A 53575-nucleotide genomic window follows, 5' to 3' on the forward strand; every position below is an offset into this window, starting at 1 on the left:
GCATTGCCACAGAAAAGTACTTGGTCATCAACGAAATCACATTTAATAAATGTGTAATAAATCACATTTAATAATGAATTATCACATTCGATGGAACAAATAGCATTTACTGTGTCAGGCACATTACTTTTTGTAGCTACTCCACGAAGCTGGTACTATCGGGGCAGGCTTTATAGGTGCATGACTGGTGCAATCACATGGAACTCCCATGTTCAGAAGCAGCCCACACATTTGAGGTTTCATGCTCTGTAGTTGCCGTCTTGAGATTCCGAATAATTTTATCTTCGAACCTGTGTTTTGTAAGTGAAGATGGTTGGAGCAGTGGAGCAAGGGACATGGAACCTTGACTCGCACACGGTCCTGCTTCTTGCCACCGCCCACCACCTGGGGGTGGTCAGGGCTGCCCATTCATTCCTCCATCCCACCCAGAAACTACTGTCACCCTCCATCCCAAGGGGGTCCTGGACACAGGTGCAGAGTGGATGGGGGTCAGGTATGCATGTCAAGTCATGGGAGAGGGCCCCAGGCACCTGTAAGTGTCTGCACTCACCCAATCAGCATCACCGAGCTCAAGGAGAGCAATATAAATAGAAAATAAAAAAATGCCATGACAGCCATGACAGGTCAAGAGAGAAACTGTTCTTGAAAGGGAAAAGCTTTCTCCCTGCTTTTTTTTTTTTTTTTTTTTTTTGGAGGGGGGGAAGCAGATTTTATTGCCAGGAGTGGAAGTTGTAGCCCCTCCTCCCCGAGAACAACACTGAGCTCGAGGGCCTGGCCCAGGACCCTGGGTAGAGGGCTCAGAGCAGGAAGGGATGATGGGTGAGTGCAGGGGAGGGGTGGGTAGTGAGGAATTCCATCAGGTAGCTGCGTTGCTTGCCTTTGGCCCAGATGGTCATTTGGGTGAAGCCCACCAGGGAGAAGAGGGCCACTGGGAGGCACTGCGTCCTGATGGCAAAGCCGATCCAGGAGCCTACCTCATAGGTGTAGCTGGGGCAGGACACCAGCAGAAAGAGCCAGGTGAAGGGGTTCTTGGTGGGGTATGGGATCTTCCTGGCCTTGGACCCCGCTGGCTGCAGGTTCCAGAGAGCCATGTGGATGCAGAAGTTGCCGAGCTGGCAGATCACAAAGATGGCCAGCGCCAGCTTAACCTGCTGAGCTCCATAAGTGGGAGGTATGTAGAGCGGGTGCTTGATGTCTAGGCCATCCAAGCAGCGAAGCCCCAGTAGTAAGTACAGTTCTTGAAGATGTTCTGCAGCGGCATGGTGCCGTGGGAGAAGCGGTGCACAAAGACCGTCTCCAGCAGGCGCTTGATGTAGTGGAATGAGTGGCAGGTGCAGGCGAGGTGCCCATTGGACGTGAAGTCGTGTTTGCAGCCATAGATGAAGGGCATGTGGAAGTGGAAGAGCAGGTAGATGAAAAGGAGCCCCGCGAACTCGGTCAGGAAGATCATCACCCAGCTGATCTGGGCCCCCAGGTCCCGGAAGTAGAGCGTGGTGGTGGTCCTCATGGGCAGCTTCTGCAGGACATCCTCATCCTTGGGGTCCAGGCGGGGGGACTGGAGGGCGGGGTACCACTGAAGGCGGGATTTGGTGAAAAGCTTCTTTTTTTTTAATTTTTTTATTAAGATTTATTCACATACCATACAATCATCCAAAGTATATAATCCACTGATCACATTACCATCATATAGTAGTTCATCACCCAGATCTATTTTTTTTAACATTTTCCTTGTACCAGGAAAAGTGAAAGCAAGAATAAAAAAAAACAAGTGTAAAAACAGAACACCCAAATTGCCACCCTCCCATTCTTCCTTTAGTTTAGGTTTTTTTTTTTTTTCCTCCCATTTTTCTACTCATCCATCCATATACTGGACAAAGGGGAGTGTGATCCACATAGCTTTCCCAAGGTGAAAAGTTCTTGATCTTGGCAATGGTGGCATGGGGCTCCACCTGGAGGAAAAACAGGCCTGGGGACATGGGGGTGTGGTGGTCTCCCTGCGTTTTGAACAAGAAGTCCTGCATTTTCATTTTGCACCCAGCCTCGCAAATTATGTGACTGCCCCTGGGTACTATTATTACCACCATTTTATAAAAGTGGAAACTGAGGCCCAGAGAGGCTCAGTAATTTGCCCAAGATCACACAGCTGTCAGGTGGCAGTGTTTAAACACAAATATAGCTCCCAGATGAGAGAGAACTCTGTGATCTTAAAGAAAGAGCTTCAGCCCAGGATTTAGGAGAATTAGATCCAATTTTTTACCATGACCCTGGGCAAGTTTGCCCCCAATCTGTGCCTCAGTTTTCCCAAGTGAAAATTCTCCATGGACTTTTCCAAGGTAGCAAAGGGACTCAAAATTTGGCTTTGCCACTAACACAGTATGTGAGTTTGAGCATTGGGAAGTCATCTTTGCCCACCTTGCCCGCAGAGCTTCTGGGAGGACTCAGCAGACAACCATTACCCAACCTGCCTGACACTTTACAATGTACAAAGCACATTCATGTCTGCCTCCACTCCCAACAACCCTGAGCAGAAAGCTGGACAGAGTTGATAATTTATCCCCATTTTACAGGCAGGAAAGTGGAAGCACCAGATCTGTGAAATGACTTGCCCAAGTTAACATAGGCTCTTTCCTTACACCCCACTGCATTTCGGGCAAGTTTTGAAAAGGTTGACAGGACTTCATAGGCACAAGGTCATATTATGGCATCCCCGAATGAGAAGATGGGTCACACCCTTGGGGAATCCTGATGTGGGGGGCAACGTGGATCACTCCATGCAGTAGCCACACCTCCGAGGAGCGGGCTCAATCCCTGGCTTTGAGGTCCCAGATCTTAGGGAAGAGGCCAGAGAGAATCCAAGAGCAACGAAAGAATAGAAACACCTGGCCAGCAGGTTTGTGACTCAGCATCCTGTGGGATGTTTACCCAAGACAGGATAGACAAATGGATAGACAGAGAGACCAAGAGATAGATCTGGCAGAAGACTTCCCTTAGCTCTTCCTTCCACTCTTCCAGTCTCCTTACGCATGACTAGTCCACGGGCCATTCCTGTGGAAGCTCTCCAGCTATGGAGAGGGAAGGGTAGAGCTAACTGGAATTCACTGCTGCTGGTGACGCATCCTTGGCCCTGCCCCACCCCCAGGGTTCCGTGGAGGTCCCTGCTCCTTTGTTGAGGGTGTGGCATCAACACACAGGAGAACTGCATACACAACCCACTGTGGAGGCCTTCCCAACAGTGGGAATTGGGGCCCAAGACCAGCCACCTCTCTTGCTTGAGACTGCTGGTGACCATAGGATGTGTTTGTGAAATAGTTCCTGACAGAGCAGAACTATCTGTCCCCCAGGCTCTAAGTCCTCAGCCCCATAGCGTTTGTGCACTTTACTTTCTCACTTCTTTCAGATCTCTGATCATATATAACCTTAACACAGAGGCACTTCACCCCTTCTCTGTGAGGCACCCAACTCCATCACCTCTCATCACCCCAAACCCTCTCCTGTCCCTCCCCAGTCCTTCAGGGAAGCTCTAGTGCAGGGCTGTCCAATAAAACTCTTTGTCATGATAAAAATGTTCCATTCTATGTTGTCCAATATTGTAGCCACCAGTCACACATGGCTATTGATCACTTAAAACATGGCCAGTGTGGCATTGTAGGATTGAGAAAGCCTTCTTGAACCAAAAGAAGGAAGAGAAATGAAACAAAATAGAGTTTCACGACCTGAGAGATTTCAAATAGAGTCAAGAAGTCATTCTGGAGGTTATTCTTATGCATTATAAAGATACCCCTTCTTAGTTTTTAGTGTATTGGAATAGCTAGAAGGAAATACCTGAGTCTGTTGAACTATAATCCAGCAGCCTTGACTCTTTTTTTAAAATTCAATTTTATTGAGATACAGTCACATACCATACAATCATCCACAGTGTACAATTAGTTGTTTATAGTACCATCATATAGTTTTGCATTCATCACCACAATCAATTTTTGAGCATTTTCATTACTCCAAAAAATAAAAATAAGAATAAAAGTACAAGTAAAAAAGAACACCCAGAACATACCATCCCCCTCATCCCTCCTATTAGTCATTTAATTTTTGCCCCATTTTTCTATTCATCTGTCCATACACTGCATAAAGGGAGTATGAACCACAAGGCTTTCACAATCACAGAGTCATACCGTGTAAGCTGCATAGTTATATAATAGTCTTCAAGAATCAAGGCCACTGGGTGGCAGTTCAACAGTTTCGGGTATTTCCTTACAGCTATTCCAATACACTAAAAACTAAAAAGGGATATCTATATAATACATAAGAATAACCTCCAGAATGAACTCTCCACTCCATTTGAAATCTCTCAGCTACTGAAACTTTGTTTCATTTCTCTTTCCCCTTTTGGTCAAGAGGGCTTTCTCAATCTCTCCATGCTGGGTCCAGGCTCATCCCTCAGAGTCGTGTCCCACGTTGCCAGGGAGATTTACACCCTAGGAGTCATGTCCCATGTAGCAGGGAGGGCAGTGAGTTTACCTGCCGAGTTGGCTTAGAGAGACAGGCCACATCTGAGCAACAAAAGAGGTCCTCTGGGGGTGACTTTTAGGCACAATTGTAAGTAGGCTTAGCCTCTCCTTTGTAAAATAATAAGCTTCATAAGGGCAAGCCCCAAAATTGAGGACTTGGACTTCTCAGTGCTTGTGAGAATATTAGTAATTCCCTAGGTGGGGAAGTTTAGTAGTTCCACATTTTCCCCTAGTCCCTCAAGGATGCTTTGCAAATAATTTTTTTTTTCTCTGCCCAAATTACTTTGGGATATATTGGGGCTTCACACTAACCTGTACAAACCAATCAGATCTCATTCCCTATTCAAAGTTCCATGTAATTATGGTGTTTGAATAAACTACCCATACCAGTTAAATTATATAGTGTGCTATAGAATATACAGATTTTGCACCAAATAAACAGCTCTTCCTTTGGTCTCAACCAGAAGTTGAAGTTTTAAGACACTGTCAATATTGTCCTTTATCCTTTAGTCTGATTTGCCTTGGTCCTAACTAGAACCACTGCATTCATATCTCTAATGAAGTCTGAACTCATTTTCAGCTTTTTTAACAGTTGCTGTATGGGGTAATACTGACATTCATAGCTGCTTAACTCTGGCTCTGAGTCTTAGGTGTCACACAGATACCCGAAGTTCCAGAGACCAAGTAGCCTTGGCTCTTGAAGATGATTGTATAACTATAGAACTCTTAAGGTGTGATTGTGTAATTGTGAAAACCTTGTGACTGACACTCCCTTTATCCAGTGTATGGACAGATGAGTAAGAAAACAAAGACAAAAAATAAATAAATAATGGGGGTGGGGATAAGGGGTATGGGATGTTTGGGGTGTTCCTTTTTTATTTTTATTCTCATTTTTATTTTTTTGGAGTAATGAAAATGTTCAAAAATTGATTGTGGTGATGAATGACCAACTATATGATGATACTGTGAACACTGATTGTACACTGAATGATTATCTGGTATGTGAATATATCTCAATAAAATTGCATTAAGAACGTTTTTAAAAAACAGGCATAAGAGAGTTTTTTGGGATGCTGGAAAAGTTCTAAATCTTGATTGTACTGGAGTACATGTGGGTGTATATATTTGTCAAAACTCATGAAACTATATTCTTAAAACAGGTGCATTTCATTATATGTAAATTAAATCTAAATAAAGTTGATATATGTGCATCACACACACACACATACACATACAAATACAGCCAGTGCGACTGAGGAATCGAATTTAAAATTTTATTTAATTTTAATTGTTAAATGTAATTTTAAATTGTCGTACGTGGTTAGTGGATACTGAATTAGGCAGTGGGCTTTAGAGACAAAAGGGGACAAATAAAAATGGAACGGAACACCTATATCATGATTTGGGGCTTCAAAAGCACTTTCTCATTTGTCTGTCTCATGAAACAGGTGCCTTTATTCCTATTTCACAGAGGAGGAAACTGAGGCTCAGAGAAGATAAATGGCTTCCACAGCGTCAAAGTCAGTATTAAAGGCATGCTATAATTCCAGATCTCTTGATTCCCAAACTCCACCCATACTTCTATACCACTCTGCCCACTTATGTAGTAATCACATATTTGTTGGATCACTGTTACTAGGTAACTGCTTCTGAGCTACACACAGGGACTACAAGATAAGACATGGGCCCAAGCTTTGGGTTGAAGTCCCTAGGACAAAGACAGTGTGTTTGCCACACTAAGAATGTAGATATAAAAATTATTCTAAGTGATTTTCTTCAAAGTAGCTCAGTGCAATTTGCTTTAAATACCATTTACATCTCTATACCATCTTACGTATCAGGCCCCAACCTCTGCCTAGAATTCCCAATATAAACACAACAACCTACTTGGCATCTCCATTTGGATATCAAATTGGCTTCTCAAGTTTAGTTCACAACTGAACTTTTAATTCCTCCCCACCGGTACTTGCTCTTCCCCATCCCAGGAATCACAATTCCATACTTCCAGTTGTTCCATCCCCAAACCCTGGAGTCATCCATGCCTTTCATACCTTTTCATCTAATCCATCAGAAAAATATTGTTAGCTAAACCTTCAAAAGCATCTAGAATGTTCATCACCTCCACTACTGCCACCCTGGGCTGTCATCATCACCTCGACCTGGACTGTTGCAATAGTCTCCAAGCTGGTCTCCTGCCCACCCTCTTCTTTTCCACACAGTAGCCCGAGCGATCTTTTAAAACTAAGGTGGAGCATGTCTCCTCTCAGCTTAAAGCCCCCAGTGGTTTCCTAGAGTCCTTATAGTGGTCTTAAGGCCCTACAGGATCTGGTCCCTGATATTTCTCTGACCTCATTTCTTAGCGCCTTCTTTGCTCCTTCAAGTTCAACCACACCAGGGCTTCCGGGTCACTCCTTCCTCAAGGCCTTTGCACAGTTGGCTCCCTCAGAGCGTCTTTCAGGTCTGATCAAATGACCCCTTATCACAGAGGCACTCCCCATCCCCTTATCAAGTTTCGACTTTCCTCATAACATTTATGACCTCTTGACATTTAATATGTTTGCTTGTTGTCTTTTCCTCCCACTAGAGTGTAAGCTGCAGGTATAGTGTTGGTATATAAAATACAGGTTGTCAGTTAATTTGAATTTTAGATAAACAGCGTATAATTTTTAAGTATGTCCCAAATGTTACATGGCAGACAGTGATTGTTTTGTTCACTGCTCTATTCTCCAGGGCCAGAACCGCTCCGGGCACATAGTAAGGTATCAAATAATATTTATTTCAAGAATGAATATGTTCAGCCGGGTCATTTGTGAAACACGCCTAAACTTTTGATAAACAGCCTGCGAGTCAGAGGGGTGGGGCCTCTAGGCCAGATAATACCGCTCACAATTGACGGCCTGAGCGGCTAATGAACTTTCGAAGCAGGTCAAGCACCTGGGTGCACCGCTTGCCCCGCCCCACGCCCGGGCTCAGGAGAGGTGCTGGTACGAGGTGGCCCTCCCGGGGGCAGGGCCTCTGCTAAGCGGCGTGCGGACCCCAACCCACGCTAGAGCCAGGGCCCCTTTAACGCCCCGCCTTCCCAACAACACGCGCGCTTCGGCGTGACGTCACCCAGGCGGGCGACCAATGGAAGCGCGGTTTACTGGCAGGCGGCGCCGGCGGCCACTGCCAAGGAGGAAGTGAGCTGGGGCCAAAGCGATGGCCCGGGTCTGGAGCCCGCGGCCGGCGCCGCTGCCGCCGCCGTCGCCACCAGCACATCAGGAACAGCCGCGGCCGGAGCCGGAGCAGGGCCTGGAGTCGCGGCTGGGGTGGGGGCGGCGCGTGTGAGTTGCCGAAAGTCGCCGGTGCCGGAACACCTCAAACCTTGGGCAGGAGCTCTTCAGGTGGGCTGAGCCTCAGTATCGCGCCCCTCCTGGCCCAGACAGCAGCCGCCCGAGCCTGATTCTACATCTTCCTTCTCGGGCTTCCTTCAGACTCAGGGCGGGGACCGGAGGACGGTGATCATCTCATACCTGAGCTACCAAGCCCGGGCATTTTCTCGGCGCCCAGGGCTGTGTTGGGGTTGCAGTGGCTGGGCGCTTGCTTCCTCCTGCTGCCACTTCTCCTGCCAGGGAAGGACTGACTCGTTCCCACTGCCTCACCCTGCACTTCTCCCCTTCCCCCCATTCAGGAACAAGTTTCTTTTTCTTCTCCTTTGGAAACCCGGCCCCAGCTATCCAAAACACCTATCTTTGTGTCTTTCTCCAGCTCCTGGAACATCCCTTAGAAATTTTACCTACTTATCAGGGCTGAGAATCTCTCATTCTTGATTTGGCTCTTTGGTTTTTTTTGTTTGTTTGTTTGTTTGTTTTACTCCTTTGGAAGATAAAAGATTGCTCCTTTTCCAGCTTCTTAACTGACACTCCATGCCCAGGGTCTTATCCATTTAAATACCAACCTCCTGGCTACCTCTATGTGAACTCCCCCACCATCTGAGTTCTAGTTTTCTCTGGGCTCCAATCTCCAGCCCTCAGCGGTTCTGGTCAGTCCCACCCCTGGGTGGGACTGACTGGAGGGCTCTGGCCCAGGATTGTCCACCCTGGAAGGCAACTCCAAAGCAACAAGAGAATTGGGTGTCGGGTACGAACCTGGCAGCTCAGGAGTGGGTGCTCCACTCACCCCACACAAGAAGATGAAAAAGCGCAAAGAACTCAACGCATTGATCGGCCTGGCTGCAGACAGCCGAAGAAAGAAGCCCAAGAAAGGCTCTGGTCATCGCCTGCTTCGCACTGAGCCCCCTGACTCAGACTCTGAGTCCAGCTCAGAGGAGGAAGAGGAATTTGGTGTAGCTGGAAATCGCTCTCGCTTTGTCAAGTGAGTGATGCAGTAGTTAGGGGTGGGATAGGAAAAACACATCCCCTTATACTACCAAGGGACAAATTTAAGGGAAGAAGGGAGTCCTTAGAAAGAAAAATGGATGTAGACCACTGGAAGGCAAAGAGGGAAAAAAGGTGTTAGGGAGAGATGAGTACAGATCCTAAATGAAGGATAAGTTAGAGATCTATCTCTAAGTGTAGAAAGAAGAGCACAGAATCTAGGGTGGAATCATTGACTTGGAGAATGTACCAAGAGCCCAAGGAGACCAAATTGATATTAGCAGAGTAGGACTAGGCCTTTGAAATAACCTGAGCAAAATAGGGACCTTAGACTACAGATTATTTATTTTTTGCACTCTTGATGAGTCTGAATCTTGATGGGGGAATATGGTGAGGGACATACTGCAGGAAGATGAGGCTTGAGAGTAGATGGAGAATGGGAGAAAAGAAGAAGAGGCACCTTTTTCCCAAACCACTTTTAATTGGAATGGCCAACTGAACAAATCAAGCAGTAAATTTTGAGGACATTAGGAATTGAGGCTTGGGATGAGGAAGGGTTGAAGGGGGCCTTGAACCCTCTCAGAGCATACTAAAAGAAAAGAGGATTCTGCTGAGGATGTGGAAACAAGAGTGAGGTAGGTTGGAATGCTAAAAGAGACTGCATCTATTGTTTAGAATATCTGCATCCTTTTTATTTGAAAAATTGGTTTTCTAATGAGCTTTGTCAGATTAGGTAGTGAAGAATCTCCTGGGTTTGGAGTGGGAAGGTCTGATGAAGCATTAATCCTGGAATTGTCACCATACTGGGTTAGTTTAGACCTTGAATTTTGGTGTGAAATCTAGCCCCTTTCTGTGTTTCTTTCCTTCTGAGCTAATAAGCTAGAGTGCACCAGTTGTCCACTTAACCCTACAGATCTTCTTTCTTTCATTCCATTTGCAGTAAAACTTGCTGAAAAGTTTATGAAGTTTCAATAAACTGAAACACCATCCCTGAAGGGAGTGAGTATGTGTTTAAAAGAGACAGATGGATAGATAGGTAAATTCCAGTACGGTGACAGAGTTGCAGAGAAGCGCTGGTCTTGATAGTTTTCTAACGTGAACTTGTCTCCAAAGACCTCCCTCCTAAATTGATGGTGATAACAGTGCACTGCAGTGCACACGGGTACTTCCTGTGGGTCGCAGGAACTCCCCGTTTCATGCGAAGTTTGAAACCTTCGTAACCAATAGATGAACTCTTCGTAAGTCATATTTTCAACCTGTTATTCAGACATAAGTGCATTACACTATGTCCCCTGGTAAATCAGCTAGTTGTTCATTAGAGAAGATAATTATATGGCCACACATGCATACCATTTCTAATAAAACTGATCTCATAGTTACTTTTGTACTCATGATTGAATTTGTTGTTATGATCAGGGGACACTATGTACGATGCTGCAAAATCTGTTATCCCCTCTGTGCTTTTGTCATCCTTGCGGCCTGTGTCATGGCCTGTGTTGGCTTGGTGTGGATGCAAGTTGCTCTCAAGGAGGATCTGGATGCTCTCAAGGAAAAATTTAGAACAAGTAAGTGGTTATATTTCTTGAAGTATAATCTTGGAGTCTTTTCTGCATTCTAGGACAAAGTGGACCATGCTGCTGAAGCAATTATATATTCCATTCAGCTTGAATTCTGTAACATTTATTTGGTTTTAAACCCACAAACAAAAAACAGTGCTTATGTCCCTCCAGGACAAATAGCACCTGAAATAATGGCATTGCAGCTAATGCTTAGAGTGCAAAAAGGAAGAGCTAAGGTCCAGGAGTCGAGAGTCTAGGTCATCCTCCATCTGTGGTCTGAACTTCCCCAAGTATAAAGTGGCAGTGACAGTACTATAGGGCTGTTTAAGAAAGAATGTGGGAGTGTCTGAGATATAATTTCCTCCTTAAGAAAAACAGTGTAGGAACATAGAAATGGGTAATAATATAGTACCTAACAATTATTGATTGCTTACTCTGTGCCATGTCACAAATAAATCCTTTTATCCCCAAAACAATCCTGTGAGATGCGTACTATTTTTAATTATTATCATGCTCTCAGAAAACTGGAACTCGGAAAAATTAAGTAACTTTTCAGTAATTAAATATGGCAGCGCTGAGATTTGTACCTGGTCTTCCTACACCCCAGCTATCCAGATTCGTGTTTCTAACCATACTATAACTGCATCACTGTTCCCAGTGACTTTGTAAGCCTGCAGACATTTCTCCAAGTGCCCACAGATCTGTTTGAGATCAACTTGGGTCAGTATTCTGAAGAAGTTTGGTAGGAATACTGGAGGAGCTGTTTTTCTGAGAATCAGTTTTCAAGTTTAGAGCTACAGCTAATCAATTTCTCTCCTCTCCTTGCCTGTGCTTGTATTTGTGACATTATCTGTTTCAAGAAAAATACTTTAAATACCATTGAGTGTTATTTTAAAGTTTTAGGAAACTTTTGTGATTCTTTGAACTAAATTACATATTCCTGAAAAGCTACAATTGCCCTAGCAGAGCCTACCTTATACATAATGCAACCAGCAGACATATTTGTCTCATGGTTCAGTTTTAAAGTTTAAGGGACTTTTTTTTTTTTCCAGTTGAAGAGTTTTATGTATTCTAAATTATAAAGTTTTATTTTACACATCCAAACTAATTTTTCTGAAAGGTCTGTTTAAATAGCAGTTTCAACCAGGTTAACCTAAATACCTTCCTTCTGTAACACACCACTGAGATATTTGATTCTAGATTTCAAGGGTCAATTTTCTAAGCTAAGGAACCAGTTTCAGATTAATCACAAATACTCTAACCTTAACAGCATTAGCACACCAGGAACCTGACCACAAGGCTTTCTCAAGGTCATGAAAAAATCTGGTCCCAGAACTAGAGCTAGAGTTGTTTCCTTGCTTCCCTTTTCAAGCCTAGGAAATTGTAACATCCCAGCTTTTCCTTCACCCCAGCTTCTCTTTGCTGCCTGCAGTTATTCAAGTTCTGAATTTGACCTAGGGACAGCTAATCCTTAGTTAATGTGTTAATGACATTCTCAGTGATGTTGCTTGAAAAGTGTTGAAACACTGACTTTGGTTTTCTTATGAGCTTCTGATTCAGGGAATGGGACTAGGTAAGTCACAGTTCTCTGGCAGAATCATTCTTGTCCTTTATGTTCTGTCAACTGGTTGAATCAGAGGACAGTGTAAGAAAGAATGAAATTTGTACTCAAGTTATTTTTACCCCTTAATTGTTGTCCTTAGCAATATTGCAAGGTGTTTTTAAGGCTCGTGCTTTCTTTGTGATGTAAGTAGTGATCATAACTTGGGAATGAGGTTCTCAGAACCAATGTTTAACTTGTAAGTAACCACTGAAGGCACCTGTCTATGCCATCATCTCTCTGTAATTAGTTGGGCCTCCTGGGCTTGTGCTGTAGTTTGTTTTGATCACATATAGCAATTATTTATTTATAAATTTCAAAGCATTGCACAGTTCTGCCCTCCAGAGATTCCTTTGTCTGACTGCTCTGTGCCTGTGTTTACAGGATACCCATGTAATTTATACGTTAACTGAGCTTTCCAGGGAATTTCTTTGTTTGGAAATGTGTATTTGAAACGTAGTATGTGTAATAGCCATGGCAATCAATCAGTCAACAAATATTTATTGAGCGCTTGTTAATACCAATCCTTGGAAACACTATATTCAGGAGATGCCGGGCATTATACCCTGGCCTGTGAGACCTGCTCTCTACCACTGAGCAACATTCCCCTGGCACTCTGACTACATTTGTCCGCCAGCTGAGTGAAGCAGATGTGGAAGTGTCAGTCGGCTGCCTTGTTGGTTTTGGTTTGCTGCAATAGAAATGCCAGCAGCTGTGATGTCTGTAAGTGGGACTTCCTGATGTAGGGAGAGGAAGGGCGCCTGGGATGTCGTCAGCCCATAGGCTGAACCATTGTGGGCCACATTTCAAGAGTGTTTTGTAAAAACCAGGATCTTAACTAAACAGGGTCAATCTTGTTATACTTAGATAATCTTCCTTTGAATTATGCTTAAATATATTTCAATAAGTTAATTTTCATTTGTTTCTTCAAGAGAACAGAAGTCATTGACTCAAATAAGATAACCTGTTTTGTTCTTTAATACCTTTTTGAGAAATTCAGAGCCCCTTGTTCTTCATTTCAATTAAATTTCCAAGACACTTGTGAGGAAAGGATGAGGTATTGCTGAAATATCTGAAATAGAAAGCAAAGCAGATAAGGTTGGTATTTTTCTTGTGGTCAAGGAGTAATTTGATCTTTAAGGTAAAAGTACTGGCTAGCTTTAGACTCTTAGCTCAGTGTTCTTTTTCCAGAACCAGGAACTTCAAAAAAAACTCCACACAGTTATTCTAAGGAAGACACTACTCCCAACCATCCCTCTCTGTTACTCAACTATGAAACACTAGAGTTAAAGGAAAGAATTTGGAAGAAGTAAAGTGTTAATAAATCAGGCATTTTTTTCTGGTCATACAGGCAAGTTTAGAGAAATACAACAGTCTAGTGAAAAAATAAAAGCAGTTGGATCATTTAGTACAGAACTTAAAAACAGTCTTGTGCTAATGAGGGCATTAGGGTATAAGCTTCTCTGACAGCTGGAATATACTACAAAGAGTACTGTTTCTAGAAGCAGAAGATTTGAATCCTGGCTTGCTCATTACTAACTGTAAAACCTGAGACAAGTTACTTTTTCTTTCTGAGCCTTTCTTTTCCCATCCATAAAATATAAAATTGTATTTATGCATTCATTCCTCTGTTATAACTTCTGTCACACTGTATAGTAATTCTGTGACCACACCTCACTCCCCACTAGGCGAAGAGCTTCAGGGTCTTTTGTATACACTGGTGCCTAGTGCAGGACTGGGCACATGGAGGAGGCTCAATAACAAGTTGTTGAATAATAGTTACATAACAGTTTATTGAAAACTGTAAAAGCATTATATAAATGTAAAATATTGCTATCAGCATTATATGTTCTATCTGAAAAGGTGGATGCAGATATCTCCATTTCCTGATCTCAAAGATCAGGAAAAAGAACTAGGAAATCAGAAGAACTAGGCAAGTTCATTTGAGGGTTAACATACTAAATTTTAGATGAGTTGCTTTCCCTCTAGAAAGAATATGAATTAGTAATCATAAGTTGTTTGCTACAATTCCTCCCATTTATGTAATAAAAGTGCCTCTGCTTGGCTTGTCTCTCCTAAAAAGCCCCAAATCAGATAATGATTATGAGCCCCTCTTGGCTCTCACGATCCTTGAGATCCAGAGTGCCTTCAGGGCTTGTCAGCTCTATATAGTTATTAGTTAATAATTGTAACCCAAATTATTTATGTATTTCTCTTATTTCCTCTTCCCCTTCTATCTTCTACTTAATTTGTATGGACCACAGAAAGGAGAAAGACACCTCTCCCCTGGGGTTATTTGACCACCTGAGAATATATGGAATGAGTTTTTTCTTTACAACTGAACTGAAAGTATATAAGAAACTCAGTGAAATGCTAAGTGCTGCATTAATTTAGGCTGACTGGTAAATGTTTTTACTGCATGAAATATGTTCCTGAAGACCATGTGTAAATCAAAGGTTGCATTAAAAAGCACTTAGGGGAGTCTGTTATTTATGAAGAAATCATTTGGCAAATACTTTCTAAAAATGGATAAAAATATCCAATTTCATTTGATAATTCTAACATCAGATAGCTTACATAAAGTAAGGACACCTTATATTTATTGCTATCACTGCCCCTGATTTTGTGGGGATTTTGTTGTTGCATTCTGGTTTTTTTGTTGTTGTTGTTGTTGTTTTGTGGGTTTTTTTGTTTTTGGTTTTGGTTTTTTTTGGCTTTCCTTTGTTTAACTCAGGAGGGTAAGTAACATTAACTCCATTTCATACCCTACATTTATTTCATGGACAAGCATTTGGGTGCTTCTTTGTACCTGGCACCATGCTGGGCACTCCAAATACATAACAAAGTAAGACCTGGTCCCTGTTCTCAAGCAGCTCACTGTCAGTCTGGTGGAGGAGACAGATGAATAAATAGTTGCAGCCACAGTATAAGTGCTTGGTCGAGTTTGGGGTGGTGAAAAGGTGGTGGTGATCAAATTTGGGAATTCAACTATTTAAGCTGGATCTTGCAAGGAATTAACTAGGCTACAGTGGTAAAAATGAAAAAGGGACAAGCTAAGGACATCCAGGCAGAAAGATAGTTTGTGCAGGGTCACTGTGGCTTAGAGCTTGGTGTACTCAGGTAGATCAGCTTGTCTAGAATATAGATTGAAGAGGTAGATGGAGCAATGAGAAATGTGACTGGGAGGTAAGCAAAGGCCAGATTTATTCAGTCAATAAATACTTATTGAGTGCCTAAAATGTGTCAGATATGGTCCAAGTGCTGACTGCAAAAGTGAACAACAAAATAAAGTCTTGGTGCTTACATTTTAGTAAATCATTTTATACTGGTCCTTTATGCTAGTTTTTAGTTTTAAAGAGAGCATATAATAACTAATGAGGCAGTGTTAGGCTTAAAAAAAAAAATGATGTAGGTTTCATCCTGGAGGACCAGCGATTATCAATATTTTATTCTTCATGAAAAGGAAAAATGCTCTTGAAAGAAAGAAGAGAACGTACTCTTTCAGGTCTCAGCCTTGAAGCCAAATCTCTTAACCATTCAGGAAATATTGTTTCCCAAAGGAAAGGCCAAATAACACCTTGGGCTTCACCTAGCATGTTCCTTTATCTTCTAATTCATATTGAGTATTCTGGTTGATAAAAAATTTAAGAAAACCTTGTTTGCTGTTTATGAAATAATAGATTAAAAATCTTAGTCCTCAAAACATTGTGTTTGAAAGGTATGAGACTCCACCTTGCAGTTGGCCAATTTGAGGTAGGAAAAATAGATTTAAACATTTAAAGAGAAAACTAATAGTGTCACATTGAGCTCTGATGGGAGTAAGGTTTATAACAAATCTTCGTTAACCAAAATCTCCTTAATTAAGCTGATCAACACTTAACATTTATTTATTTATCACTTATTGTATGCCTGACCAGCTGTGTTAAGTGCTTTAGAGCCGTTTTCTTACTTAATTCTAACAATCCCATAAATACATTTTATCTCTGTATTACAAATGAGGAAACCAAGCTCAAAGAATTTAAGTAATTTGCTCAAAATCACTGTAAATTAGACTTGCGATTCAAATCGAGTTCTTTCTGCCTGTGTTCTTTGTTATAATTTTTAGCCACTTGGAATATTAAAAGTTGCATTGCGAGTAGTGCAATAGCCCCAGTTAAAATGGAGTTTTAGTCTTAAAGAAATGCATTTATATGAATAAATGAACAGTTTCAGTGATACATCATTATCCCCACAGAATTAACTTTTATTAATCCAACTTTCCTACTGTATGATCATTTTTTCATCTTGGAGCTATGAGGAAGCTTTATGGCTATTTACAGTTGTTCTTATTTTTGTTTTTAGTGGAATCTAATCAGAAAAGCTCATTCCAAGAAATTCCCAAACTTAATGAGGAACTACTCAGCAAACAAAAACAACTTGAGAAGATTGAATCTGGAGAGCTAGGCTTGAACAAAGTCTGGATAAATATCACAGAAATGAATAAGCAGGTAGCAAAAGTGTGATTTTTATTTCTTTATAAGCCATAAATATTAGTTTTGTGTGTTTCTTTGAAGTATGAATTTGTAGGTATAGGGAACTCACTTCAGATTGTTATATTTCTTGAAATTGTGTTTTGCATACTATGATTCCAAAATAGTAAAATCAGGTAACATGGGTAATAGTTATTCATTTACCGAATACTTTAAATGTTAACCCTTTCTATAAAGGAAAAGAATTCTTCGAAGTAGAGGAAATTGGAAATACTTGAGTCAGCTTTTCCTAAGGAGCAGTTTAGGTATCAGATTAAAAAAAAAGAGAGAGAGAGACTCATCTAACCCCCAAGATAAATGGAAAACCTATTTTTATTAGATAAGAGACTTTATTTCATTTCATGGAGTTCACAGACTTACAGAAACAGCCTTGGGATTTAATGCTATATGTATGATGTACTACGCTAAAACAGATATGGAAACCATCATTAGCTAAGGCTGGTATTCTAGAATACCATAGGAGCAGGTGCAGAATTGGTTAAATACCTTGGTCAGGCGAGCAAGCCTAGAGCAAACTTTCCTAGTCCCTTAATTGGCCAGAATTCGGTAGGCATTAATTCTAAAAGAGGGAGTCTGTGTCAGGAAAAGGGCTTATTCAGAAGATGTTAATGGAGCATTTCCTATGTATAAGATGCTCTCATTGCCACTGGATAACTATAACCCCACTCCTCAGTTTTTCCAGTCTAGTTAGGAAAGACATGCATTGAAAAAAAAAAACAAATCAATTGAGGTAAAGAGACAGTCAAGGACCAATTGCATGGTACTTCTGCAGAGTGCTTGAAAGTTTCCTTGTTGGGTCTAAGAGGTATTATCTTCAGAGTGGAGTCACAAAACTTGGAATCAGTTAGTGGCAGGGAGCACTGTGCTAGAAGAAAGTACTTGTAAATATTTCTGAAGCTACCAACACCTTTCGGCAGCTGTGTAGGAGTGGGGGCATTTAGTATTAAGACCAAAGATCAATGAATGGCCTGGGGCAGTGGCTTTCAAACTTTTGCCTGTGGCCCACAGTGAGAAATGTTTTACATCATCTCTTAATAAACACAAGATATATGTAACTAAAATGAAACTTAACGATAGCTTACTTTTAATATGTATGATGCCTTATGATACTTAGTTTCTATTCTATCTCATTAAAAAATTATTCGTGAGATAATTTATGGGTTGCAGCACCTAATATTTACTAATTGTCATTTATCCTTTGACTATGCATAATTAATTAGGGAAAAGCAAGTATTCACCCCTTTTTTGCAAAAAGAATAACCTTACTTGCATTCACAGAGCAAATGAGTAGTTTGGCCAGAGGTTACAACCAGGTGAAAGTAGACCATATCAAAGCACTAAGAGATAATTAGCATCTGTCACTGGGGGGAAATGTAGATTCCATATAGCTAGCTAGTGACGGAGTTTACCATTCTGAAAAGAAGATGTGATCTTTTAGGGTGAGGAGGCAAAGTCAACTGTCCACTTCTTCATTTCCTTCTTCTAAATGGAAATCATGAGAAGACACAAAAGAGCAATTGGTACTTAGGGTGAGAGAACACATAGATTTTCAAATCTTTGGTAATATTTTGGTTTCTGAGTTCTCTTTAACCAGGAATCTGGAAACAAAAGAATCATTTTATTATTGGCCTGGCTGTTATTTTTAATGCAAGAAGTGCCTGGGAAGGCAGGGATACAGGAAAGTTTACTTTAGTTCTCAGGCTTCGTGTATGAAACTAGGAGAGATTGAACAGAAACTTTTTCCATTTCAGCTACAGTAGACCTTCACAAATGATAGGACTGACTGTTGAAACAACCTGATGCAGAGGAATTCTGTGGTGGCATGGGCCCAGGATAGGTGGTAGTGAAGTAGAGCTTTATACTATTTCCAAAGGGAGTGCATTGCTCTGAGTGGTTTCCTAAAATTAGTATTACATATCTCTGATGGTCTGCTCAAGTAAGAGGCATTTGCTCTAAACCAAAATAGGTGTGAAAATAAAATTAATATTTAACCATGTTTCTGTATCTATGGTAATTGTGTCAGTTAAGATTATTTTAATGGCACATTTTTAAAAAGCAACTCACAAAGTAACTTAAACAAGAAAATGCATCACTTAATGTGAACTGTCCTTTTCATAGTATAAGTGGAAGTTAATACAGCCTTACAAAAACCATCAGTTTGAAATGAGTTAAAATCAAATTTTGCCTTGAAAATTTTTGAAAATCTCATTTGCTTTTCTGTTTTATTCATGTAACTTGATTTTGTACCCGTTCCATCTTTTTTTTTTCATTTTTATTGAGATTGTTCAGATACCATACAATTATCCAGAGATCCAAAGTATACAATCACTTGCCCCTGAGTACCCTCATACAGCTGTGCATCCATCACACTTAATTTTTGTTCAATTTTTAGAAACTTTTCATTACTCCAGACAAGAAATAAAGTGAATGATAAAAAAAGAAAAAAAGAAAAGGAAACTCTAATCCTCCCCTATCCCTAACCAACCACCCTCAATTGTTGACTCCTAGTATTGATATAGTATGTTTGTTACTGTTTATGAAAAAATGTTGAAATACTACTAACTGTAGTATATAGTTTGTAATAGGTATATAGTTCTTCCCTATATGCCCCTCTATTATTAACTTCTAATTGTATTGTCATACATTTGTTCTGGTTCATGGAAGCGACTTCTAGTATTTGTACAGTTGATCATGGACATTGCCCACCATAGGATTCAGTTTTATACATTCCCATCTTTTGACCTCCAACTTTCCTTCTGGTAACATATATGACTCTGAGCTTTCCCTTTCCACCTCATTCACACACCATTCGGCACTGTTATTCATTCTCACATCTTGCTACCAACACCCCTGTTCATTTCCAAACATTTAAGTTCATCCTAGTTGAACATTCTGCACATACTAAGCAACCACTCCCCATTCTTAAACCTTGCCCTACATCTTGGCACCTTATATTTCATGTCTATGAGTTTAGATATTATAATTAATTCCTATCAGTGAGACCCTGCCATAATTATCCTTATGTGTCTGGCTTATTTCACTCAGTATATTGCCCTCGAGGTTTTGTCATCAACCCATTTTTTTTTTAATATGGTTTTGTTCACTCACCATACATTCCATCCCAAGTAAATAATCAGTGGTTCTCTGCATGGTCATACATTTATGTGTTCACCATCTTCACCACTATCTGTATAAGGGCATCTACATTTCTTCCACAAGGCAGGAGGGAGAGTCAAAGAAGGTAGAGAGGCAAAAGAAAGAGGAAAAAAAAATGACAGCTAGGAAGTAGCAAAAGGAAAAATAACCTTAAATCAAAGTAGAATAAAGAATCAGACAATACCACCAATGTCAAGTGTCTAACATGCCTCCCCTATCCCCCCCTCTTATCTGCATTTACCTTGGTATATCACCTTTGTTACATTAAAGGAAGCATGATACGATGATTCTATTAGTTACAGTCTCTAGTTTATGCTGATTGCATCCCTCCCCCAATGCCTCCCCATTTTCACACCTTGCAAGGTTGACATTTGCCTTGTTCTCCCCTCGTAAAAGAACATATTTGTACATTTTATCACAATTGTTGAATACTCTATAGTTCACCAAGTTACATAGTCCCAGTCTTTATCTTTCCTCCTTTCTTGTGGTGTCTCACATGCTCCTCACCTTCCTCTCTCATCCATATTCATAGTTATCTTTGTTCAGTGTACTTACATTGTTGTGCTACCATCTCCCAAAATTGTGTTCCAAACCACGCACTCCTGTCTTCTATTACCCTGTAGTGCTCCCTTTAGTATTTCCTGTAGGGCAGGTGTCTTGTTCACAAAGTCTCTCATTGTCTGTTTGTCAGAAAATATTTTGAGCTCTCCCTCATATTTGAAGGACAGCTTTGCTGGATATAGGATTCTTGGTTGGCGGTTTTTCTCTTTCAGTATCTTAACTATATCACACCACTTCCTTCTTGCCTCCATGGTTTCTGCTGAGAGATCCACACATAGTCTTATTAAGCTTCCTTTGTATGTAATGGATCGCTTTTCTCTTGCTGCTTTCAAGATTCTCTCTTTGTCTTTGACATTTGATAATCTGATTATTAAGTGTCTTGGCGTAGGCCTATTCACATCTCTTCTGTTTGGAGTACGCTGCACTTCTTGGATCTGTAATTTTATGTCTTTCATAAGAGATGGGAAATTTTCATTAATTATTTCCTCTATTATTGCTTCTGCCCCCTTCCCCTTCTCTTCTCCTTCTGGGACACCAGTGATACGTACATTATTGTACTTTGTTTCATCCTTGAGTTCCCGGAGACGTTGCTCATATTTTTTCATTCTTTTCTCCATCTGCTCCTTTGCATGTAGGCTTTCAGGTGTTTTGTTCTCCAGTTTCCTGAGTGTTTTCTTCTGCCTCTTGAGATCTGCTGTTGTATGTTTCCAATTGTGTCTTCATTCTCTTGTGTTGTGCCTTTCATTTCCATATATTCTACTGGTTGTTTTTTTGAACTTTTGATTTCTGCCATATACATGCCCAGTGCTTCCTTTACAGCCTCTATCTCTTTTGCAATGTCTTCTCTAAACTTTTTGAATTGATTTAGCATTAGTTGTTTAAATTCCTGTATCTCAGTTGAAGTGTACATTTGTTCCTTTGACTGGGCCATAACTTTGTTTTTCTTAGTGTAGGTTATAATTTTCTGTTGTCTAGGCATGGTTTCCTTGGTTATCCAAATCAGGTTTTCCCAGACCAGAACAGGCTCAGGTCCCAGAGGGAAGAAATATTCAGTATCTGGTTTCCCTGAGGGTGTGTCTTAGCAAATTGCTCCAGCCTTTGATGGCTCAGGTCACTGTGCTTTTCTGCCCAGCAGGTGATGCCTGTTAGCCTATAATTCTTGACTGGTGTGAGGAGGTATGGCTATGTTCCCCCAGGCTCTGGGGTCTGGTTCTGAATGGAAAGGGCCCCACCCCTTTCCTCCTAGAGAAGACAGAGCCTCCAGGTGGAGGTCATTAGCATTTCAGTGGTCTTGCTCTCTGCTTGTGCTGTCTCCACCCTTCCCCAAGTCACAGCCCTGGAAACTGAATATGATTGGGTCTTTCTCCACTGAGCCAAAAAAGAAACAGATAGTCCCCTTCAGACCCAGTCCAAGGCGACCCTCCGGCTCTCCCAGTCAGTCGTCACCCAAAGCCTCTGTCTGTTTTTTGGGGATGCGTACCTGTAGTGAGCAGTTCACACTCGCTACTTAAAACCCCAGTTGGAGCTCAGCTGAGCTGTATTCGCTTGCTGGGAGAGAGCTTCTCTCTGGCACCACGAGGCTTTGCAGCTTGGGTTATGGGGGAGGGGGTCTCATGACTTGGATCCGCAGGTTTTACTTACAGATTTTATGCTGTGTTCTTGGGCATTCCTCCCAATTCAGGTTGGTGTATGATGAGTGGATGGTCTTGTTTGTCCCCCTGCAGTTATTCTGGATTATTTACTAGTTGTTTCTGGTTTTTTGTAGTTGTTCCAGGGGGACTACTTAGCTTCCACTCCTCTCTATGCCGCCATCTTGCCCCGCCTCCCTACCCGTTCCATCTTAACCAATATAGGAGGTCTCCTCCTCCTTTGAAGACCATTAATTCAACAAGTGTTTACTGAGCTGCTTTTATGAAGCTAGCAAGGCCTTGGATTCAAAACCAAAAAAAGATGTGCTCCCTGCCCTCCAGGATCTTATAGTCTAATGCAGGAGATAGAAAAGTAAACAATTGTAAAATGGACTGACAAACAATAAGAAAAGTATTCAAATGAGTACTATGGATGCATTTATAAGGATGTAACCCAGTCACATGAGGCTTCCTAAAGATGATTGAGCTGAGTCCTGAAGGGTGAATAGGAGTTAGCCAGGTAAATTCTGTGGACAGAGAGAAGGATGTTCTAGGCAAAACATTAGTATGTGCAAAAGCATAGAGGAATGAAAACACAGTGTGTACAGAGAATTTTATTAGTTCATTATAGCTACACTCTGGTGGAAAGATGCCAGAGATGAGAATAAGTCAGCAAAAGTTATATCACGAAGGACCTTGAGTGGCCTTCTCCTGTAGCACTCTGTGTATCTTTTCTGACACTTGGTGTAAATGCCTTATGTGATAGTTATTTGTATACACATCTAATTACACTAGAAGTTCTATACTGTACTCTGAGCCTTAAGCATGATGATAAAGGTGATAATGAAAGCAACAATAATAACGATAGTGGCAATGAAGATAACTGCTGTTCATTAGATGCCTTCTTTGTGCAGAGCACTATTAGGTGCTCTATATATGTGATCTTACCTTCCTTAGCCCTATAAAATAGGAGGTAGTATCAGATACTGAGGCTTGAATACGTTAGGTAGCTGCCTAAGGTCTCACAGCTGTGTAGAGTGGTAATATTAAAATATTCAAGTCCTAGGAGGCTGTTTTCTTTGTGGTTTTCCATTCTGCCTCCTATCTTCATAACCCCTATAGGATTCAGTAGGTATTGAATAGATACATGTTGAAAGGATAGGTCATGTACCCACTAGGGCTCATAACCGATCATCATTGATGATTGTGTTGGTAACTTTTTCCTTTCTATTTAAAGAACACTTCATTTCAAACCCAAAGCAAAAACCAGCATTTCAGGCTATGTAGTATAAAATGATCTATTAAGCAAATGGTCTACAGGAGCTATTTTTAATTTTGTTAATAAGAAGTCACGTAATATGCAGAAAAGTCATGACTCATCTTTGGCTGGGAATTTGGATTTTTTTTTTTTCTAAATCCAACTTTTTAGACTCTGAGTTGCAAAGTGTGATTTTAGAATTAAAGTTCTGAAATACTTGAATCCAGTCCAATCTAGAATCTAACATTCTAGAATGTGTCTAACAGAGACCAGAGTCCCCATCTCTCCATTCCAGTTATACATGTAGCTTTGCTGTAGATTTTGGCTTTATTCCACCAAAGAGAGGAACACTGAAAGATGGAATCTGTCTTTGCAGTTTATGGGAATATAGCTGAGTCCTAGTGACCTGACCAGTGTATACTCCAGGTCTTATAAGTGAGTAAGAAGTCCTGCATGATGTTTGGTAATTGGAGAGTTAATGATCACGTTTCAGCGAGGAAGCTGATACCCTCAGCCTAGACTATTCGGTGTATGGAGGGAAATGGAACAGTACCTTACCTAGTCCTTCTTGAGTTGGCTTTCAGCTGCTCCTCTGGTTTTGGTTGAAATGGCAGCAGCCCGCCAGCCACACTGACCTCTTTGTGAGGCTGTTAGCCTTTCTTGAGATACTTCTGCAATAGCCTCAGGACATTGCAGTACCTGGGAGAATAGTTTTCACCTAGTTCACTCCACTCAGAAGCACAGCATGTTTTCTTATTAGGTTCAGGCCAGTTGTCAAAGGAAGAAGTTTGTTATTCCCCCAGGTGGCCAAAAGGTAACCACACAATTGATAGGGCATTTTGGAATATCTGTATTCTATACTGAGCCAACTGTAGACATACTTTTGGGCACTAAGTAAAAACATTCCTGGGGGAAGGACCCCTTCCTAGTACTTTGTGATTGCACACATTAAGAGGTCTTGGAAGGCTCAGTGTTGGGAATGGAGAAAAGTACCACCCAAGGAAACCTGTCCAGTCCCTTCTAAAGTTACATGATGCTTTTTTCCTATATGTATATTTCTTTCCCATCTTTTGTCCTTTTAAAAATTCCACGAGTAAGGTATGAATGTATTTTCATTGTATAAAATTTAAACAAATAAAATACATATAAAATTACTATGGAAATTTCCTTTCAACTCCCATCTCTGAGTGTACCCCCAACACACACACTCATACTCCCTGTCCTATAGGTGTCTACTATCAATAGTCTGGGCTTCATCTTTCTAGTCCCCTTCCTATATATTTACAAAATCATAATAGTTTTTAATATTAATTAGTTTATAAGTTACTATGTATACGTGTGCATAAATGAGTCATTTAATAAGCATTGTTCTACAACTTGCACTGACTATATCGACGCCCTTAATTATGGACATTTAGATATTTTTAGTGTTTTACTCTCAATAATAAGGAAGCAGTGAATATCCTTGCGCAAACGTCTTTGTACACATGAGCAAGTAAGCTTTAGAATAAATTTATAGAGGTGAGATTGCTGAGTTAAGAGATAAAAACATTTCATATTTTGACAGATACTGCTAGGTAACCTTCTAACAATGATTCTCCAATTTACACTGCCCTGAATAATGCATGAGAAGACTTGTTTCCTTGATGTAACTGCTCCTCTTAAGATTTATAGTTTGCTTTATCTCCCTGTGGTCGAAGGATTCTCACCTATTTTGTTTTTTAATCGATAATAGTTGGAATATTGATGATTAGTCTGAATATTTTGGAACGCTTATAGAGAATTGCATGTTTGATGCTTATTAAATTTCATTATTAAAAAGCTGATGCTTATTGAGTATTTCACTTGCGCCAGGTACTGTGCTAAGAACTTTGCTTACATTTCATTTAATCTTCACAGCTTGTATTAGTTGTCTATTGCTGTATTACATATTATCCCAAAATTTAGTGGCATGAAACAACAAACATGTATTATCTCACAGTTTCTGTGGGTCAGGAATTCAGCTCCACTTAGCTGAGTGGTTCTGGCTCAGGATCTCTCTAAGACTGCAGTCAGGATGTTGGCCAGGACAGTATCACCTGAAGGCTCAGCTGGGGCCTGGGGTATCCTCTTTAATGGGGCTGTTGGCAGGAGGCCTCAGTTTCTCTCAACATGGCCTTCTCCATCACTTATTGAGTGTCCTCAAGACATGGCAGCTAGGTTCCCCAGAATGAATAATTTAAGAGAGAGAGCGAAGAGGCTGCAGTGCCTTTTGTAACCTAGTCCCCAAAGTTACATATTGTCACTTTCACTTTATTCTGTTTATTAGAAGTCAGTCACTAAGCCCCCCATACACAAGGGGAAGGGAATTAGACTTGGCCCTTTAAAGGAGGACTATCAGAGGATTTGTGGGCATATTTTAAAACCATCACACGTAGCTATGAGGTGGTGGTGGTGGTGGTGATTGTACCCATTTTGTTGGTGAGAAAAATGAGTGCCCTTCTTATATAGCTTTATGTCCTACATCCTGGCCCCTGTCCTCTACTCTGCTTGGATTAACCTTCTCCATGTCTATCCCAGGCACAGAATGTTCACTCTTGGCCATTTATTCATCCAGGTTGAGTGCCTGTCTTTGTACCAGGTATATTGTAGGAAGTAAAACAGACATGGTTCTTGATCACATGAAGCTTACAGTCTGGTGAAGGAGAGAATCCTTAATCAAATAATCACACAAATAAATCATTGTCACTTTGAGAAATGCTATGAAGAAGAAGTACCCCTTGGGCCTGTTCATGCTGTTGGTCCCTACCTATTCCCCAGTCCCCCCCCTCACCCTTCCCACCTAGAAAGAATGCCTGCTTTATTTTTATAAAACTCTTCTCCTTCAGAGTTTAATTTGAGTCTTACTTAAATGAAGTGTGTCCCTTGCAGCTTTTACTGATACCCTTTTTTTTCCAGAACTTTATTCAGTATCATATTTAATACTTAATTATTTATTTCACATTAGTGTTCTCTCTCAGCTATACTGAAAGCTCCTTGAGGTGAGGGATCTAGGAGTTTCCCTTGATTCCTTTTTCTTCCTCTTCGTTCCCATTCAGTCCCTCAGCAAATCATGTCAAATCTATTTCTACATCTACTTCTGCTACCTCCCAAGTCTAAACTACCACTGTCTCTTTCCTAGACTTTTCTAAGTAGCCTTCTTACTTGTCTCCCAGTTTCCATCCACGCTTTATTAATCTACCTAAAAGGCATCTCCAGTCAGGTAATTATTACTCCATACACCCCTTCAGTTGCTTCCAATCATACCTCAAATACAATCTGTATTCTTGTTTTGGTTTACAAGGTTCTACCTCTCCTGGCCCATTCCTGCACCTCTGGCCCTGCCTCCTATTTCTCTCCCTCTCACATAATGTGCTTCTTCCACATTTGCCTTCTTTTTATTCTCCAAATATGCCAAGCTCTTTTCTGCATTGGGTGGGACCTTTACCCCAGCAGTTCCCTCTGCCCTGAAATGTACTTCATCCAGTCTTTGTGTGATTGATTCCTTATCATTTAGATCTCAGTTTAAATTTCATCTCCTTATGGAGGCCTTCTGTGACCATCTGATGTAAAGTGACCATCTGATCTAAAGTAGCTACCCAGTCATTCCTATCAGATTACTTTGTTTTAATGTTCTTCTTAACACTTCACACCATCTGATTTTTTTCTTATCTAAAATTGGCTCTCCACACTAAACTGTATACTCCACAAGGTCACTAATATCCATGATGTTCACCATTATTTCTGTCCAGTAACACAGTCGTATTGCATTATTGTGAGATTCTAATATACTTGAATTTAGGATTTTTCTGTTTTGTTTTGGTTTGTTTACCAGATATAGCTCAGCTTCCCCATCCCCCATCAGCATACCAAACAGAGCCAGTCTACATATTCTAACATTTTTCAAGGCTGCAAATCCAGCTATTTAGAATTCTACCCCTAACAGCAGAAGGGAAGCCACATTTTATTTTGATTCATTTCCTATTTTAACACATTCATGGCATCAGTTAGTGAGTCAACAGGTATTTATTGAGCCCCTTCAGGGTACAAAGTAGTACTTTGCTTGAGCTATTGAGTTTGAAATATTTATCACATTATTAAACCAAAACTAAATCCCCAAGTAACTGAAAGTGCTGTTCAGGTTGTTAAGGTACAGTTCTTATAGACTGTATTTTGTGATGATGGGTTTTTACTTTATAACACATGCTTCCACTTGGGCAGAAACAAAAGTTCAGTAAATAACTAAGGTGTTATTTTTTTACCAAAATTAAATCTTTCAGATGTCCTTGATCATTAGCTTTTTGACCCTGTCCGGTTGTTGAAGGATTATATTGTAATCACTGCATCTTTTAGATAATTTAAGATTTTTTATCTTGTAGCTGCCAGGACTAGGGAAGAGAATAATATTTGCCTTTCCCTCCCTGGCACTAGTGTTTAAATTGGACAGGGAAAGAAGGGGTATTATTGCTGCCTCCCAGATCTCAAGTCTATCCAAATAGGGTTTAATGTCTGGATTACGGAGAGACATAAAATCCAAGGGTTCCTTGACATCATCATCAAAGGTGGAGCTTGTGAAGGAAGCATGCGTTCTACAAATTTTGTCTCCATTGTTTGTTACTCTTTTCCTTTCAGATTACTCTCTTGACTTCCGCGGTAAACCACCTCAAAGCCAATGTTAAATCAGCTTCAGACTTAATTAACCTGCCTGCCACTGTAGAGGGACTTCAGAAGGTAAGTGCTGTATATGGGTACTGAGATTAACCTACTGCTGTAATTCTAGCTTCTTACAAGTATTCTTTGAAAGCCTGACATTTGAAATCAGCTGTGCCCAGAAAGCAGTAATAGTTGGAACATACCACTGTATTCTAAAGATTTCAGAACAACTTTGTTTTGGTCTGGTTAGTTGGAGTTTTAATTTGCAGTAGGCTACCTTACCCTGGTTCGTATGGGTTCACACCTTTTGATTTGGCTCTCTGAGTCCCAGAATTGTTCTATTGGAACTCTAATGCTAGCATATGTTGGGTTTACTTTTTATCACTTGCCTTTTCAATTCATCATCCACAGTATCTTTATGAAAGCAGACCAATTGTACATGAGAGTTGCTCTAAAACTTATTTTTCCACATTTGAGAAAATAGTTTAAAGAAAAAAAGATAAACTTGGAAAAATACAAGCATTTAAAATTCAAAACATAGTAACTGTTGGCAAGGATGCAGAGCAAAGGAAACCTTCAGACACTACTGAATGGAGTATAAATTGTAAAAATCACTTTGGAAACAATTTGATATTATTTTGTGAAGTTAAACATGCACATCCTCAAAGTAATTTGCTTCTAGGTATATACCCTGGACTTTAGGGCCTAGGCAAACAACAGTTCACGGTTTCTGCTGACTTGATCCCGAGGATTCAGGGCTAGAACAGGAGGCAGGGACCAACCAGATAAGTAATACTCAGAGATCCTGGGAGCCGGGTGGCAAGAGAGGGTAGGGTAGGGTAGGAAGGAAGAATAAGGTGCCTAATTGGAACACAAGATGCATTAGTCCCTGGGGATGAAATTGTAAGAAGGAATTCGGAAACAAGGTAACCCCAAATATTGGAGAATCAAGTCTAAAATCTTGTGACTTTATTTTTTTTTGAAACTTTTATTTTGAAATAATTTCAAACTTACAGAACAGTTGCAAAAATAATATAATACCCATACAGAGAACCCAAGCAAACGCCCAGATACCCAGATCTACCAACTTTTAACATTTTGCCGCATTTGCAGTGTCATTTTGTCTATCTGTCCCTTTATCTATGTATCATCTGCCTGTCTATTTTTGAAACATTTGCAAGTAGGTTCTATACATCATGCTCCTTGAACACTTAATACTTCCATGTACATTTCTTAAGAACAAGGATTATGTAACCACCTTAAAATTACATCATCAAGTTCAAAAAATTTAACATTTATATAAATCTTAAAGTCTATATTCCAGTTTTTTCGTTATGTCCCCTTAATGGCCTTTTGGGCATTTTCTTCTCCATTATTAGATCCAGTCCAGGATCAAGTATTGCATTTAATTGGCATTTAAATTGTCTCTTTAGCCTCTCTGATTTTTTTAATTATGGAAACATATAATGTAAACTTTCCCATCTCACCTACTCCCAAGCATACAATTCAGTTGCGTTAATCACATTCACAGTGCTGTGCTACCCTCACCACCATCCATTAGCAGAACTTTCTCATTACTCCAAACAGAAACCCTGCACCCATTACGTATTAACTGCCCATTCCTCCTCCTATCTGACCCTGGTAACTTGTACTCCACTTTTTGTCTCTATGAATTTGCATGTTCTAGCTATTTCATGTAAATGGAATCATACAGTATCTGTCCCTTTGTGTCTGGCTTGTTTTACTCAACACAATGTTTTTAAAGTTCACCCATATAGTAGCATACATCAGAACTTCTAGAATCTTTCGACTTTTAAAAGTCAGTATATGATAAATTTGATTTGATTTTGTATCAGGCTCTATAAATATGTAAGTTGTTTCCAAAAGGAATGAGAAACTAATTCCCAAGCCACAAGCAAAAACAAAACTTGTTATTTTATAGCCACACCACCTGTGTGTGCTCAGTGTCTGTAATTTGCTGCTTCTCCAGTATGGTGATTCCCTTTGCTTTCAACTTACTTGTGTCTTTGAATTTAAGGTGAGTCTCTTGTAAACAACATATAGTTGGGTCATGTTTTTATAGTCATTCTGCCAAAATCTGCCTTTTGACTGGAAAGTTTAACTCATTTATATTTAAAGTAACTGCTGATAATGCACAACTTTCTTCTGCCATTTATTTGGTCTTTTAAGTCTTATACCTTTTTTGTCCCTCAATTCTTCCGTTAATGCCTGCTTTCATATTTATTTGATTTTTTGTAATGTATAATTTTGAGTCCGTTCTCATTTCTTTCTGCATGTATTTTTCATATATTTCTTTGTAGTTACTATGGAGCTAGAATTTAACATTGTAAATCTATAACAATCATGTTTGATTTGATACCAACTTCAGTAATGTACACATACACTGTTTGTATACCCCTCTTCCCCTCCACCTTTTTGTTGTACTTGTTACAAATTATGTCTTTATACATTGTATGTCCAAAACCATAGATGTATCATTACTTTTATGCGTTTGCATTTTAGAATCTGTAAGATGTAAAGAATGCAGTTACCTATCAAAAAATACAGCACAATAGTACTGGCATTTATAATTCCCCATATAGTTACCTTTACCAAAGGTCTTTGTTTATGCCACTTCAATATACTCTCTAGTGTCCTTTCCTTTCAGTCTGAAGAACTCCCTTTAGCACTGCTTGTAGGGCAGGTCTAATGGTTACAAACTCCCTCAGCTTTTGTTTATCTGGGTATGTCTCAATCTAGCTCTCATTTTTTTAAAAGACAGTTTCACTAGATATAAAATTCTTGATTGACAGTTGTTTTCTTTCAGCCTTTAAATATTTTGACCCACTATCTTCTTGCTTCCATGGTCTCTCATGAAAAAATCAGGACACCCTTGTACGTAACACGTTGCTTTTCTCTTGCAGCTTTCAGGACTTTTTCCTTGTCTTTTGGCGTTTGACTAGTATGTGTCTGGGCGCGGCTGTCTTAGAGTTTATCCTGTTTGGGGTTTATTGGGCTTCTTGAATGTGCATATTCATGTCTTTCATTAAATTTGGGGAGTTCTCTGCCGTTATTTCTTTGAATATTCCTTCAGTCTCTTTCTCTTTTCCTTCTCCTTCTGGAACTCCCATATGTGTGTATTGGTATGTTTGATGGTATCCTACAAGTCTCTTGGGCTCTGTTTGCTTTTTTTATTCTTCTTTTCTTTCTGCTCTTTGGCCTGAATCATTTCAATTGTCTTGTCTTCAGGATCACTAATTCTTTCTTCTACCAGCTGCAATCTGTTGTTGAAACCCTCTAGGGGATTTTTCATTTCAGTTATTGTGATTTCAATACCAGTAATTCTGTTTAGCTCCTTTTTTTTTTAATAATTCACTTTTATTGAGATATATTCACATAGCATGCAGTCATACAAAGCGCACAATCAGTTGTTCACGGTACCACCATATAGTTGTGTGTCCATCACCAAAATTAATTTTTGAACATTTTCATTACCACACACACAAAGTAATAAGAATAAAAATTAAAGTGAAAAAGAACAATTAAAGTAAAAAAGAACACTGGGTGCTTTTTTTTTTTTTTTTGCCCCCGTTTTTCTACTCATCCATCCATACACTGGACAAAGGGGAGTGTGATCCTCATGGCCACTGAAACTTATTTCATTTCATTTCACATCCCCCTTTTGGTCTAGAAGATGTCCTCCATCCCACGATGCTGGGTCCAGATTCCTCCCCGGGAGTCATATTCCACGTTGCCAGGGGTATTTACACCCCTGGGTGTCAGATCCCGTCTACGGGGGCGGGCAGTGATTTCATCTGCTAAGTTGGCTTAACTAGAGGGAGAGGGCCACATCTGAGCAACAAAGAGCCATTCAGGAGGAGACACTTAGGCACAATTATAAGCAGGCTTAGCCTCTCCTTTGCAGTAACAGTCTTCCCAAGGGCAAGTCCCATGATTGAGGGCTCAGCCCATCAAACCACCGGTCCCCAATGTCTGTGTGTTTGGCTCTTTTTTAAAATTTCTTTCTCTTTATTGAGATTCTCATATTGTTCATTCATTGTTTTTTGTTTGTTTGTTTGTTTTGTTTTTTTGTTTTTTGTTTTTTGTTATCCTTTATTGCCTTAAGCATGTTGAAATCATTTTATAATGCCTCTGTCTAGTATGTCCAAAGTCTGGTCATCTTCATTGATGATTTCTGGATTTTTATCTTGTTCCTTTGGATGAGCCGTCATTTCCTCTTCCTTTGTCTTGTAATTTTTTCTTGCATACTGTACATTTAATATTTTAAAGTGTTAATTCCAAGATTTGGTCCCTAAGCTGTTCCTTAAATTCGTATCCAGCTAGTGATATGACAGAGATTTCCTTGCGTTCCAGGAGCTAATAAAGACATAAACCAAGGCAAGATACGCCTTTCACAGTCTTTGCAAATTGGCTCTGCTTTAGCTGTTAGTCTCCTTCAGAGTGTAGCCCTCCTGTTACGAAGATCAGTCTGAGGTGAAAATAAAGTGCATGGTCCTCTCTGTCTTATCTGAGCCTGAGTGGAGCCTGCTGCTTTTCCTGCTTGCTCCTGGCCTCAGGAATTCGGAATTCCCCATTTACAGGAATTTGAATGCCCCCTCTACTTCCTTTGAAATAGACTTTCTCCGTCTCCTAGGTTCTCTATTATATGACTTAATGCAGGTAATCCTTTGCCCCAGGCCGCTTTGACTTTTGTTTCTTACACTGCTTTAGTTGTCTGCAAACTGCTGTCTACAGTGCAAGATCTGTGAGAGGGAGCCCAAGACAAGTTTCTTAGTTCAGTCTTTCAGGTTGCCACCAAATAGATTGGCACCTCAATATATGTGCACATATGTGTTACTCTGCTCCCTCAGAACAGGGCCAGTGACCCAAAGTGGGAGCACAGGTCAGATCCACACCACACCACACCACACCACACCAGGTAGGGGGTAGGGGAGGGACCAGCAAGGGCACCACAAGCTTTGCCTCCATTTTATTTTTTAGCATGCACATATTTATATTATATTATATTATATATATTAGCATGTAGCATATATATAGAGAGAGAAAAATTTTCAGGACTTGATGACTTCATGTACTAATAAAAGTTTCTTTGATCTTGGCCAATCAGGGAGATACCTAAACTTTCAGGCCAGCTATTCTACAAAGCAATGTGTCCTGGAGGTTTTAGGACCTGGAGACCAGAGAGCAGAGGAGCCCATATCTGGTGTCTTCTCCGGGAACTGGGCTGATGACCCTTACTTTTCCGTCCCTGCGCACTACATGGGTGCTGAGACAAAACACCCCAGCATAGTCCCTATTGACACCAAAATGATTGGGGGGCAGAGATTTCCTTCATCTACTACCCACTCCAAATCTGCCTTCCTCACAGAGACATGAGAATGTATGGAATAAATATTTAGAGAATTTGTAAAATTACAGAAGAGTCATGTAAAAAAAAATAGTGTTCCCATATACCTCCCTGTTGTTGCAAATTGGCATTAGTGTGGTACCTTTGTTACAACTGATGAAAGAATATTAAAATAGTACTATTAAGTATAGTCCATAGTATACATTAGGTATATTTTTCCCCATATACAGCCCTATTACTAACACCTTGTAATAGTGTCATACATTTGTTATAATTCATGAAAGAACATTCCTATACAAGTACTATTAACCCAGACCATCATCCACAATAGGATGTGGATGTTCATTGTTGTTATACAGTCCCATGTTTTATCTTCTAACTTTCATTCTAGTAACATACACAGCCCCAAATTTCCCTTTCAAGCATATTCACACACATAATTCAGTGCTATTAGTTACTCTCACAATAATCTGCTATCATCACCATCATCCATTTCCAAAAGTTTACAATTAACCTAAATAGATATTCTGCACAAATTCTGTACAAATTAAGCATTACCACACCAATGCAAAATGGTCTTTTAAAAAGAAGAAAAAAATCTCAAATATTTACATCTATGTGCATCTGTATGCATATAAAGTAAGATGTGATAGTTTACAGACTAATGTGTTAATATTAGTTACTTCAGAGGATGAGAAGGAAGGAGCTATACATCTTTTCCTTATATACTGATCTATATTGTTTCTCTTGTCACAGTGAGCACGGATTGCTTTTGTAACTTAAAATTTTAACAAACTTTTAAAAAGCTTAAAAAATCAATTTAGATCATGGTAACTAGAAATTGAAATTTTAAAGTTATGGTTTACATTGAAAAGTAAAGAAAGACTTCCTTTCTCATCACATAAATGCCAACCTCATACTCCCAAATCAAAGTATTTGTTGTACTTTGTGTCTCTCAAAGAGTTTAATAAATAGTAGTTTGGGTATAACTTGAAGTTCATAGTTAAGAGCAAGAAAACATGATGTAAATGACAGGCATGCTTTAGAATCAGGGCTGTTTCTTGTTGAACTTCTTTTCAAGGGTCAATCTCAGGTTCTTCATTACAGTCTTCTTTTTGGCCTCTCAATTTCTCTGCCTCCAGTGCCAGCCTATCTGCCCTTAAGGCCTCAGCCATTCTCTCCCTTGGTTTCTTTACTTTCCATGCCTGTTTCCTTACATCATCATAAATTACCTGTCATCTGCTGAGGGGCTCTGATGACCTGGGTCTGTGCAGTCTACAGAACTGCCAGGGGTGGGATCAGCGCTGGTGTGAAGATTTCTGGCAAAGCACTGCCCAGGGACTCAGCAAGAATACCTGGTACAATTATTTCTAAGGCTTTGGGGAAATCTAGGTTATTTAAAGGTTCTCCTGCGCTGCTGCATGCCTGGAGTCCCTCCAGTCTCCTGTACAACACACCTGCTGCTGCTTCTCCAAGTTCTCCTCCAAACACTTGCATCTGATCACATTTCCAGGATGGGAAATAATTTTAGTAACAGGCCTCAGGAATATGTGGCTGGTCATTCTTACAAGGAATACAGAGCTTAAACCAGGTTTCTGCTTGGCCAAAGTTAGAGTGCTGTCATTTCCTCTGTGAAGTCTGGGGCATCATACTGTTTTGGGGCTTCCCCAGGAAAGGCTGACAGAAAACTTGTCTATGGGATTCCTCATGGTGGCCGAGTTGTCTGTCTCCACTGCACTCCTGAGATGAGAAAGCCTGATTCCTGCTGGAACATGCACTGACTTCCTCCTCTCTGCCTCTATTTTTAAAGCTATGTTTTCTTGATTTGACACTTGCCCAGTTACTGCAACCCTTTAACTGTTTCTGGAGTTTTGAGGAAGATATCTCTGCCAATTTTTGCTAATTGTTCAAAGATTCTGTGGGTAAACAGCACTTGAGCGTCTTATGCTGCCCTCTTGGTTGACCCAGAACCTCATGCGGTTTGTTTTTAATTTTGAAAAATGTCATCAGTATATCAGTATCAGTGTAATAAAAGTGACCTTGGTTTAAAAATACTAATGTGACCCCGTAAAATTGTCAGCATAACTTAACAAAGGGCCAAAACTCACCACAAAATAACGTTCTTTTGGATGTACCCTTAGGGCAGGCCTTTTTTTAAAGATGGATTCTGAGTCATATCCCCAAGTTTCCAATCCACCTGGGTTCCTTAGGCCTACTGTAAGCAAATTGAACTACTACTTATATCTAACTCTACTCAGTAGTTGCCAAAAGGATTCCACAATAGGGGAAGAACATACACTGCCAAGTGGAATTTTTCATTCATCTCTGTAACGTCGGTTTCCCAAAGCCAAACATATGGTTCCCACCTATTTTTGCTCAGAAGCCACTTGCTCCTGACACAAGTGGTAATCTACAGTGTTGGCTCTGGCCATCAGCCTGCCTACCACAGGGTTTGACAGAGGAAATTTTGGGAGAATCTTATCTGTGGGTCCCAGATTTATGAACTCGTGTCTTTTTCTTAGGAAAGGAGACTTTTTTTTTTCCTCTAGGAAAAATCCTTTAAATTGGGACAATTTCTTGTTTTATGTTTATATATACATAGAGATCTTTGTATATTCTTATATATGTCTTTATGTATATGTGTGAGTATATATGTATAGTTTCTTGTTAATCATCTCATAATGTCAGTATAAGCAAAATGGAATTTATTTTTACTACGTTTTTCGTTCAGAGTGTAGCTTCCATTGGCAATACTTTAAATAGCGTCCATCTTGCTGTGGAGGCAATGCAGAAAACCATGGATGAACACAAGAAAACCATGGAAATACTGCAGAGTGATATGGTAAGAAAATCTGCAAATGCTACAGAAAGTCTTAGCGTACTACTGCCCACCGTTTTCTTTGTAACAGTAGTGCTATCAACTTCCCAGATATCTGGTCAGATCCCACTATGCACCTTTTATAAAGATATAATGATCAATATTAATTTTTCTACAAATGTAAATAAAGCAGTTAAGATGTATTGAATTGAAAGCTGAGTTTTTCTGTAAACATGGCATTGGAGAAGATACAGTGATGAGATACAGTTCCTGATGATGGAGTGGTAGGAATGAAAAAGGGAAAGCAGGAGGGAAATGCACAAGTGTTTCAGTTATCTATTGCTCCATAATAAACTATCCCGAAACTTAGTGGTTTAAAACAACAAATTATTATTTCTCACTATTCTGTGGGTCAGAAATTTGGGCAAGACTCAGACTACCAAGTCATGAGAGGCCATGTGAAGGGCAGCCCTAGAGGACTAAAGGCCATCTTGCATGTTCTTGTCCCAGCCAAGCTCTCAGCTGAATGCAGCCATGTCAGCCTCCACCATGTGGAGCAGAACTACCTGGCTGAGCCCAGTCAACCCATAAAACATGAGAAGTAATAAATTGTTGTTTTAAGTCACTAAGTTTGGGGTGATTTATAATGCACCAACAGATAACAGACAGGAAGTAGGCCCCTGTAGTACCCAGGAATTGTTTACAGGTGTCTCTGCATCTTTTAATGCTGTTATAGATGTAAGCTGTCTGCAATCATTTAGAGGCCTTAATTAATCACTTATGAATACTCAACTCCATGAAGTACTTACGAAACGTGAAAAAAGAATGGCACAGCCCTGACTCTCTTGCTACAGAAATAAGTTATATGTACATGAAATCTGACCATTCAAGGCCCACAAATGTTCCCTGGCCTCTTCACTAGTTTCTGGATCTGCCCCACATGCTCTTTTCAAGCTTTGGAGTTCCAAGTTTGGGCAGTTTGTACAGGGGAGACCTGGGATATATTAGCTCTAGAAAGAAGGATTTTTCATTTTCTTTAGAACCAGTCCTCCTCACTGTTATTTAATATAGCCGACCCAGAAGGAAAAGCATTGATGTAGGTGTCAGACACTTGATTCTAGTTCCAATTCTGCCATTGAGTAACTATGTGACCTTCGGCAGAGTTGAACTTAGATAATAATACAGAACTCTCTAACCCAGCAGTTCTTTTTTTTTTTTTTAATCTTCATTTTATTGAGATATATTCACATACCACGCAGTCATACAAAACAAATCATACTTTCGATTGTTCACAGTACCATTACATAGTTGTACATTCATCACCTAAATCGATCCCTGACACCTTCATTAGCACACACACAAAAATAACAAGAATAATAATTAAAGTGAAAAAGAGCAATTGAAGTAAAAAAGAACACTGGGTACCTTTGTCTGTTTGTTTGTTTGTTTCCTTCCCCTATTTTTCTAGTCATCCATCCATAAACTAGACAAAGTGGAGTGTGGTCCTTATGGCTTTCCCAATCCCATTGTCACCCCTCATAAGCTACATTTTTATACACTTGTCTTCGAGATTCATGGGTTCTGGGTTGTAGTTTGATAGTTTCAGGTATCCACCACCAGCTACCCCAATTCTTTAGAACCTAAAAAGGGTTGTCTAAAGTGTGCGTAAGAGTGCCCACCAGAGTGACCTCTCGGCTCCTTTTGGAATCTCTCTGCCACTGAAGCTTATTTCATTTCCTTTCACATCCCCCTTTTGGTCAAGAAGATGTTCTCCGTCCCACGATGCCAGGTCTACATTCCTCCCTGGGAGTCATAATTCCACGTTGCCAGGGAGATTCACTCCCCTGGGCTAACCCAGCAGCAGTTCTTATATTATTATTTTAAATTCTTGAGCCTTTTCTAAAATACTTTTTCTTAACTCAAAACTTCCTGCATTTTCTAAAACTCATGTTTTTTGTTTTTTCTCTCATATCCTCCTTTGCTCTTTATTGTTGCCCCTTGTTTCTTACAAAAGCTGAACTGATAAATGTCTAGGTTTTCAGATTTCAAGGAAAACAATTTCCACCAGTTGCATTCTATTATAATCAAATCTGCCTCTTTTAAACTGCCATGGCTGCTAATAGTAATCCTCCTGCTTGGCATACATTATACTAAGTCATAGCTACAGTCTCTGAAGGATTAAGCTATGCAAAGATTTTCTCACTAAAGTAAAAAAGTATAAATAAGCATGTTATCCTTCAGTCTCTACAAAGAGAGACTAGAGCGCTCAGGAGGGAATGGGAAAGGAAGGGTAACTCTCACACATAAATCTTGTCATGTGCTGTTGGGGAAAAACTAAAATGTACATGATTGGTTGTTGTGTTCAATGCCCCAAACCTGTGGCTAAATGAATGGCTGCTTTTTGAATGTCCAATTAGTAGTCCTGGGGAAATGATGACACTAGCCCAGGTTCAGACTGAATTGGGCCCTGAAAAACTATAGTGATTCTGTAGTTTCTCTGGGGGTACAGGTGGTGGTGGTGGGGAGAACTGGTTTCTAGAGAGTTTATTCCATTCAGAGACCAAGAAACAGACTAGGAGGATCTCAGTTCCTTGAGGTAGTCCAGCTACTGCTGGTCAAGCCCATGCTCCAGGTTGAGCATCCCCAAAGGTGCCCCAAGGCCTAGCACAGAACTGATTACACTCTAGGTTCCAGGGAAATACTTAATAATTAATCTGTGGATGCCTGCTGAGGGATGCCAGAGTGTTCCAGGACCAAACCAACTGGTTAAGTAGACTTGGTAATTATTTGTTGCCTGCACTAACTGCTATTTGTGTTACCAGAATCAGCAACTCTTGAAGGAGAGTAGTGGAAGCAACCACATCACTCCAGCACCTTCAGTTATATCAGAACTTGACAATAAAACTCACAGTGAGGATTTAAAACAGGTACTTTTGTCTCTGGCTTAGAACCTATGACCATAGTGTGCTATAGAGGCAGCCTAAGTAGTTTGACCTCAGTGTGGTTGGCTGCTCAGCAGGTGTCACATGAATTTATTTGCCTGCCTGAGATCTGAAAGAGGCATGCATTTTGGTATCCTAGGGATCCAAAATGCTGTCTTGTCTCTTCTTTGGCGCTCTGCCTTTTTCCCCTGCATGTTGATCAGTGGAGTAAATTCCTTTTCACATCTTGAAAGAAGGTGAATGACCAGATTATCCTGAAACTATTTATGAAAAATATCCATCTGAGCAAGTTAAAAATGGATGGATAGCAGATTAATGCAAAATGATAGCTGTTTTGAGCCACAGTAAATTCTAAAAATGTTAGAAAGCATATCTTTGAAAATTAGAAAGGGTGAAAGCAAGACGGAGATAAAAGGATATTGGGTTCAGAATCACATTAACTAAAGAGCATAAAGGAAATCTTCACTAAGAAGAATTTCCTGCCCTAAGTTTAATGTCCTTTAAAACCTATAGTCATCATTCCTTTTTAAGTAGCAATCAGTAGTAGAGGATGTCAGTAAAAATAATTGAATCTTGTTCTAAATAATGCACTGCTTGTTATGGTTTTGTTACATGAGCCAATTCAGTAATTGGTATTGTTCCTAAGGTAGTTTTATTCTGACAAATTAGGTTAATGGGTCTTTCAGTTAATAACCCAGCAAGCGTTCCTGTCAGCAGGTGAGGTAAACATTGGGAAATCAATTCCCAAGCTCTTGGCTTTCTGGGACCAGAGAGTGAATCATGTAGGTAGTCCTCTTCCCTCTTTCCCCCCTCCTGTCTAGCTGAGGTCAAACGATTCCAGAGAGAGTAAACTTGGAACAGTTTAGAGTGGGAGGACCAAAGCAGAGACAGAAAATCGATGATCAAAACCAGGAAAAGGAGTTTACTTCAGTAACTTGACATAATAATGGTTTTTCAGTGCTGCTGGCTTGCTTGTCTTGTATAACATCTTTAGCTGGATTCCACCACTTGATTTATTTCCACTCCAGGATATCCTGTACCTTCACCACTCTTTAGAGGAGGTAAACAGTGCCCTAGTGGGATACCAGAGACAGAATGATTTTAAACTCGAAGGGATGAACGAGACAGTCAGTAATCTTACCCAGAGAGTCAACCTGATAGAAAGCGATCTGGTTGCTGTGAGCAAGGTAGAAAAGAGAACAAACCTGTCCTACAGCACGGTAAGCTTTTCTGTCTTTTGTGATGTGTTTTGTGTTGCAGTGTGTTTTGTCTGTATACGGATGACATTCCACAACCTTTTGAAAAATAGTCTTCTAGCATATTTGATAGGCTACACATTTGTATTGTGCTTAATCTGTGTCTCCTTTAATCCGTACACGAGCTCTGTGATGTGACTGGCAGAGGCGTTGTTAGTCCTGATTTGGACAGCGAGATGTGGAGAGATTAAGTTGCTTATGAAGGCCTTACCACAAGTTGTTGGCAGGCGTGTGAAGCTTCCTATCATGTTACCAGTGACCCATCTGGTTGGGAAGCTCCACCACGTATTTCTAAGTGAGGTCTTCTGGATCTTTTCTTATTCAGGTTGTTATGAGTGGGAGCAATGACAGTGACAATAACCAAAGGATCTTTAGCCATTTCTGTAAGCCTGAACTTGGTGTTCACATTTATCCTGCTTCTGTCTATGTATTAGGGAATCCTTTTGCATATAATGCCAGGAAAGTCATTTGAAGTAGATCGGTTAGACCAGCTCCTCCCTACCAAGGAGGACTGGCAAGAATGTAAGAGGTCTTTGAGTTCAGCCCCTCATTTTACAGATGAGGAAACTGAATGACCAGTTAAGTAGCTGATGCTGGTAGACAGTGTGGTTTACTGGTTTTCATATTATCATAAATAAAGTGTTTGTGTGTGTGTGTGTGCGTTTCATCACCTGTCACATAAATGTGCTGGGTTCAATATGGATTAGTTTTTAATAGCTGCAGGCCCACCCTTAAAGATTTCATATAGAAACACCACAGGCATATGTAAGAAATAGAAGCCAAATACAGGAAATTGCACCGTAAATTCAGGTAACCACCAAAGCTGGAAGCAGGCCTACAAATAAAGTCAAACTCTGGCACATAGAAAGCAGTATTTGATCTGGCTCTGTCACAGTGGAGCCTTGGCAAGTTGCCTGACTTCCTTGGCTTTGAAGGGTGGAGTAGGAAGACCTGTTCCCCCTCCTGCTATACAGGGGTGTGTAATTTACTACAAAGCTGTGAAGATTAAAGGAACCTTATTTTTAAAAGCCCTTTTGAACTCAGAGAATCTAAGTAGAGGCTAGGTATTTCAAATGATTTGATGAGTATTATGCCTTGAAGGTTTTCAAGGCTTGTGAAAACTTACCACCCCCAAATTCCGCTTTCTGCTCCCTCCTCACTTTATTCTTCTCTAGCTGAGAAAACTGTTAATAGTATCCATCTTTCCCACTGTTTCCTCCAGCAACATGCCCAGCATGGTTCTGGGTAAAAGTTCTCTGGACTTTTAGGCTTCAAAGTTTTAAACAACTAGAAGCTCCAGTGTCATTTCATTTCTCTGTGGTCTTTCTCCCTCTCTTCTGCCATTTTTCCACTCCTTTGGTATTTCTGTTAAAAGTGTTCTTAAATAAGTTCGACCAATTTGTTTAAAAGGTGCTGGATGTTAAGTTTTAATGTTTGCCTTTAATCTTCTCTGCTTATCCCCTTTACCTGGCTCTTTAAGATGGGTGATAGAGCCGCCACTCTGAAAAGAGAGTCTTTGGATGAAGTGATCAACAGAACAGATACAGTAAAAACCCAAAACATAAAGGTAAATAATGGGAGGCTTACCCTGAAGTAAAAATAAATACATCTGCATCTCTGTGCTCTTGAGCTACTGCTTCTTTTTCAAAAGGAGCACTGTGGTCTCATTTCCTGAAACTTCAAGACAAAGTAAATAGCAAATTAGTAGATCAATAAATACTTTTTCAAGCACCTAACCTTTGTCAAGCACTTTGCTAGGAGCTGGTGTGACCCCTTATTCTGATGGAGCTCAAAGTTCATCAGTCAGAAAATCATTAACACATAACTGAAAAGATAATTAATCATAAGTACTACAAAGGAAAAGCATGGGATATGATGAGGGTGTTAACAAAATCAGGAAGGCTTCCCTAAGGAAATGGCTTTTAAGCTAAGACAGTAAGTTATCTGTACTAATGATGATGAACAGAGGCATAGATAATCTAAAAACAGTGAACCTAAAAATTATTTATTTTTAGATCACAGTCTCAAAACATACACAGTCCATTATGCTTCAGCCAGTTCCCATCACCCTATACCTTCCCTTCTTTGTTCCTCCCAGACATCTTGTCAAGATAAGATAAGCAATCTGTGATATGCTTAGGAAATGTTTGATTGTAACATTCTCTGGGATTAGAGGGTTGTTTAATCTTTTAAACCCTGGGCTAAGATAAAGGAAAAGCCAGAAAGATTGTGATTGAGTGGCTAAAATATCACCTCAGTTGTACATTATTTTTCAGTTTAGAGACTGTGAAGAATAGAGGAAATAAACTTGGACTGGGACCATAATACAGGCAGCTTTTTATCTGACACTTTACATCTTTATGTTTTCTTCCTTAATAGTATTATCTAGATAAAATCACATACCTTATAGTTTTTAACTTTTCATGAGCTAGGCTTTGTGTGTGTGTTTTTTGACTGCCTCTGCAAGGTTTTTATTTTTAAAACCTCACCTAGAAAATAACAAGAAAAAATTAAAAGCCAGATAAAAATGTTGAGCACAAAAAAAGTAATAGGTAGTTTAATAGCATATATTAAAGCAGCCCTAAAATAATAGTGATTTTGGCAACAATTCAAAATTTAACAGTAAATATCACAACAAAACAAAGCCAGTACACACTTTTGTCTCAGTTGCTGCCTTTATTTTCAGACCCTTGGTTTTTTTTGTTTTTGTTTTTGTTTTTTCTACTCATAAGTTTATATTCCTGTTTTTTTTTAAAATTAAAAATTAAAAAAAGGCTCCTGAAATCATATCCAGCTATTGTATCCAGAGATGATGCATTCAAAAGTGCTTCTCAGCAACATTCTGGCAACATCCATTCCATCTCCAGTTTGGCTGCAATCTCTTCTTTTCGTTTTTTTTTTTTTTTTTTTTAATCTTCATTTTATTGAGATATATTCACATACCACGCAGTCATACAAAACAAATCTTACTTTCAATTGTTCACAGTACCATTACATAGTTGTACATTCATCACCTAAATCAATCCCTGACACCTTCATTAGCACACACACAAAAATAACAAGAATAATAATTAGAGTGAAAAAGAGCAATTGAAGTAAAAAAGAACACTGGGTACCTTTGTCTGTTTGTTTGTTTGTTTCCTTCCCCTATTTTTCTAGTCATCCATCCATAAACTAGACAAAGTGGAGTGTGGTCCTTATGGCTTTCCCAATCCCATTGTCACCCCTCATAAGCTACATTTTTATACAACTGTCAGACCCTTGGTTTTTTAACTGTCATCACAGTGTATTAGACCCTTGTCCTATTTCATCTAAGCATCCTAACCAGATGTAATTTCTTCTTACCATCCTTATCATTAATTTTTCAAGTGTTTAGTATCTGAACCACTTACATGACATTTGTCACACCCTGCCTAGTTTTAGTTAGATATGTTCATATTTTAACTCCCTTAATAAACCCAGAGTGAAATGTAACTATTAGGGTTTAAATAAAGATAGGCAAGAAATAAATAACTTCATATTGAATAAAAGAAATGTGCAATGAATTGATATTCTAATTGAACATAGGACCAGGACCTTTCACACTAGCCTCCACATAGAAATCAGACTTCTTTTTATAATGAAATGCAATTTTAAATGCCAGTCTGGGTCTTCCTGGAAATGAGACAAGGTATGGAGGAAAAAAAACTTATTTTAAAAAAAGGTATAAGCAAGTAAGACTTTGAATTAGAAATATTATATGTTCCTAACAGTTCCTGCCAGCAGCTGAATCATCACCATGGAGGGAAAGTGGTTTGTTTGTGTTTGGTTGTTTGTTTGTTTGTTTGTTTGTTTTAAAAAAAAGATGAGAAGAGCATAAAACTGCCTAAAGTAGTCTAGTCACAAGGTGAAATAAGATATTCAGAAAAGTTAGTCAGTGTAAAATAGCTCCTAGAAAATATCTTACTCATTTAGGGAATGGGTGTAGTATAGGCACCTGAGCAAGGCTACATTTTCTTTACTGCTGAAACATGCATGCCTTCCCCCATCTGCCTAATGTTCACAGTGAATCAGATCATCTGTGGCATAATGTTCCCTTAATGGTCTAGCCTCAAATCCAGCTAGGCCCTCATCAACACTGAGTACCCAAGATATCTCTAGTGTTTGTTGATCCATTCCTTCATTGCCTTTATAGAGAACGGACTGGGAGTCAAGCACTATATGCTAAATAGGCTCTGGAGATACACTGAAGATGAGGTCTTATTCCTACCTTAACCCCCACCATGATCTTTGCTTTGGGCAGAAAGAAGATAGTTCAGATTCTCAAGTATCCAAGCTAAGAGAAAAACTACAGCTGATCAGTGCTCTCACAAACAAACCTGAGAACAACAGGCCTCCAGAGAATGCTGATAAAGGTGAGAGCAGGGCTGGCTTCCGAATATTTCACGCAGGTTTGGATAGCTTGCCTTCCACATAGGGAGTGGGAAAAGGTGTTCCAGCATTACTGATAGAGCCATGTGAATGATGCCTGAGTGCACCGAGATGAAGCTGATACACTTTGCTTTCATTTAGAAAAAGCCCATTTCGTACATGATTTGTACGCTGGTCTATTAAGGGAAGAATGGGTAATGTTTAGCTGGAAATAGACTTCTCCATGCTGTCTGCATCCAATTATAGACAAAAATGTTACTGTCATAGCATATATTAAACCAGCCCTAAATGTTCTTTTGGGGAATATTTTCATTTCTCTAAGTGCATAAGAATTATTTAAAAATAAATATTAGTTCTTCTGAAAATCATTAACGAATTATGATGGGATCATTGGATTGGAAGGGTCCTTGGTTTTAGGTGGGTACATACTTAATAATAGTAGATGCATCAAGCTCCACTGAGTAAGGCCCTATGAGGATATAACCAAGGTGCTGCACTATGTTGGCTTTGACACCCCCCCATTGCCCCCCCCCCAAGTATTTTTCATTTTTGGAAAAGGAATACAGCCTCACTTGAATTCTCTTTTGAGTGAGAGACAGAACTACAGTGAGAGGCCTTGTCCTAACCATGTGCTACATAATGTTATGGTAGCCTCTTTCAACACCAGCCCGTCTAGTGGCACATAACCACTTATAGCAAGACTCCTAGGGTGTCAAAAAGATCTATAATGTCCAATCACTAAGGTGTTCTCACTTGTAGCTTAAACCCTTGCCATCTATAAGATCTTCCAACAGGACTGCTGCTTCAAACTTTAATGTAATATATTGATTGATCTTCACTTGCCCACAAAATATCTCAGCCCACGCCTTTAACTTCACATAGTTACTATGCTACTTAATTCCTAACTATTTCTCTTAAATTAATAAATGCATATGCAGTTGTCCTAAAAGGTCACCTTTGATACCAATACTAGTTAAGTTTGGTGACAGATTCAATAATACTAACACCATTTGTGTTTGTTACAGAACAAGTACAGAGTTTCACATCAAAACCATCAGCATTGCCAAAATTTTCACCATCTCTTGGAGACCAAATTGAGAAAGCTGCCCAGCTAAGACCTATCTCCCTATCAGGAATTTCTAGCATTGAAGGTAAATTTTTATATTCGGGGGGTAATGGGGAAAGTGTTCAAAGTAATAACTTAATAACTTGTTAATGTTTTTAACTTGTAAAAAATATATACCTAATATTTATTGGGTATTTCCTATAGGCCAGATAATTTTATATGCATTATATCATGTAATTATTATGAAAATCCTATGAACATAGTATTCATGTATTTTGTACCCACTTTGTAGGAAAAATGGGAAACTGCCTAAGTCCATGTAGCCAGTAAGTGGGTGAAACAGAATTTAAACCAAGGCAGCCTGATACTCTTAAACAAAACACCGTATTTCCTCTCTCTATTAATGTTTTCTAGAGTCTTCATTCAGTCACCTGGCAAAAAGAATACAGTATATGGTATGGCCTCACTTTCCTCAAGGATATTACAGCCTAATAGAGAGTGTAGTAGAGAAGGCATACAAGCAAACACTGTTCTGTGAGATGAGCAAAGTAAAGTAAAAGTTGACCTTGTTTGTCTGAGCCCTCCAAAAATGAGGCATCCTTTGCTAAAAATGAGTAAGGTGAAGATTAGTGGGAAGGATATGATCCACAGAAAGCATGTTCGCCTTCCTTCTAACAATATGTGTCCTGTCCCTCATTGTGATATTTAAAACCTGATTTTTGCTAACTGCCTAGAAAATTTCCCGTTTCTATCCATCCTCCTTTGCCCACCTCTTCACCTCAGCTTAGACACCATTCCTGCAGGAAACATTTATTTACCTCTCAGGACTGGATTAGATGTCTCATGTGTACTCTTATAATATGTTGTGTTTGCCCTGTTGAGCACATGTCACTCTCTTATAAATGCCTTTTTATAGTATCCTGGGGTGACATAAAATTTAATTTCTTATGAATAAAGACTGTGCCTTGTTCATTCTAGTACTCCCAGCACCTAGCACAGTGCCTGGCACATGTAACTATTTATTAAATGAATGAATGAGTTATCTACAGGCTACAATTAATGCTTAAAACATAAAAGATTTAAATTTATATAGCCATTTAAGTACAGTTTTCCCCCATCCTCGATCTTTTTTCTTTCTGATTTTTGGGAAGGAGGGAAAGTATTGAATTGTGTTTACTGGCATTACAATTGCCCTCTCCCACTCTTCCATTATTATGCCAAGAATTGATGAAAATGAATGAAAGAAGGACCATAAGAGCAGATTAAGAAATAGCTGTCTTAACATTTGTACTTCAGTCCCTAACGTAGGCCTTACGTACTTTTGAATGACTTGAAATGACCTGAAGCAGTAATTGGATTTTTATTTGAATACATACACCTACCAGGTGCTTAGCATGTTGTATAAACTCATGCCACACACACACAGAATTCCAGCTAGCCACTTGGTGGCAGGCATTGGGAACAAGCATATCCCACATGCTTTTCTGGCTTTCAGGAAACTTTTGAGGTTTGATTAGGGTGCATTGCTGGGGCTAAGTTAGGATTGAAACCAGGGCCATAGTCAGAAGCTTGTCTACAAGAACCTCTTGATGGAATGGATCTTGTACTGTAACTGTTTCCCCTCCCTTCAGGCCATTTCTATGCTTCCTGAGTATCAAAACAGCAGGAGGCCTACTGAATCCAGGTATAGAGTTGAGTAAATGAAGAAAAGAAAGGAATTTAGGGAGATTTTTTAAAGAAACATAAGCCCCATTGACCTTCTGGTATTAGAGTCTAAATCTGAGTCATTCTGTGGAAACACAATCAAATCCTTTTTAAATGTTGTGAAGGATTTGGCCGTCTTAAGTGTTTATTATGACACCCTTGAGAAAATACCAGAAGAGACTACTGATATAAATTCTCCAATCCTCTTGGCTCAAATAGATCTTAGAAATTAAAAAAGAAGATACAGATGAACTGGCAGTATTGTTTCTCTCTTATCTACCAAAAAAATAATAATAACAATAATAATGCTTTGAAGAGATATATAGTCCTCTGGTTATTATACATACATATAGATAGATAGATAGATAGATAGATAGATAGATGGATGACAGATATAGATAGATAGATAATTCCTGTACCGTAACATTCAACATTTAAAGTATATAATTCAGTGGTTTTTAAAATATTCACAAGGTTATGCAGCCATCACCACTATCTAATTCTGGAATATTTTCATCACACCTAAAAGGAACCCATACCCATTAAGCTGCCAGTTTCCATTTCTCCTTCCCCCAGCCCCTGGCAATCACTAATCTGTTTTCTATCTCTCTGAATTTGCCTATTCTGGATATTTCATATAAATGGAATCATAACAATATATGACCTTTTGTATCTGGCTTCTTTAACTTAGCTTGATGTTTTCAAGGTCCATCCATGTTGTAGCATATATTAATACTTAATTCCTTTTTATGGCTGAATAATATTCCATTATATCCATATATAATACCCATTACATGGATATACAACATTATATGGATATACAACATATATGGATATACAGGAAGGCATTGGGAACAAGCATATCCCACATGCTTTTCTGGCTTTCAGGAAACTTTTGAGGTTTTATTAGGGTGCATTGCTGGGGCTAAGTTAGGATTGAAACCAGGGCCATAGTCAGAAGCTTGTCTACAAGAACCTCTTGATGGAATGGAGCTTGTACTGTAACTGTTTCCCCTCCCTTCAGGCCATTTCTATGCTTCCTGAGTATCAAAACACTTCACTTCACTTGATGGACATTTGGGTCATTTCCATCTTTTGGCTATTATGACTAATGAAGCTATAAACCTTCAAGTACAAGTTTTTGGGTGGACGGATATTTTCATTTCTCGTGGGTTGTGTACCTAGGAGAGGAATTGCTGGGTCATATGGTAACATCCTATTTTAACTTTCTGAGGAACTGCCAAACAGTTTTCTAAAATGGCTGTAACATTTTACATTCCCACTAGCAATATATGAGAGTTCCAATTTCTCCACATCCTCACCAATACTTGTTATTGTCTTTTTTATTCTAGCTGTCCTAGTGGGTGTGAAGTGATATCTCATTGTGATTTTGAGTCCCTAGTTCTTGAGCTGTTTAATTTATGAACCCAGGGAGACAATGTCATGTAGTAGAAAGAGCACCAGACTAGGTTAATAAGAAAACCTGTATGTATTCTAGTCCATATTTAGCCACTTAAGAGTTATGTGATTTGGGGCAAGTTACTTTCCTGTTTGAGCTTTGGTTTTCCTATCAAAATTGAGAGAGCTATATGACTGTTTGGGTTTGTTACTCCTCCTGTCCCCACATAGCCATCCAACAAGAAATCTCACAGAATGCCACAGTCTATTTTAGAGGCTCAGTTCCTATCAAGTAGGTCCTTAGGCCTCTGCAGTTATTTTCTCCCCCTTCACCATAAGAATAAAATCTGGAACATTGCTTCTGTGTTGGGGAGATAGTGCCACACTGTATTCCTCTCATTCTTAAAGGATCAAGAACTAGTATTTCTGACTTAATGAGATCCAAAACTTTACCTTTTGAAAACAAAATTCTGTGAATTAGTTTTTCTTTTAGTACTTTAAGTTTGGTTGAGGCTACTTTTAAATGTTAACTATATTTAGCTCTATGTATAGATATGCACATTTTTTTGTAATTCCTTTTTGACAGATCTTCGGGATTTATTCCATGAGGCTGGCCAGGATGTGGATGGGAAGCTGACGTACCAGGAAATCTGGAACTCCCTAGGTTCTGCTATGCCAGAACCAGAGAGGTTGAGAGCATTTGATTCTGATGGAGATGGAAGATACTCATTCCTGGAGCTAAGAGTAGCTTTAGGTGTCTAGCCCCATCAGGCATATTTTCAAATGAATTTATGTCCTGGACTACCTAATATCTACTTACCTAACAAAAGCAGCCCTTTTACTCATCCCATCGATCCTCCAGTCCTCCAAACTACTATAGAAGACACATTGCCACCTTTAACATGTTTGAAAAACTATACAAAAGTTATTTAAAAAAAAAAAAAAAATTTTACTTGTAGTATGTTTAGAAATCCATGATTTCCTGAAACCAGTAAGATCTCACATTTTAAAATTGCAAGAAAAAAAGTAAAATCCTCCTTTTTTTCTCTCTCTCTCTTTCATTTTTTTGAGAGGAGACCTTATCTTTTAAAACTTAAAAATGTGTATATAGAGAGAATAAGCCACCTTTATATTTCACATAAATTTGCCTTAAATTAGCTGCACTTTATAGAGACTCAGAAGATGTCTTTTCTTTAAAAGATAGGCCTTTTCTGTTTGTAAATAGTTCAAATGTAAGAAAGAATTGTGCATATTTTGTAAGAAGTAAGAAAAATGGTTTTAAACAGGATGTGAACAAATGACTTATTAAAAAATCGCTAATCTGATCTGGGTAGCAGCTGAAACTGTCCACATCTTTTTAAGGCATCCCTCGAGGGCCCACGTGTTGCCATGGGTTTGGCCTAGTGGCCAAGGGAATAGATTTAGGGAATGGACACTGTGGGGACAGTACCAACTCCAAGATCAGGAGAGTAAGGTTCTGGTTCTTTGTTCCTATCCCCTCAGCTAATAGCAACCGGTGAATCAAAGACATCTCACTGGGGTTTTTTCTCATTTTTAATCTTATTTCAGTATTATGACCATAAATAGTTATCCGGGAGGGAGTTACATTTCTTCACCACCCACCCTTCCCCTAATTGAGCTAGACTATCTGCCCCCACCCACCCAGGTCTATCTTAAAGCTGTAGGTGTCTCCACCTCTGATACCATCTCTGTTCTGAATGGCAGGGCTGAACCTCCTTCGGTACCTGTCTTCACTTGGCCACCCAGAAGCTTTCGAGGAGATCTGTACCTCTAATTTTGACTTAGGAAGCTCCACCCCTTGAGATTTTTACCTCAGGGCTAACCAAGAACCTAATATGTTTTTCTGTGGTCTAAGGCCAAAAAGGTTATAACATGAAACAAAGCTAACCACATATCAAGTCGTATTGGATTTCCTTATCACTCTCTGCTCAGAAGTAGCTAGAGACTTTCTGTCCAGAGGATGCCAAGTAGCAGAAGGCAGCTCTGGAGCAGGGGATTTTATGTGATGGTGGCAAGTGTCCTCAAATCTAATACAAGCCAGCAGAATGTTTTCCTCCCTTTAAATATGTCTTTGGACATGGCACTGAAAGTCCTTGGGCTGGAAGGAATAATACTTTCATGTCACCTGTATGTTTAATCTGGACTTGTTATGTTGTTCCTAAAGCAGTCTTTGGGCAACAAAAAGGAAAAACGTTGCAAAACTTAACTTTGCTGTAGGTCAAGTCAGGAAGAAACTAAAGAAACTTTTATAGCACACCTTCTTTAATAGAGCGCATTTCCATTTTAACTTTCTGCCCAAGTTGCCCTGTCAGCCATGGATGTAGTCCAGCACCTTTAAACTTCTTGTCTTTTTTTTTTTTTTTTCTTAACATGATGTTCAGCTTGGTCTTGGCTAACCTTAGTTTTTTTTCCTAGAAGTATTAAAATTCAAAGCAAGATGAAGTCTTTTCCCATAATTATATGTTTACCTCATTATAGCTTATGCTTTTCTCGACTTTTTTTTTTTTTAAACATCTCGCTTGCCCATCTGAGCTATTTCATTCTCTTGGAAGGTTAAAATATAGTATAAAATTAGCCTGGCATTTGAGGTAACTTGAAGACAACTCTTACTCTTTATGGCTGCCTTCCATCCCCCTATCCCTTTTTAAAATATATATACCTTTTCAGATTTTGTAATAACCAAATAAAATTCTAGCAATAAATTGAATTATACTGCTATATTTGTATATACTGTACCATAAATGGTGTGTCTATACCTGAAAGGTTTATTTTTGAGAACTGATTTATATGAAATATATTTGAGGGTAATGTAGCTTCTCCTTTTTACTTTCAAATTCTTATTCATAGGCAGATACTTTGAGGGCATTTTAACTCTTTGTTGTATGTACTTCTCTTTTGCATCAGATAGCTGTAAGTGGAGAAGTCTCATTTAAAACAGTTTATCTTAACATTCTTCACCCCCACCCACAAGCTTGTCGGCTAGCATCATCCCTGACCCAGCTGTGTAGTACCATCCTCTCCTCTCTCCTACCAAGTTCAATAGAAGTGTTCATACTGTGCTCTTAGACCTGTGAATATCCTTGTCATTGTGCCTGAGAAAGTACCATCTCTCCCAGACAGAAGTCAGACATCTTGAACTCGTTTCTTCAAGTTGAGCAGACTGACTAGCTTAAGAGCCTCTTACTCAGTATTTAACTTGGGATTTTTATCTTTGTTACTTTTTCTTACCCAACCTGTGACTTGTCTTGAGCTGTAATCAAGCTTCACCTGCCACATGACTCAACTCTGAGAGTAAGATTGAGTTGTGATGGTAACTTTGGCATTTTTGTTTTAAGTCCTTTTATCTTTTAACTCTGGCAGCTCCTGCTTCTTTCCTAAGTTACCCAAAGCCCTGCTTTTAGTCCTTTTATTCTTTTGCCTTGAACTATCTGGTATAATGTTTACTTAAACAGCTTCCCCATAAATCAGAGAGGCAAAAAGACAGTGTGGGAAGAGGAGAACCAAAAGAGGGTACCTGTCTTAGGGATGACCATAGCATCATCTTAAGGGCAAAGAGGTGCCTGGCCCTGAGGAATGTGATACAACAAAGCTGGAGAGTGGATAACCTTCACCTGCTGCTGGCTATTTCCCTTTCATTGTAGTTTCCTTACTTCACAGTTGCTGGACATAACTCCTGATCCCCTAGTGCTGGTCCTGCTGGTCACAGTTGAGGATTTTGACTGCAATAGGCTCTTACTCATAATGGCCTGCCGTTGAATTGTTTTTAGTGACAGATTTTGTTTGCTACACACCTCATTGGCTTGTTTACCCACACCAGCTAGATGTGGTCCCTTCTTTCATATCCATACCAGAACACATTTGGGAGTTTCTGCGACTTGACAGAGCGTGTATTGTTTGTCATATGAACCTAGCCTACCTTGTTGTTTTCTCATATTAAGAAATGTAAATCTACTTTGTTTTTGTGGAGCTATTTTGGTAATGTATAAGCAATTTCAGTTCTGTTTAGGAAATGAATTCAAGGTTTCCAGGACTTGATTTGAGCTTTGCTTATGAGTATCACAGTAACAGCCATTTTAATTTATCTAAATAAAACATTTCCCTTCTCTGTCACTGTATCTATGACTAAAGTCCCCCCAGATTACTAAGGAAAAAAATCTGCTCCAATCCCTATTTTTGTGGACTCCTTCCTCCTTTTGAAAACAGGGACTAAAGGATGGTGGGCATAAACTACCATTTTAAAAGAATCTTTTTTAAGAACCACAATATTTGGCCTGAAGAAGCAAAGGCTACAGGGCTTAGACTTCAGGCATCTGCAGGGCCCTGGGGGAACTGGTGTGGCAAAAGGGGTGTGAGGCAAGAGTGAGCCTCTGCCCCGTGTTTGTCAAAGCAACTACACTGTTACATATATTGAGATTCTATATACAGCATATATATATTTTCAAATATATATATTCCACTGCCTTTAAAAAAAAGGAAAAGCTTGAAATCCATTTCTAGAAGGGGTTATGTAAGTAATGGGGAGCTTTTTCACACGCAGGAAAACATAAGAAAAATCAACCACATGTTTATTGGCCCTCCCCCTCAGGAAGGACTAACTATAAATAAAACTTAGCTCATTTACAAATATAGCAAGTGAGAAGATTTGCTCATTCCCAAAGTGAGAGGGAAGAATTTTATCCTGGAACAGAGCTGTGCTTTCTCATCCTTAAATTGTGACCAAATAGCCTGTATATTATCTTTCTCCTTTTGGGACCATTTCCAGAAGATACA

The 53575-nt window shown here is 39.5% G+C and overlaps 2 protein-coding genes across 3 annotated transcripts; one reads left to right on the plus strand and one right to left on the minus strand.

Annotated features, from left to right (window-relative positions):
* Positions 1-797: 797 nt before the first annotated feature.
* LOC119514079 (very-long-chain enoyl-CoA reductase-like) lies at positions 798-8171 on the minus strand. The gene is given in 4 exon segments (XM_037809644.1): positions 798-1198; positions 1201-1600; positions 7617-7861; positions 8018-8171. Coding segments are annotated over 4 exon segments (1200 nt in total).
* EFCAB14 (EF-hand calcium binding domain 14) lies at positions 7653-52910 on the plus strand. 2 transcript variants are annotated; one of them, XM_037827303.1, is made up of 11 exons: positions 7653-8858; positions 10277-10425; positions 16361-16506; positions 27802-27900; positions 35922-36032; positions 38831-38935; positions 39979-40170; positions 41687-41773; positions 44489-44600; positions 45642-45767; positions 49371-52910. In XM_037827303.1, exons 1-11 carry the CDS (start codon positions 8677-8679, stop codon positions 49544-49546), a joined length of 1485 nt encoding a protein of 494 aa, XP_037683231.1. In that variant the 5' UTR covers positions 7653-8676; the 3' UTR covers positions 49547-52910. The 2 variants fall into 2 exon arrangements, with proteins under 2 accessions (XP_037683231.1, XP_037683232.1); XM_037827304.1 differs by lacking the exon at positions 41687-41773 and having other exon boundaries at positions 7654-8858.
* The last annotated feature ends 665 nt before the right edge of the window (positions 52911-53575 follow it).

The sequence above is a fragment of the Choloepus didactylus genome, chromosome 2, assembly GCF_015220235.1.
Source record: "Choloepus didactylus isolate mChoDid1 chromosome 2, mChoDid1.pri, whole genome shotgun sequence".
Lineage (NCBI taxonomy): Eukaryota > Metazoa > Chordata > Mammalia > Pilosa > Megalonychidae > Choloepus > Choloepus didactylus.

What these genes read in the sequence shown, in the direction of transcription:
- EFCAB14 (XM_037827303.1), top strand. Translation starts at nt 8,677, where the DNA reads ATGAAAAAGCGCAAAGAACTCAACGCATTGATCGGCCTGGCTGCAGAC. An exon ending in CAAGGAAAAATTTAGAACAA is followed by an intron (nt 10,426 to 16,360) that starts GTAAGTGGTTAT and finishes TTTTGTTTTTAG; the next exon opens with TGGAATCTAATCAGAAAAGC. An exon ending in AGGAATTTCTAGCATTGAAG is followed by an intron (nt 45,768 to 49,370) that starts GTAAATTTTTAT and finishes CCTTTTTGACAG; the next exon opens with ATCTTCGGGATTTATTCCAT.